General features: G+C 41.5%; 1 pseudogene; it reads right to left on the minus strand.

Annotated features, from left to right (window-relative positions):
• Positions 1-31095: 31095 nt before the first annotated feature.
• On the minus strand, positions 31096-32325 carry LOC114513202 (annotated as a pseudogene).
• Positions 32326-72089: the final 39764 nt, after the last annotated feature.

Consider the following 72089-nt stretch of genomic DNA (forward strand, 5'->3'; position numbering starts at 1 on the left):
CTGTAGGCAAGGCAAAATACTACCCCTATTTATACTTACAAGTTGTTCAGCCCAGATTTGAATCCAGGTGTGGCAGCTCTACGTTCTATCCTTTTACGATGCCATTTTGACCAGGGCCGTACTAAAGAGTGAATAGAACCATCCTAATTAATAAATGTAAAATTTTTCTTTCTAAGAATCCCACTTCTTCTTGAGATGCACCATGTGTTATTTAACTTTGTACTCTCCACAGTTCATAGCATAATGCTAGACTTATAGTATGTGGCCAATCATTGTTTCGAATTGAAAGTATGTATAGGCATTCTAAACTCGTATTGAATGAAAGCCTTAGCTGGACTTTCTGCTTTTTGCTCTCTTCATTTCAGCTCTTTCCCAGTCAGCATGCATTAGCCCTATACAAATCCTAGGCTGATGGTTATTTTCTCTTTCCTCTAAGAAAAGCAGCTCTCGATGCTTAAAAATCAGGTCTTAACCTAAATATAATGTCTGGTTAGGTAATTTTTATTCCTACTTATACCAGCTATTTTTTAATTTTATTTTTTTTTAAGATTTTATTTATTTACTTTTAGAGAGGGAAGGGAGGGGGGAGAGAGAGAGAAACATCAATGTGCAGTTGCTGGGGGTCATGGCCTGCAACCCAGGCATATGCCCTGACTGGGAATCAAACCTGCGATGCTTTGGTTCGCAGCCCACGCTCAGTCCACTGAGCTATGCCAGCCAGGGCACCAGTTATTTTTTAATTTGTTGATTTGTGATTTTACTCTGATGGATCTAGTCATGGAATTCTTTTTATGGACCTGCATGGGAGTTGTTGTGTTTACTGAATCTGAAGACCCATATATTTTATTAATTTTAGAAAAATTACAGCATTTCTTGTTTAATGAATTGCCTTTCACTCATTTTCTCTATTTTGTTTTGTAGCTGTCATGCATGTTTTTCATCTTTTCATTTCTCTGTGATACATTTTCAGTAATATCTTCAGATCTTGCATCCAGTTCGTTGGTTCTCTCTAAGCTATTTTAAAATATGTATTTTAACCTATTATTTTTTCATTTCAACAAATATTTTATTTTAAGAACTTCCATTTGACTCTTTTTCAAGCCTTTCCGATTATTTATTTATTTCTTTATTGCACACTCTCACCACTTTTATTCAAAATAATACTGTTAAGTTCTTGCTAGAACAATTAAACAAGAAAATGGAAAGGTATCCAAATTGGAAAGGAAGAGGTAAAATTGTCTCCATTTGCAGATGACAAGATGTTGTATACAGAAAATTCTAAAGACCAGTAAGAAAACTGTTAGAACTAATAAACAAATTCATTCTCGTTGCAGGACACACAATCAATATACAAAACTCAGTTGCATTTCTAAACGTTACCAGTGAACTGGAAGGGAAATTAAGAAAATAATCCCATTTACAATGGCATCAAAAAAGATAAAATACTTGGCATAACTTTAACCCTGGAGGTGAAGGAGCTGTGCACTGAAAACTCGAAGACACTGATGAAACAATTTGAAGGAGACACAGGTAAGTGGGAAGCTGTGCCACGGTTGTGTGTCCTTCAAGGCCCACGGGAGTTTAGAAAGATCACAGCAGCCGTTCCGTGTTCAGCTCATAGGCTGTTTTCTCCTTATGGCAATCATGATGTCCTGTGTTCACTGGTAAGTATTTCCATGCGAATGAGCTCCAACTATTAGTAAAATGGAGTCAATTTTAACTTGTAATTATACTTCTTGTCTTCTTACTTACAGTATAAACCTACACTAACGTATAGGTTTTCATCTTATGCTCCCTGCCCACTCCCTCTAAAAACGATCTAATCAGTGCCCAATATTTGATGGCTGCATTAATTTTCTTCTCAATAGTTTCCAGTAGATTTTCCTGTAAAAAGTAGTAGGATTTGTGTCAATATTCCAATGGCAGGTGGCAGTGACTGACTTAATTTGTCAGTTCTGTTCCTGGTTATCCTTTCTGAATCTCCCTGGTGAGATGGCCAGTGTTGAAAGCAACTCTCCTTGAGAGTGATTCAGGCATCGATTTCTGTTCAGGTTCAGGGAAGCGACTAGGGTCGGGTGCAACTCTCCAAGGGCTGGTGAGCTCCTGTTTGTTCTCTTCTACACAACAAGCTGGATGCAAGAAAAAGGCTACTTTGGAAGTGATGACAGCAAATCTTGGGAATGTTGACGCTGGTTCTTCATTTTTATTGATCTTTCTGACTTCAGTGTCTGCAAGCCAACAACCACTCTTGGTTACTATCTCTGCAGGATGCATAAGCAAGGACGTGGGTCACCTGAGACCATACTTCCGGGACTAGGAAAGTCCCGGATCAAAGCACCTGCGGATTTGGTGCCTGGTGAGGGCTGGCTTCCTGGTTCACAGGTGGCTGCCTTCTCACTGTGAATTCACATGGTGAAAAGGGGCCTGATTTTTTTTACATTATATATTTTCTTGCCCATGTTTTAGATTCCCTCTTTTATTTCTTTAATGATACGTTTTATATTTTGTATCTTGTATTTTTTAAATCTAAAATATTTAAGGGTATAATTCTGTTGTTTGTTTTTTTTTTCCTTTTCTACTGACTTTCCCTCATTGTGGTTTATTTCCTTGTATTTTTAAATTTTGGATTGTGAGCTCAGTCTTTAGCAATGCTATGAAACCTGAATTGAAGGTGTGATTCTCCCCAGAGAGGAGTTACGTTTTCTGCTGCCAATATGTTCCCAGGTGTTCCCAATCAAGACCCACTTTAAGGTAATTTCTAGGCTTCGGATTTCCTGGATAATGAGAGTAATACACACTTGGGCCCCAAACCTGTGTGACATCAGATCACACACCAATTCTCAGGAAAGGCTTATGTCTCCAGAGGCCAGGTAGTTAGATAAGTATTCCTCGTTTTCCACTTGTGTTGAATAGTGTATATTTTTTCTCATTGATTTTTTTATGGTGGATGTCACTTGTTAAAGGTCCTAACTTCACAAAGGGATCAACTTCCCATGTTGCACAGCACGGGATGCGGGTACCAGGCGTCCATGCAGTCACTGAAACCCAAGTTCTCAGGTCAGGAAAGCAGGCCCAGTTTTCAAGGGCAGACACAGCTTCGTGTTGGCTTCCCTCTGACTTGGGGCTTTCTCTTTGTTTTGGCTCCTGGAGACCGCCCATCCTTTTTCTGCAAGCTTAGCTGTCCATTTAAAAATGTTTGTGCCATTTTATCTATTATCTTCAGTGCTGTTTTTGTTTCTACATGTTATTTTCAGATATTTCGCATCGAGGTAGTTTCTCATAGTGGGCAGAGCAGAAGACCTCCCACCCCCACCCAGCATCCCTAGGAGCATGGGTCACCTTTTGTAGGCTGTCCCGGTGGGTGCCTCTCTCACCGGCATTCGTGACTAGTTCTGTGTGTATCAGGATTCAAATGCACAAGCATGCCAGAGTCGAGCGTTTATTCTCTCCAAAGCGCTTTTCCTGCAAATGCCAAAGACTCTGCCTGACAGCGTTCTCTGGCGGAGGGCGTGTGTTTACCCCCCACACAGTCAAACCAGACACGCCGGGAGTTACCATCCCCTGGAACAACCACGACAGTCACCGATACCCTGGTTTCTTCTCCCTCCAGAGCTGGCCACTCTAAGTCGTGTTCCAGAGGGTCTCCCGGAGGTCCCAGGAGGCCTGAGCCCAGCTACCCACCGTGGTTATCTATCTGGACTGTCTTCCTCTTCTTCCCTGTCTCACTCCTTCATTATCTCGTGGTGCTTCCTAAGATCGTTTCTGAAATAAATTTACTTTTAATTCCTTGTGTCAGGGGCCATTTTGGAGGAAATTCTAAATTCATGTTCACACCAATTCCACTAACTTAAAGTAAGCATTGGCTGTGTACATGGTGCTAAATGTTTTGGATTCAAAGATAAATTCAAAGACATAGTTTCATCTCTAAAGTAATTTACACACTAGGCTTCCTGCTTTCTTGCTGTGTTTTAGAAATACACATTGTAGTGTTGTTTGTAGGCAGAAAGAAGCATTTCAATAGATCTGGGTCAAAATTGGCACAAAATTTAACTCAGAATTCCAGGTGTTTACGTGATGATGGAAATCGCATGGACTGGACATACTTCAGTACTTGGCTGTTGGGCCAGTAAGACTATTCCAATGCGTGCGTGGCTACCCAACCATTTTATATTTGAAATTCTCCAGGACTCCTGTGGTGACCTCACTTTGCTACAGTCATGGTAAAAGTGAACCACAAGATGGTTTCTTAGAGATGCTCTGACATACAGAAAAGAGGAGCTTTGGGTGGGAGACGTGAATGAAGACTGAGCTCGCCTGTACAGCAAGGGCCGTGGACTGCTAGCCTATTGGTCGCACTTAGCTTTCAGATGTGTTTTGTTGGCCTGCACTTATTTTCCTTGAGATATAGTAGACACATACATTATAATAGCTTCAGGTGTACAACCCAATGATTTGCTATTTGTTTTTTGGCTACACATGTAGTCTATCATGGAGAATTTTCCATGCACACTTAAAAAATGTGTATTCTTCTGCTTTTAGATGGAATGTTCTGCATATATCTATTAAGAGCACCTGACTAGTATGTTATTTAAGGATGTTTCTTTATTGACTTTTCTGTCAGGATGATGTATATCCATTGATGTAAGTGGGGTATTAAAGTGCCCTACTAACATTGTATGCTGTCAGTTTTTCCCTTTAGCTCTATTAATATTTTCTTTATATATTTAGGTGCTCCTGTGTTGGGTGCATAAATATTTACACATGTTATATCCTCTTGGTGGGTGGACCCCTTCATCATTATGTAATGCCCCTACTTTGCCTTTTATTACAGTCTTTGCTGTAAAGTCTGTTTTGTCTGATGTAAGGGTAGCTACCCGAGCTTTCTTTTGGTTTGCACTTGCATGGAACGTCTCTTTGCATCCCTTCACTTTCTGTCTCTGTGTGTCTGTACCTCTGAAGCGGTTATCCTGTAAACAGCATGTAGACGGGTCTTGTTTTTAATCCATTCAGCCACGCTGTGTCTTTGACTTTGTAGTTCCTCTCTGATCCTTTCTTCTTCTCTTGCTCTCTGGTCTTGTGGTTTCTTTAGTATTAAGCTTCCAGTCCTTTCTCCTTGTTTTCTGTGCATCTACAATTCTATGAGTTTTTGCTTTGTGGTTGTCATGAGGCTTACATATAACTATATATAAATAGTCTATTTTACGTTGATAGCAACTTAAGTTTAGATGTGTTCTAAAACTCTGCATTTTTACATCTCCCCCCCATGTTTTATTTTTAATGTCTCATTTTACATTTTTTTAGTTAGTATATTCCTTAATTAATTATTATAGATACAGTTATTTTTACTACTTTTGTCTTTTACCTTCATCCTAGCTTTACAAATGAGTAACCCACTACCTTTACTGTATATTTGCCTTTACCAGTGAGATTTATACTTTATATCTACTTTTTGTTATTGATTTAGTGCCCTTTCTTTTAAGCTGAACAAAGTCCCTTCAGGATTTCCTGTAAGGCCCATCCGTCCAGGGCAGATGCCCAAGTTCAGGGTGCTTCGTTTAGGGCACAAGCCCCTTGCTCCTCAGGAAGAAACTCGGGATTTGTGAGATTCCCCCTGGCCGTGGGTCCCCACACTGGGATGGAGCTTTGGGGAGGCCACATCTCTGCTTCTCCCACCCATCCTGACGTGGCACTTTCATGGCTTGTTGTCGAGGGGCTGTTCTGCCAGCTTTCTGGTCTTTTTCAGACGGACTCATTCCCTCTCGAGCTGTAGGTTCCGTGCCTCCTTGGGAGGAGGTGACTGCGGGGTCTCCCCGTGCCCCCATGCTGGTCTGCCCTCCACCCGAACAAAATTTTGACCAAAAAAAAAATGTATGTCTTTGTCTTGACAAATAGTCTTTATTATCTGTTTTCATTTCTAGGGAGATGATGACATTTTTACTTTCGGTTGTCTTTACTTTTTACCTCTACTTGAAGTTGCTAAAAAAAAAAAGAAAACGATGTGAGTGGTTTGGAAAGGGAATTATAAATCGTGTGAGGCTGACCTGATGTTAACTGAGGACAGGGATGAACTTAAACATGAGAACTGGCTTATACTGATTACTCCCCACTTTCCACTCTTCGAATTGTGTTGACATTCACAGGAGCTATGTGGGGCCAATTTTGTGTCAGAAAATCTTAATTTACAAAAAGGATATACCAAGATACGTCCATGGAAATAATGACATGACTCTAATGGCTCGTTTTACCCATTGTGATGTGGGAGAACAAGCCGCATCAGTCATCGCCGGAGGAGTCTGTGTACCCTGCCTCAGCTGGAGCAGCCCCTGCTGCGTGCTGGCCCGTCTCAAGTGCTTCTAGTGAGGAATTCACCACTTCTCTTGGGAGCCCTTCCAGCTCTCTGTCTATCACAGCCTTTTTCCAGATGGGGCGGCTTGTTTTTTGCAGCTGCGTTTGACCAGATTGTCCCATGGGATCGCTCTTCCAGGCTCATCCCCTTAATGCCCGGTTACGGGCGGGCCACGACGCTCTGATTTGGACTGGGGGGAAGAAAATGAAGTATGTTGTCAGCTTAAGGATTTTACCCTTAGTTAAGCCTCCAGGATCCCTGTACCTTGTTGGTTACAAATGACAAGAATCAAATATAATAACATCTAGCTCTACTTTTACATCAATACTTAGTTCCACAGTGACACGCTGGTGCCTACAAGACCAAGTGCTAGGTCCTCACCACTGTGGGCATGTCATCCTGGGGGCCTAGTGTGCTAAGTGACAGGAGACATTCACTTGACCAGCACACCAAATGTTCCTGGCTTCGTTTTCTCAGTGCTCTATCGGAAAATCATCCAATACGGGAAAAATTCCTGGCTGCCGTCTTCCCTAGGTCTCTGCTTTCCATAGTGTCTCATTCCTACTAAACAGCTGTGCTTCTGATTAGTTTTCTCTGGAGGTATTAACTTTTCAGCACTCTGTACAAGGAAACTTTTGAAGTAATGTGAACAATGGACCCATCCTTGCATTGTTAAAGCCAGTTGATCTGCTATAGTTCACAAAAATGTTGGAGAAAGACCTGGAATTAAGCAAAAATAAGAATTCATTTAGATGTTTTTTTAAACAAATCTGAGCCTTGGCATCCCGAAAACTGTGATTATTCTTTAAGAGTACAGAATAATCTCATGTTTACTTGTATGTATTTCTTTTGTCTATATTTCCATATATTTTTAGAGACAGATAGTTACCAATCACAAATGCCAGCTCCCTGAAGACTGGAGCAGATAAGGAATGACCCTCGCTGCTGAAAGTAACTGCACACAACCACTTTTAACCTGCTTTCCATGACCATCCAGCTTAGGTCGGATACACGCACCCTGAATGGTATTTCCTTCCTAACACATACCACTTATTTTTTAAAAAATAAAAGCTGCCTTATAATTTTTTTTCTTAGTAAGAGTATATCATGGCTGTTATTAATATGAAAACTTTTGATTTCACACATTCTTCTTTCTCTCCAAGAAACTTGATGAGAGAATATACTTATATGCTAACATATGGGATGCAGGAATAAACCACTATTTAAAGGAATGCTGAACTGAAACTTTTTTTTTATCATTTGCTAAAAAAAAATTTCCCTTTCTGTGGACTTATACAGGGATTGGATGTTTAGCCCTTACTTTTCCAATCAGCAAAATACCAAGTGCTTTGGTGAAGGAGGGATTACCCAACACTGATGGATGACACTAAATAAATGTAGATGAAAAGAAGGAGCAACACTTCCTAATTATCAGGAAATGTCTTGGGGAAGAGGAGGGACTTGAGAACCTGGTAGGATTTAGTGTTCTGTAAAGAAAGCAGCCCAATACTAGCAGAAACTTAAAGGAGGGAAAGAGGAAGGTGGGTCTCAAGAACAAGATTTCTGACTTTATCAAGGATTGGCGCAAAGGTTCGGTGCAAAGCACACAGGGTCTCTAGCACGTAGAACCTCCCTATCTATTTGTTAAATGACTCAATGATCTCCCAACCCCAAGTCCCCTTCTTCCAAAATTAAACTTCATTTTCCGGTCCCCGCTACAAATGTTCTTTTACAGAAAAAGTTCTCCACTTTGGCTATACATGGCTGCCATCTGTTCATTGCGGTATCTTCTCAGGTCAGCACATTTCTAGTCTGGTTAGCTTGTGCTTTCCCGTTACACACTAAGGTTAGGACATTATCGTTCTCCGTAGTTCTAGCCCAGCAACAGTCAACTTGCCTTTATCTTTGAAGCCTGTTGTCTTGTAAGTTTAAGTTAGATTTCTTAGATCCTTCATTTTATTTGTTTATTTATTTTTTTTTTGCCTTCCTCTTCTTGGAAATTTGCACTGCCATCCTGCCACCTTGCTGCCAAAAGAAAAGGAGACCCTTCATTTTCAAAACACAAGCGTGAACTCTGACAACTGAGGCGACCTAAAACCACCACACCACGTATCAGTTTGGACTAACCTAGATTTTTTCAGACTATCGGCCAATGTTTCTTCCTGCATTTCCCATACTTTTTCTTTTCTAATTAATTTTTTAATTCCAGTTGGTATACAATATTACGTTCGTTTCAATTATATAGTGTGATTCTTTAGAAGGAACTTGGCATACAGTAGCTGCTCAAGAAGTTTTAGCTGCTATTATCAAAATGCTTCCTACACATCTCAGTTTTTCCAATAGGCATTGGAACTTAACATGTCTAAAATCGAACGCATCATCGTTTCTCCAGATGTAATGGAAAGGATGCCTTATCTCAGTGCAGAGGACCACCATTGCCCAGTCCAGAACCCCGCAGTCACTTCCCTCCTATTTCCAACGGGTCAATGTGTCCTTTAGATTTTACCTGTTTAACATCCTCCTAGTTAATGCCTTTAGTTCCTTGTTCCCTGATACAAGCTGTGGAGATCCGCAGCTTCCCTTCCCTCTGCACCCCTATTACTGCAGTCACCGCTTTCCTTTGCCTTCAGTCTCTCTACTTCTCCAATAAGTAAACCATCGTCCACAATGTGATCTTCCTTAAAACAGATATCTGGGGATGCCATCTCCCTTTTTGACTGTCTGGGCTCAGACTTATTAATGTCCAAAATGAAGTTTAATGTTTGTTTGAGAGAGAGAGATCAATTTGTTTTCCCACTTATCTGTGCATTCATTGGTTGCTTCTTCTCTGTGCCCTGACCGGGTATCAAACTCAGCCTTGGCAATCAGGATGAGGCTCTCCCCAATGGAGCTACCCAGCTGGGGCTGAAGTTCAATTTTATGTTTATACCCATGGCCCTCACGATCCCTCTCTTTGTTAACTCTGCAGCTTTTCTCTGACGACTTCCCCACCTGAATCCTCTCCACTAGTCTCACAAATAGACTTTACTTAACATGTTACAGGATCCCGTGCGGTCATGGTCTTACACACACAGTTATCTTCTTTCATTCATATTCCCCTTCTATACGTCATTCTCTTCCAGCTTTTTCTAGCTAACTCTTTCGTAAGTGTCCTCTAAAAATGAGCTTTACCATCATCTCTTGCTGACTACCAATCTGATTTCATTGTGACTATGCTTAATATATGTAATAAGTACTTAGCACAGTGTAATAAATCATAAAATTTATCACTTATTTCTTTCTTGACAGAGGTCAAGCAGAATACATTACACTTTAGTTAGTTATAAAACTTAGACTGAAGTGTCGCAGGTTCGATTCCCAGTCAGGGTACATGCCTGGGTTGCAGGCCATGACCCCCAGCAACCGCACATTGATGTTTCTCTCTCTCTCTCTCTTTCTCCCTCCCTTCCCTCTCTAAAAATAAATAAAATCTTAAAAAAAACTTAGACTGAGACACAGTTCTTTCTACAGTTATTCTAGAACTTTCTACATTTATACAAATAGTGGGTTTTTGGAATGCTGATTACATTGAGAGGGCAGTGTTTGAGAGGGGGCAGAAGGGCTTGCTGGAGTGATAATAATGTTCTATGCCTTGATCTGGCTAGTGTTTTCGTGAAAGCACACTCATGTAAAAATTCATCATGCTGTACCCTTAAGTTTGTGCATGGACTGTAAGTTGTGCTTCAGTTAAAAGTGAATATAAGTAGCTAGCCTTTTATTTTAACTATAAAATTTATTTTAAGACCATTTTGTCTGTTTTCCTCTTCGCCTGTTGAATGAAATCATGGGCACCTTGCTGCCAGAAGACATTTCTAAATGCCATTTAAATGGCAAGACACATTTAGCTTCCTGGGAAAGTGAGCTTTTAAGATTTTAATTTTCCACTAGACAATGAAAAATAAAATGGAATAGTTTAGTACTTGCTTTACTTATATTTCTACTGTTTCCTGTATCTTCCCCAAATATTTATTTAATTGTGCCAGGTTTTAGTCTTCAACCTAGTATGATGTTCTTTTTGGCTTTTCAAGGCTACCAAGGCTTAAAGAATACATGAATTGTATCATCAAGGTTTATTTAAAGAATACTAATAAACTAATAAGAAAAATAAATCCGTGTTTCTTGATTTTTTTAAAAAAATATTTTATTTGTTTTCTCTTAGAGGGGAAGGAGAAAGAGAGGAACAGAAAAATCAATGTGTGGTTGCCTCCCATGCGCCCCCTACTGGGGACCTGGCCTGCAACCCAGGCATGTGCCCTGACTGGAAATCAAACTGGTGACCCTTTGATTTGTAGGACCACACTCAATCCACTGAGCTACACCAGCCAGGGCTGTGTTTCTTGATTTTGAACTTGAGGTCTGATATCCTTGTACTAATAATTGTGCCACATGGTCTTTAAATGTTAATTCCAATAGTCTATAATTCCATTTGGAGTGGTTTTCCTTGAGGAAAGATTATTGCATCCACTCTTAGCTATGTCTTCTAGGAGAAACTTATCTTTAAAAGTGGATTTGTAAACTCCATCACAAACTGTTTAGTTTACTATTGTATACTCAGCACCTAAACTAGTCTGTGGCATACATAGTTGATGCTCAATTATAAAATGAATCAGTGAACTTATTGGAACACTGTAAAATACATTCCATATCTGCTCTTAGATCTGCTGTAATTTAAAATTTAATCTCAGTTGCTTAATTTTGGTCATTAGTTTTCTGAACTATTTACCATTTTAAAAAATCAGTTTAAAACTTCTGAAAAGGGCCCTGCTAACAGCTTCTAACTTCACTATTTTAAATAAATAGGGGCCATTTCTACTTTGCTCAGCAATTAAATAAAAAAAATAGTAATCTATTTCATGGAAACATTTTAATATGTTTCTATTGGAAGATTTTGTGAATGCTTAAATTTTAATTTTTAAAAACATGGCTAAAGAAGGAGTGAGAGAGACAATTTACTATATCCCTCATTCTGAACTATTCCAGGTGGATGCATCAGTACAATCCATTCCAGCAGATTAAGTCCTGGAGCTCAATTTAATGATTCTCTAGAGCTGGAGGTGTCATCTGATACCTCACAGATAATGGGACCTTCTGAAAGAATTTTCCTTTCATTGATTGCTTCTTTTCTACTAAATCTTTCTATTAATCTTTACTTAACTTTTGTAACATATGGTGCCATATTTGTCATTTTTTGAAGTCTCCCCTTAAAATTATATTAAGCTGTAGTTTGAAAATATTGTAAGAGATTCTCTAGTTGAATCAATTTAAAAAATAGTACCCAAGAAAATCAGATTAACTAAAGAGTATAATCTAAGTTTGGGATCAAAGAATTCAAATCTTAATTCTGAAATAATTTTACTGAGTATATTTAAGTGTTTTTTTTCTGGGGGTTACATTGTGTTCCTGGTGGGCATGAACATTAAAAGAACTTGAGAAATAAATTTTAAAATGTTATTGAGAGAAGTATTTTTATGCTGAATATAATCATTTTTTTTTACTTAAAATTGGCCCCTTATTAAACTGGGTAGTTGTGTAGGGGAGGGACTAGAAATGTATATGAGGAAAGAGATTAAAGTTGCTTTAAGAGAAAAAATTCTGTCACATGCCATATGGCAAGGGTTAGGGGACTGGGTGAAAAAGTAAAAGAATTAATAAGTACAGATTAGTAGTTACAGCATAGTCACGAAGATGTAAAGCATAGCATAGGCAATATAATCAATAATAGTATAAAAACTGTGTACAGTGCTGGGTGGGTCCTAGACATATCAGAGGTGGGGTCACTTTGTAAATTATATAAATATCTAACCACTATGCTGTACACATGAAGCTAACAAAATAATATTGAATGTCAACTGTAATTGAAATACAAAAAAACCAAAAACCCTGCTACATAAATGGCAATAAAATCCCTCTGAGGAAGTAAGGGTGAAAGTTCTCAGAAGAACTCATTAATCCTTTTATTGTCAAGAGATATCTAGAGCCAGCTATGAACAGTTGCTGTATGACATGCTTAGAAATAACTTTAGGCTTAAACATACTTACAAGGAAATCAGGAATAAGGAACCCTTTGGCGCATCTTGTCACAGCTACTCGCCAACCGGCCACTCTGGAGTCAGCCTGCTACGGTGTTGAGACAACACTGAGCATTCGAAGTCTGGGTGCGTTTGCAGGATGTGCCGCGTCCCTGTGCCGCGTCCCTGTGCCGCAACTCATGCCCGTGCCTCTGATGTTGTTGTAAAACAGGGAGGGAGAGTTTCACTAGGCACACACTGAACGTTAGCCTCCTCGTCTGATAGTTACATCGGGTGTAAGGGAAGCGATCCAATCCTGCGTCTGTACCGGGTTTGAATGAAGTGGAAAAGTCGTGGAGCACAGCACAGCTGCATTCCTGGGGGACGGAAGCATGGATGTTGTCGTTGCTGTGGCATTAGCACAAGGTCTGGCCTTGCCTGGGAAATCCAAAGTAAACCTAGGGCTGGAATCCAGATTTCTTCAAATTACCTTGACACCTGGAGATTTCATGTAATCACTTTGTGTTCTAATCAAGTAAATAGTAAAATGGGAATAGGGCAATCTCCCCTAGTTTATAGGGCAGCATTGGAAATAACAGTGAAGTAAAACCTATAGTCTTGGAAAAAATTAGAACATTACACAAATCTAAGATGCTGTTGCTATCAATTATTTTTGGCTAATGCCGATAATAACCAGAAGATTTATAAGTCTCAGTCACGTTTGTTAGGGTTATAGAGGCAGACATAATAATGTTGACAAATTATAGCTATTTCTCAGAGCGGTGTTTCCCAAAGGCAACTGTTTTCGCCAAAGATGTAGAGAGTGATTCATCCATAGTGTGGGAAATGCAGTTTTCATGAATTTTTTCCCTAAAAATAAGAATGAATTTGTTGGGGATATAACCAATATATCCAGATTAAAATCAGCTCAATGCCTTGTTTTTTTTGAGCGTTCTTTTTCAGCCGCTGTTTCCTTAACACGTTTATTGCCTGGTTACTGTTTCCCCAGGTCTGAGTTGGCTTTTCTGGGGACATACAGAAAAATTAAGAAATGTGCCACTTACACTGACTGAAAGAGTTTACAGCCTTGTAGAATAAAACAAGCCAAATATTTGGCATTTTTATTAAACAGTTGTTTGGAGATTGCATGATTAAGTAATTATAGTTAGTTAACTATAATAATTTCTATACCCATCAAAGGAAAAGAAAAAGTCTTACAAGCCAAGGATCTAACTTACTAAAATCCCTTTGGCTTGCTTTCCCCGTTAGGATATTTACCAACACAAATGATGCCCCCTTAGTTTTCTGACTTTTTATTGGGCAGTAATTACTACTGATTGGTGCTTCTTTGCTTTGCATTTAGAATAGTTGTTTCTAATACTTACTACACTTTTGTGAAGTGTTGAAATACTTTCTGTATTATCAGACTGTGATTAAGTTTTGCTGAATTTAATTTTAAGGCCAAAGAGTTTAAATTTCTTATCTTTGTGATTTAATCTTTTGGAGGGAAACAAAAATCTATGTGTATAGCCCAAGAGTCATCTTTTGTGCATAAAATGATGCCATTTCTCTCCATAAAGTTAAAGTGCTCATTAGAAATTATTATTTACTTATATGAATTTAATAATAGTTACATGAAATGCAATGACATTGTTTGTTTACATGGTTTAATTATACAGGGACAAGATTTAAAAATTAAATCTTAAGGGTACAATGTCTATACAGAGTAAAGAATTTTAAATTATTACCTAACAAAATTAAATCTGATTTTCAAGTGTACTATAATATTATGAAATTTCCTTTCATCCTAGTATCTGAAACACTGCTTATTGTAAAAGAGGTTGAAAGAATGAATAAGTATATAAGAATATGGACTTGCTTCTTTCTAATATTTAAAATGTTTTTTTTTAATATTGGCCAATAACTTTTACTAATTTAAATGTTTGTTTGCTATCTCACAGGCTCTGGTACTCCACAGGCACTCAGTAAATGTTTTCACTAGTTGAGCTGGAAATTTAAATTAATCAGGTAGCAGATGGAAAACAGACACACCACCACCTGGTACAAAGGCCGACGCAGATAAAACACAATAAAGGTGTTTTTTTGTTCACCTCCCCCCCAACCACAAATGTTTCCCGTGCTTCATAATTTTACTGCAAGAATCCACTGTTAAGTTCCTTTGTTGAAAGCCCCAGGTTTTCTGGTGAACATGGATGACAGCAGAGGTTCTGGCTCTTCGACTAAAACCACAAGTGATTCTTGCTGAGTGTCCATGATGGCCTTCCACAGGAGGGCCCAAACGTGCCACGTCCTACAGTTAATCACTCTTCCCGTATGCTTTTAACTCTGCCAAACCTTTGTTTCGATGAACTTGCACGCAAATGTTGCAAAAGGAAATGAGACATGGTTATGTTGATCGAGTATTATGTTTTCTTTCTCAAACTACACTCTATTTTTTCAGGACTAGCCTAATCCTAGCATACATTTAGCCTTAATAATTGCACGTTGTGCAATTAACTGCGTAATTGCATGAGTGTGAACATTGCTTTGGCCAGCCTTTTCCCCCATATAATTCTGCAGGGGACATCCTCTTCAGCTGCAATGTATTCTTCTGGGATCTAATTATGATGTCTCTTGGAACACAGCCCGAGTACAAGAATGTAAGCTGGTTTTCCAGGGTGGAGACCATACAGAAATCCCGACTGGATTTACTGGAATCCAGTCGTAAACATCGTGCTTGCTGTTCGACTGCATTGCAATGGAGCAACCCCTTACAATTTTAATGACATACTGAAACTGAGTGCATCTTGTCCACCTTTTCCTTCTGCTGACCTCAGTGTTGACAGACTTAACGTGTTGACTGATGTGTCTGTCATGTTGATAGGCCCAACTGTGCTGTGAATGGGAAAGGTCATTGTTCTTGGTGCACAGGCACAGCAAACTGGACATCAGACTCTATCTAGCTTGGAAGAAGGGACAACATGGTTCATTTAGACATTGAAATTATGTCTTCTCAAGGTGAAAGAAACTTGTAGTGACGGTCTAAACTTCTGAAGCCCTAGAAGAAAACTTGAAAATGTGTAGCACCATTGTTCTGTATTTTAACCGAGCGAAAGTAAATAAAATCACTTGTTGCTCTCATATTTCCTCCATGTGTCTTATTAAGGCTTTGGAAGGGAACTGCTGATGTTGAAAACCACAGCATCCTTCTGTGGGAATTATGCTTTCATAGACTGGAGTTTTTAAGTTCAGTGAGTACGATCATTTAATAAGCCATTCACTCTCCAAACTTACCTTCCTCTTTAAGTGATAAAATGTTCCCCAGAGAGGAAGGGATGTGGAGGACTGATGTGTGGGGGGGAACAGTAAAGCCACATAGATTCCATTATGCAGCTGAGACTAGGCATCGCTGAATCCGTCTAGTTTAGTTGTAGTTCTGTACTTGACCCTCCAGCTTAGGGAAGTGCCGGCTTCTTGCTGTTGCTGATCCCTGGGCTACCTGATAGTCCTCTGTTTTGCTTCTCAGTCCTTCTTTCAACCTCTGTAACAAAGCTTCCTCTATTATATCCCCGCATTCCTGTTTTCTTGGCTGGAACCTGACTGAGTGGGTTTTGTTTTATTGACAGGAAAGTAAGAATCAGTGGAAGAAGAGGAGCACAGAGATGTGGTTTGTGGGTCAGTAATGCATATGTTCAGGACTGGCCTGGGAGCTGTCTCTTTCTTCCTCCTGCTGTATCCCTAAGTCACTGCCCACTTGCAATAGTTTGGGTGACTGGAGGGGGACAACTGAGTTTGGCAAGTCTTCAGTGGGGATTCCCATTAGAGATTCTTGTTTCTGCTCAGCCATTGAACTCCCACTTGGTTCAGTTTTCCTCCAAGAGGATACAGAGTTTGTCCACTAAAGGGCTCCTATATTTTTCTGTTAATGCAATACGTGAAGAAGAAAGAATGAATTCTTAACAGTTCAATGTGGAAAATTAAATATTCATTCCAAGGGAATTTTCTTGTTCCCCCATAGAGTAGCATTTATGAAATTCAGACTTCATTTAGCATGTGTTTTTGCTTCTCCAACCAAATCATAATATCAATAATTTTTCTGCATACACTTTGGCTGAAATTTTCTCCATAAATAAAGCTGCTACTAAAACGACTTCCTTAATATGATGTTAGCTGTGATTAGTTCATTGCGAACCCACAGAAAAATAATATTTATATGATCAACATTGTAAAGGTAATACCCCAGATACTGTCCAGTCATATGAGTGCTCTATAGAAAGCAATGCACGTGCTCTTCACGCCTCTGCCTTGAAGGAGAGCTAAGGAAATCATGCCCTCAGCTTCCTTATCATCCAGGTTGACCGTCTGGTACATTTTGTGAAAGAATGGTTTCCTGAGTTGGATCATAAAGAAATTATAAAATAAGTATGCTATCCAACAATTTGTCCTCTCTATGCTAATAAAAACCCTGCACAACTGTATCTTTTAAAAGTTCAGATTTTCTGTGGTTTTGAAGCACATGCATGTAAAAGCATTTGGTTATTTGAAAGACAAATCCAGTGTCAAACATTTTGTAGAAGTTGCAGAACTGGAGGCTAACTTACAAACCAAGATGGGTATTATACCGATCTCAGGGAGCTGGCCCATTTCTCCGAGACAATCCTGAATTATTCGTTGCCTCCAATTGAAAGCATTCATGTTTCATGTTAAAAATCTCAGGTTAAATGGAACTCAGGTGACCTAGGACTGACATTATGAACACCTTTACACAAATTAAAAGTCAGGATGTGCAAAGCCAAGCTGAGGCAACCGAGTGAATACCAGAGCTTTCTTTGGCTGGCAGGGCTCAGGCGGTCAGATGCATGAATGCTGTGTGGGCACGCATGAATGAAAAGCCTTATGTAAGTGTCAGGTGCCAGGCCGGTGATGATGGTGTATTAAAAAATCATCCGATAGGTGGTAACACAAATCTAGGTTCCTTGTAAAACAAGCTTACATGTTTTTCTTGTAAGCACCGACAGTAGGCTGGACAGTTAATGAGCTCCAGAACTGTTTATTGGTTGATTACTCACGAAAAGACTGATGAAGTAGTTCAGTCACGCTGAGGTGCTGCTGGGATGTGGCCGGAAACCTTCCTGGCCTCGGGGCCCATTTTCTCCCACGGTATTGTGGGTATTTCCATTGAGCCAGATGTCTGCAATTTTTTAGGGGATCCATTGCCTGGAAATTGGTGGAGTCTGTTTATGCCTTTATTTCCTTATCACATTTCGTTGGCTGGGGGGAGGGGACGGGCTGTATTGGGCCAGCTGGGTGGCATTAGGTCAGAGGCAGATGGGAAAAGATGGTCTTTGTTAAGGGGTCTCCAACAACAGGCAAAGCGCTGTGCTGAGAGGACGCAAGATAAGCAAACCTCGCCAGAGCTGGGAGAGGAAGCAGCACTTCCTCCGGCTGATTCTCAGGACTGTGTCTAAGCTGTTTACTTCCTATTTGGATACCTAGAGCAACAAGAAACCAGGCCTCTGGACAGTCTTTGACCGGGCTTGTTTATCCACTCTTTCTGCCAGGAAGCAATTGTGATAAGGCCTCTGGCCCTGTGCTGGAAGATTTTTTCCATTTTGTGTGTGGCCTTTGATTGATCATGCTGTGAACACAGTGCTCTATTCTTGGACCGATTTATTAACAAGGCTCAAAGAACTTCTACCATGGAGAAGGATTTTTCCTTTTGCTTCAGGTGAAGGCATTTTGGGGGCCTCTACATAAGAGAGTTTTCCAGCTTTCAGGTTAGAAACTGATGAGGATGGAGTGGCTCTGTGTTTAGGGATCAATACAACCGCTTCCAAATATATTGTATATATGTATGCATGACATCTAATTAATGGTCCAGGAGTAGGTTTGTTTTCTTCCTGCTGGGAAAGTGGGAGGTAAAAGGTTTCTAAGAGGAAATACTGGTTTGGACAACTCATTTTGAGGCTCTGGGGCCTATTCAAGGCTTTTTATTCTTTTATTATACTTTAGGGGCATCCCTTCTCTTCTTGCTAAAGCTGTTTCCCCTCCTACGGCCCTCCCTTCGCAGTGGCCCCAAGCTGTATGTACCATGTTTATTTTGAGTTGTTGCTTTGGTATGGGTTCGGTCTGCATATGGACTCTGCCTGCTTTGGACCAGGGATTTGATTTGCTTGGCCCCAGTTCAAATATTGTCAGCACCCTGTGCATTTAGGGTTCTATAAAAATATGAAATAATAACCACATTTATGAGCTGAAAACAGCTTTTCTCACCACACTTACTTCTCAGTGGACAACAGCAATTTCCACATTTGAAAATCAAGCCGTATTTAACATCTTTCATTAGTTCTATACTACGTCCAGTAAAAGCGGCATGATGAGAAGCTGGAGGCATCTTATTTCTGTGTTTTGTGATGCTATCGGTCCTGTTAGTGCTTTTGCAAAGTCAAGATAAGAAAGAACGCACATTCTGCCCTGGAGTGAGGATGCTTAGAGAGAAAAGTACACGTTATCCCGCAGCTGGTGTCACTCATCCTGTTTGCTTTTCCTTCTGTACCTTGACCAGTAACTGAGGAACAAGGAGAACAGAACACTGATGAGATTAGTTTCCTAAAAAAAAGAAAAAGGAAAAAAAAGTCTGACCTTCTGCAACTCAGAACAACTCAGATGGGAAGCACCATCTCAGACTCTGAGGAGTCATCGGATACAGCAACCGTGGCGCACCTGATCAAACAAACAATTGGGCGTCGATGGCGGTTAAACGCCAGGGGCAGTTATACAAGGGTGAGATTCTTTTATGAAGTCACTCACTCGGTGTGGCCAGATGTCACGTTGGGCCCACACATGTTAGTCCAAGCACTGCTGCTGTTTGGTTCTTAACTTCCTGCTACCTGTAGTGAAGCTGGGCATGATAGAGAGCTCCTCAGAAGACTGATATTTAAAAAAAATATTGGATTACTTTCTATTAATCAATAGGGCTTAAATCAAGAGGGGTTAAATGTCTTGTCTTTTACAAAAGGTTGTGAGAGCTGGTCGTCATGGTTTATGTCTTTACTTGAAAAGAAAATAGAAAAACACGACATGCCAGTGTTACTCACCAGAGTTGCTACTGAGATGCAAAAATCTACTCTTGTCTTAGACATGTTCTGCTTTCGTTCGTGTGAGTTAACAGGCACTTCCTTGCCGGGAGGAGGCAGTCATTCTTAGCGGGCAGCTGCAACGGCTCTCGTAGAGTCTAGACAGAACATACTGATTTCTGTACTTGAACTAACGCACTGCGAGCAAGAATGGGGGCTGGGGATTGAAATGACACCAACTGAGTAAGCCTGTACAAATATTCAGTGGAGCACATCGTGGGTGGAGATGCCCGAGCATCTGCCGGGCCCACGGAGAAGAGCACGGTTGTCCGTGCTTGGGCACCAGGTCACAGGTAGGGTTTCTGGAGGCGGTAGCCTGGGTGACACAACCTCCTTCTTACCCCAGGGGTCCGTGTGTACAGCAGACCACTGACAGCAAAAGACAGGGCAGCTGCCCTCACTCCAGCCGCAGTGCCAACCGGGGTGGAGGAGGGGCGCTTCTCTGGGACCATCAACAGCTCATTGGTTTCAAGAGCTAGACCTGCAGACTGAACTCTCCTGACATGGCCATTTTGGGTAAGGATACAGGGTTTCGAGATGTGATGTTACTTCTCATATTATTGCATGATGAGACACGGAACAGCAGAAGCAAGACGACTTGGGTCTCATTTCAGGTCTGTTTCTAATTTGCTGGTGTAACTTTCCGGGCCCCAGTTTACTTATTTGTGAAATAACAGAGTCAGACTAGGTCAGAGTTTCGAGTCAGCTTGCTCGCCACCGGCGCAGGCCCCACATCCTTGTGCAGATGCGCACCTCCGCGGAGTCAGAATCTCGTGGTGTGGCCTGCACTCTGTGTTTGAAATCCTCTCCGCCTCTAAGTGATTCTTCCACAAGCAAAGTTTTGAGAAAGACACTCTTTGACCAAATCTCTCTCTAAAGTTTCTCCATGCTCTTGAATCTTCTAATCTTTAGGTTAGTGCTTCAGAAATAAAAACTCTCCCTCCTCGTGGGAGTGGTTGAGGTCTGTTCAAGGGTGGTTGGTCCAACTAAACTCTTCCGTACATAAAACACTTTGGAACCGAGTCATCTCAAGTACTTTAGGTTGGAAGGATTGTCTGTATCACAGAGATGCATTAAAACAATGCCCTTGGCCGTGGGAGGGGTGGGGCAGGGCGGGGGACACTTCACAGGGTTTTGAAAACACAGGGGTCCTTGTACGGCGTTCACCTTGAAAGAATCCCTTGAAGGTCCGAACGTCCCCTTGGCGCGGATCGGTCTGCGGGGGACCCCACAGCCAGGTGATTGGGCCCTCCGGGCTTGGCTCCGCCGCCGCCGCCGAGGACTCAGTTCTTCCTCGACTCCTTCAGACTAAACATTTGAGTTACAAGCTACACAAAACCGTTCGGTGGGGACTGTAGCTAGGGAACGTCGGTTCACAGTCTGACACCTCGTAAAGCCTTATTTTAGCGTTTGTGGGGGCTTCGCGTACATAATTTATTTTTTGGGTCTTAAGCAAGCACCTGGATGTGGGTTTTTCTCTTTCTGGCTGACAAAACAAAACGGGGTTCAATTAATTTCTCCCCTTTAAACACTTTTATGATCTTTGCCTCATTTTATTTGGACTTAATGGGGCTAGCTAGGAGCGCTGCAGAGCAGCTGGAAGAGGTTGGGTGCCACCCGATGAATGTGAGCTGTGGATTTTCTTTCTCCAGAATATACAGTGGTGGTTTCCAAGTGAGGGCAGCCCACCTCCCTGTAGGACACACTGGGCAATGCATGGAGGTGTTTTTGCTTGTTGCAACTGCGGCAATGCTCCTGGCTTTTCCTGGGTGGAGGTCAGGGATGCTGCTGAACAGCTACACTGTACAGACCAGCCCCCCCCCCCACCCCCAGCAAATAAAGAATTATCTGGCTCAAAATATCATAGCCCTGAGGTTGAAAAATGCTGATATTCAGCAAGTATGCATTCTGGGATAGGGGCACATTCATACAGGCAGAAAGAGTATCGGGTGGAGAAGTAAAGGAAGGGTGACTCTGGCATGGAATATTTGACACAACTTAACATGAAAATAAAGTCTAACTAGTTTCTAGGGTAGGTTCAGGCTCCGTGAGGTGCTTATAGCAGATTTTGAAACGGAGCCAGGGGAGGACTGGAGACGGGGTTGGGTATAATGAGGCAGACGCGGCACTTTTAGGCCAGGTAAGGACGCCAGGTTTGCTTGTTCACAGAGACGTATTAAACACCGTAGCACGGTTTGTCTTTCTGATGAGAGCGATTTGAACCAAAAAAGTATATTCACTCCTTTTTTTTTTTAAATGTTACCTTTTGAAGAGTCTAGAATACCTTAGACCTAGGCCGTCTCCCCATCTCTTCGGGTGTTCCCAGGCTGTTAAAAAACGTCGTGTGGTTAACGACCAACTCCAAAGGGAGCTTGACCGAAGAAGGTGCTTGCCCCTAGTGACATCCCCGTCCGCTCCACCTGCACGGGTTCTTTTCTGTGCCCCACCCCCACCCCCAATCCCTTCTCTTCTCTTCCCTGAGAACCGAGAAACAACACCCTTGCTCCCCGGATTCGGGGTGGATTTCACTGATGGGGAGACACCAGCAAGAAGTTGGGAGGCAGGTGGGAAAAGAGGTCCGGTGTGTCTCCCTGGTCCCCCTTCTTCCCTGCTTCTCACCATCCCGGCGGGGGCTGTCCCCCGGAGACCCCAGTTTCTTTGGGACAACCATTCCCCTCCCGTCGCTGGCAGGCCCCCGGACACCCGGCTCCCAGCCCTGACCCCTTCGGACACGGGAGCAGTGAAGCCTTTTCACTCTTGCTCCTCCCTCGGTGTCACACCCTCTCTTTTTGGTTCTTTTAACCCAAAACACCCCTCTGCACATAGTCCCTGCATCGAATTCTTTTGAGTGAAGCCCTCTTTGGTGTGCCATCTATTTTGCACCAGGCCTCTCACAAGTGCAGCCCCTGTCAAGTTTTTAGTGGAAGGACATTGATTTTCTATGAAATATTCAAGTAATATTGAGCTGGAAGCTAGAAGACTTGGCTTCTTGTCTCAGTTCTATGAAGTATTTTTTTCCTTATGGAGACCCATCAGCCTCATTTATTAAAGAAGGATAAAAATACGTGCTATTTATCTTACATAGATGTTGTGAGAATGCAAATAATGTACAAGGTGGGGCAAAAGTACGTCCACAGTTGCAAGTGTGCAAAACACGGTTTATTACTTATGGTATCGTTTTTCATACAGACATCTGCAAACCTACTTCTGCCCCGCCCTGTGTGCAATTTGAAAACAGTAAGCACCGGACATTGGAAGCCAGCTGGTATATTGGCGATGAGACTAGCAACATGGATTCTAATTCCAGCCCCCAGTTATATAGAATTCTGAACTTCATGTGAATATTTTGGTTCTCTGGGACTCCTTTCCCCCAGGAGAAACATGCTGATTAGATTAGCTGATCTTCCTGGTTTCTGCTAGCTTCAAAAAATTGCTTGAGCTTCATAAAGAACAACTTTTTGATTGTTCTAGAGTATTTGGCAGCATGACCTGAGGGGTGAAGAATGTGGGATATAAAGACGGAGGGAAAAGGCAGATAGAGGCCCTCTAGAGAAAAGAAACTTTGAAATATTTGAAATACAGCAGTTAAAAAAATGGCTTTCACATCTATGTGGTTCTACAGAGAGGAATCAGGACTATTGGGTAGACGTTACGGCGATAGATGCACATACGAGGAATGGAAAAGCCTTTCTCACGTTTGCCCTGGTTCAGTGACGGAGCGCAGCGGGACGGTTTTCAGGGCAGTAACTTGCCCACCACTGGGGTGGCTCAAGCAGAAACACATTTAGTCTTTTCTGAGAAATGCTGCAGAGAACATTCCTGTGATGTTATAAGATTGGACATGGTAGTCCCATGATTTAATAAAGTAATGGTTAGGTAAGTTACAAGTAAAGAAGGATTGTTCAGGGCTGTTAAAGAACGACGACTCTTTATTCTCCGGAAGACAGGGGCAGAGGGAAGGAGAAGACGCAAAGCATCACATATTTGTGTACGATATTGTCACGTTGCCTTTTGTGTTCGCAGAGAGGTGAAAACCGTGAGGAGGGTTTAGATTCCAGCGATAGTTTTTGTTCATTTGTTCAAGGGATTGGAAAACATCCCTACATTAGTGGACTTGTAACTCGTTTCACAAGTGTTTAATAAGCTCCTGCTATATATCAACCATGTGCTGAAATCAAATAGTGACACCGTTTTAAAGAGGCATGCAGACTTTAGGTAGAAAACAGCACCCTGGCTGGCGTAGCTCAGTGGATTGAGCACGGGCTGCAAACCAAAGTGTCACAGTTCGATTCCCAGTCAGGGTACATACCTGGGTTGCAGGCCATGACCCCCAGCAACCGGACATTGATGTTTCTCTCTCTCTCTTTCTCCCTCCCTTCCCTCTCTAAGAAATAAATAAATAAAATCTTTAAAAAGAAAAAAGAAAACAGCGATAGCACTAAATACAACACGGTTCTGATGTTTAGCATGTTCTAGAGTGGGGAGCCCCTGTGAAAAGGGATAGTGTGACTTTGACATCACTTCTCTTTTATTTATTCTTTCAGTTAAAGTTTTTTTCAATTATAGTTTACACTCAGTATTATTTTGCATTAGTTTCAAGAGTACAGCATAGTGGTTATACAATCGTATGTTTTACAAAGCATCCCTCTGATATTCCCACTACCCCCCGGCTTCCTATATAATTTACTTCATTTTTGGTTACTTCCCTGCCTTCTTTCAATAATGCTTCCTTATTCATTCAACAAATACTTATTAAATATCTACTAAGTGCAGGCACTGTTCCAGGCTATAAGGACGCGTCAGCGAACAATAAAGTGATTAGTGCCTGGAATCTGCATTTTGTTTCCAATCACCTAAACTATAACATGAAGCTATCTCAGCAGAGACGCCACCTTTCTCTGCCCCAGGCAACACACACCAATATGTTGGCAGCTCAATGGCTTCAGTAATTGGAGTACGTGGAAAGCATATCAGTCTGACCAAGGGTGGAGAGACTGAGCATCTGTCAGTGCTTAATATGCTGGAACACTCACATCGCTCCACTTAATGGTCAGTAGGGAGGTGAGGCATTTCATAAATACAAGGAGTTAGGGACCGCGTTGTGCACCCCCCACACAAATGCATACATTGAAGTACTAAGTCTCAGCACTCAAAAGTGATCATACTTGGAGACAGGATCTTTAAAGGGGTGATTAATGTGAAATAAGGTCATATAGATGGGCCTGAATTCAATATGACTGGCGTTCTTACAGAAGAAGGCATTGGGACATAGACATATACAGAGGGAAGACCATGTGAGACGGAGGGAAGAATAGCTGTCTCCAAGCCGAGGAGAGAAGCCTCAGCAGAAATCAGCCCTGCAGACACCTTGATCTTGGAGACACTTATGGTCCCCAGAACTTTGAGGAAATGCATGCCTGTTGTTTAAGCCACCCAGTCTGGGGTGCTCCATTATGGCAGCACAGACAAACTACTAACACACGGTAAAGGATACTCAGTGGCACATGATTTAAAAATCTCTTGTCATATAGACATGAGGCTGCTAAAATTCCATCCACTGCCCCCCATCCTCTTCCCCTCATGAGTGATTTACACCACCAACATCGGGAATCAACACCTGGGAAATTCACCCCCATGGTCTCAGACGTTCCAGGGGCTGGCATTACTGTCAGTCTTCCGGCATGTCCTAACTCTGTGAGGAAGGGAGCAGCTGGGCGAGAAGGGATTAGTGATGATCAGGATTTAAAGACATCTTGCTGAGATCCGTGCAGAAGAGATCTAGCACATCACTATAAGCATATTTCAGCCTTCGGCATGCCAAATGTGCTCCTGAACAGATTCAGGAGCACATTTGTTCTGATACAGCTGCTTTAGAAGCAGAACAAAGAGCTTCAGGGAGACACATGTTCAGGAAGGTCATCCTGGGCCAGAGGCCACCGGGCATGAAGAGGAAAAACTTGAAAAGACCAGGAGAGGCCAGGCTTGAGTCCCAGCTTCTAGCACAGGAACACTGTGAGTAGCCAGGTCATTCAGACCCAGTGTCTTCTGCTAAGAAATCCAGCCTGGCGGAAATAATGATGCTAAAAATTTACATAGTACCTACCTGTGGGGAGGCACAAAATGTTTGACTCAGTTAAATGTAACTCAGTTAATCCTCCCGAGGGATCCTGGATGCTTATTGTCTTAGAATCCTAAAATCTCCCCCAAGATTCCTGCCCTCCTGTGTAGATATCCTGTGTGATCTCCGCCCCCCAAAACATACGTACTTGAGTATGAATAGGACTTACACATACGAAGGCTATCCCTCTGCGATTACTTTACTTGACCGGGTGAGACAATTTCACAGATGTTGTTACGGTCCCTAAGCCTTTGGCTTTGGGCTCATCGAAAGAGAGATTATCATTGAGTGCGGGCTGCGAACCAAAGTGTCACAGGTTCGATTCCTAGCCAGGGTACGTGCCTGGGGTGCAGGCCATGACCCCCAGCAACCACATATTGATTTTTCTCTCTCTCTCTCTCATCTCCCTCCCTTCCCTCTCTAAAAATAAATAAGTGAAATCTTTAAAAAAAAAAAAAGAAAGAGAGATTATCTTAGGTGGGCCTGACCTAATCAGGCGAGCCTCTAAAAGGACTGGGCCTGAAAGAGGAAATTCAAAGGGTCAAGAATTCTCTGCTGGCCTTGGTACAGAGAACTGCTGTGTGGTTGGGAGTGTGGGGTGGCAGGGGACGGCAGGCAGCCTTGAGAGGCTGAGAATGGCCCCTTGATTTATAGTCAGCCACAACGTGGGAACCTCAGTCACACACCACATGGAAATGACCCCCAACACTGAGAAGCACATCTTTCCCTAGCCAGGACCCCAGATGAGTCATGCACCCACCTGGACACCTTGACTTCAGCCTTGCGAGACCCTGGGCATAGCACATACAGGATTTCTGACTCACAGAAGCCATGAGGTAACATACTGGTGTTATTTTAAGCCACTAAATCTATAGCCATAGAAACTGTTAAGTTTGTCGGGGTATGATATGCAGCAATAGAAAACTACTATACCTGTGTATAAGATTACCTGCATTTCACAATAGGGACTAAGGTACGAAGAAGTAGACTAACTTGCCTAAAAGTACAAAGTCAGTAAGTATTTGAACTTGGATTTGAACCTTGGTTTCTCACTCTAACATGTGTATATTTAACCATTGCCCTGTGCTGAGCTCCCGCCCCCTGCCTGCAGGTCGCCGTGGCTGGAGGGCAGAGGACCCTCCGTCTGGTGGAGTGGGTCCCGGAGCCATTCTGAAAGCAGTCACCCCGGGCCCCTGGCCGCTCGGCAGTCCCCCACTCTGTCACAACCCCCCTTCTTTTCATAGATGGGAAATCCTAGGCTTCATGCCCAGAGTTATTATTTTTTCTTAATACTTTTTAAAAATCTGCAGTTGTTGAATTGCAGCCCTGTGGTTAAGGGAAAATGACATTTACTGGGGAAGCAACTTGTTATGGGCTCAGGTCCTCTGCCAGCTGCAGCGAAAAGGGGACGTTTACGTGTCATTTATACATTAAGGAAGATTTAAAGAGACACTGATGAATATGCCCGGCATTGCCAGAATCTGTAGGCCCTCGCATGCGTGAGTCTCCTCAGCTAAAATTTAAACTGTTCTTCTGTGAGTGAATGGAGTGCATTCTGCCTCGAGTCTGAATCAACATGTTTAAACATCACACTTCATTTAAAGGGATTTGTGAAGACATGCCAGATCTGCAAGAATACAAAGTGTGGGTCTGACCAGCAGACACAGGCCTTCATTACCTACAGGGTCTTTTGGGGGAGGGAAATAGTGCGGGGGAAAAAAGGAAAGAATAAAAGAAAGGAAAGTTAGGCAATATTCTTTTAAGTAAGAGAGCTTAACCTAGATGTGTTTTTCTCAAATTTCTGAAAACCCAAATAGCACTTCCTCTAATTTCAGTGAAAACTAACTGAGATCCAGGTAATACAATGGTCCAGATATCAGATGATAAGCGGGTGAGTAATCCAGTGGCTCGGCGGCGATGCCGACTTACACAGAGAGGCTGTGCTGTCTGATCTGACCCCTGTAGAATGAAGGTGGAAGACTATAAAACCTTGAGGACAGTGCTGGCAGTGGTATCGCTAAACTGCATTTCAGCCTCCGCCAGTTTATTTCATCTATGGCCTTGAATACATTCGCATTACCTATCCCTGTAATTCCATTTTTGCCCTTCACTTTTCTTTGTTTGTAAAATGCACTTGAGAATCCCTGTCCCATGAACCTTCAAATGTCCTAGCCCTGCTCATTGATAGCCTCTGCACTTGCTTTGTTAAAAGTGGCAAAACGCAGGTCCATCTCCTGCTTTCTGAGGTTGCAGGGGGCCACGGACACACCAAAGCAGAAAGGGTCTTTAGACATAAAAGTGGCATAAACATTTCAGCGTCAGACGGCTGTGGGTTTAAACTTGCTTTCATTTCAGGTGATGAATTGGGGTCAAACTATCTAATGATGCTTTTTAGTCTTCCTTATGACCGAGAGGATGCAGCACTTTCAAGATTTTCCCCAGGAGTGAGTGGGCTCTGGAATGGACTTGCTTGCTCCCTATTGATACCACAGGCTTTCGGAAAAAGAGTTTTTTAAAAAAATGGTACAAAGGAGACACCGAGACTGTTTGGTTAAGAAACTTGCAAAGACAGTTTTCAATGATGCTCGTGGTTGGATATTTTAAACACCTCGTTGGATTTAGCTGTATTTGTGTGGGACGGGCCTGCAGCACAATAATACAGCCGCCGTGTATAGCGCAAGCTCTCTTGAAGGTGCTGCCCGCCTACTCAGGACTGTTGTGATGAATTTAGGAGATAATATGTGAGACCGTACCTCACACAATGCCTGGCATCTAGGAGTTATTTCACAGTGAAATCTAAAAAACAAAGCATTAAAAAATATAAATAAACATTTTATTGAATGCCTGTCGAATGAAAGCATTTTAGGTACTCACTCATGAGTAGGCACGAGATTTTCAGTGGTTTGACTGAATTATCTTTAAAGTAGAAATACACTGTTTAAGAGAGTCCTTACCGTGATCTTTAGGGTCTGGAGATGGTCAAGTCCTTCTAGATGGAGAAGCACTGACAGAGTGGGGAGTTGGGTAACCGGAGATCCTCATGACAGAATGAATCGGGCTACCCCAAATTAGCTAATCTTTAATCGAAAAATATAGTAGTAGTTATTTCACAAAGATCTTCCTGGGGTTCAAATACCTGATGCAGCGGTTCGGTCAGAAAGATGTCCCGGTTGATAATCCGCAGTGTTTCATCTGGCGTATCAGTGACAATCCGACTCAAGCAGAAAAAAAGTCGGAGGACAAGCCCTCTGTCTCAGAGATCCATCCACCTGCCGCCTACGGCCAGGTACCCTGCTGGATACTCCGGTCTCTTTAAAAACAAATTACTGGCAAACAGAACAGAAACCGAATTAGCCATAAAGATATTGACCAAATGCCTCTTCTATTCCAGGAGCCGTGGGTCTGCCCTAACTGGCAAACAGGTCACAGAAGGCCAACTGTATTATTGTGTCTGAATCATTATAAATTTGAATGGTTTTAATTATTTAGTCACTTCATTGTTTTCACTGGCCACGTCCGATACTCTTTATTCTTTAAATCCTCTTTTTAATGAAAGATTGCATTTGTAGTCCTGTGTGGCCTGCCAACTAGCGTAATTGGCAAAGAGTATTTCAGGTGTTGGGGCCCTTTAGCCAGAGCTCGGGCTGTCATCCTCATTGTTCTGGGGGAAAAGGAAACAAACACTAGGAAATGGCTGTGGATAAGCCAGGGCCTTGGTTTAAGCGGTGGAAGGAAGCACAGTTAGCTTAATCATGGAGGAAATCTTTCTTAAAGAAACTGGTTTGACTCCTTCAAGAAATAAGAGCCAGAGTACTCTGTGGGGAAGGTCAAAGCCTTGGTGACAGTTTGCTTAGCTGTCAGCAGGGTGCACATGTGAGCTAGCTGGACCAGATCACTCAGACCGGGGCTCCCAGGGTCATGGGCAATGGACCACGGCACAAAGGCCCCCGTTAGGGCCCCCTCAGGAAACAAACAAGAATGTTTGTCTTCACAGTGACACCCTGCCCCCTACTGCCTTCTTCTGCATCCTCTTCCTCAATCCTAGAGTGTCTTTCTCCACTTTCTTTCCAAAGGTTTAAGGTATTTTTACTACTTGCTTTTTAATTGTTAAAAGCATTTCATGTATTGTACTTTCCTTTTGTAGTTTAAAGTTCTGTAATCGAAGGAGAACAGTGGGTAAACTGGATTCCTACTAAGGTTATAGACTCAAGGTTTTTTTTTTAACTTCTTTCTAGGGAGCGCTGTACTGATACTCAAAAAGGATGGTGCTTAATTTCAGGGATTCTCAGGCCAGAGTGGGAAGGATGAGCCGGTACTTCAGCGAAAGACCAGCTGAGCGAGTGCCATTGTGCAGTGGACACAGCAGGACTCAGTGCTGGGTTCCAGATCGATTTCTGAAGTCTTGAGAAAAGATCATTTCCCTTGAGTGCTCTAAGAAATGGACCTTGTTCTGTCTCATGTCGCTTTGGCTCCCTCCCAGAGGAAACTTGTCCCGAATGTGAGACTGCGTGCCCTGCACAGGTGCACACTTGTTGCAGGCACGTCTGTCCTACCCAGCACCCAGGCAGCCTCCCATCGTCTTTCTCCTTTCCTGTTTTGTCATTGCTCCGATAGGACTTACGGAGCCTAGCGTGACACTGAAACTCAACAGTACGATCTCTAAGGGCTGCATCTTTTTTGAAGCGACGAAGATGTACTTACAGGCTCAATGAGACAGGACACAAAGCAGGGCTCCTGTCCAAGGAGAAAGCGTTCAGAACAGCCACAAGCCATCAGGAAATGTATCTCCGTAAGGCTCAAGGCTATTTCCTGGCTTTCTCAATAATTAGTTGACTGTTCTTTATTCATCGGGGGGGTATACATGATTAGTACCTATGGGGAAAAGAGCACTGAATTTGTAGACACAAAATTGGGTACTTTTTCCTTAGTACGTGGTTCCTGTCCACCTCCTCAGATCCGCTCGGTCCCTCCTGCCCTGTCTGTGCCTGAGAAGCTGACCTCTTTTGGTTGCACCGTCGGGGATCTTTGAAGATCTCGCTCCCAGTTTATTTTGGCCAGTGGGAGGTGCTGGTGTGTGAGCTGGGGGTGAGAAGAGAGAAGGATCAGGGTCTTTCTTCGCTGGCTTCACCGCACTGTGTCATAGTTCCGGCAGCGTCTGGCCACCTTCAGAGTAGTGGCCGCTCTCCCCAGGCTCCGGGAGCACTGTTCTCTTTTCCTTGGGCCTAGGGGTAGTTGTGGGCTTCCTGCCCATCAGCCCCTGGGTGCTTCACGGTCCCTTGTTGGCCTCGTGTGTGTATGTGTGTAGTTTGTAACACTTTCATGAAGAGTGAACAGATATTGGTATTTCTAAACTCTAAACAATGGGAACTGAACTCTCAAAGCAAACACTTTAAGCAACATATATATTAAACAAAGACCCTTCAATTTTCTTACTCCCATTTTCATCAATGCATAATATTTAAGTATAACTGAATTCCTTATTAAGCAAACATTGTTGCATACGCTGCCTTCTCTTTTTCTTTCCATGCCTTTATCCTTTGTTTGACTTTCAGCCATTCTGCCTGGATAGCTTGATCTTCCAGTGCTATCTCCTAAGCTTTCTTTTAAGACCAGCCAATGCTTGGTCCTATTCTTTCAGTCCTTGCCATCCTGGAGCTCTATGGTGCAGTGCGTTGGTATTTGATGGGTCTATTTCAAGAGCCTCCAAACAACTGTCAATTGCTTCCTACCAATTTGACATCTTCAGTTTACAAGGACTGATTTTCAGCATGCAGCTTAAAGCTACAGGTTGAAGCTTCGATATATCTACTTCCTCAGTCACGGCCTTTGAACCTTCCATGGATCTTAAAACCTTTGCAGATTTTCTAATGGCCATCTCCCAGTTCTGGGATTTGAAAAATGCATTTCCAATGTTTTTTAAGTCTTCCGTTACTAGTAACATTTTACATCTTTTAAATCTACATCTGCATCTTCGGGGAAATCTGGACGCCTGTCACCAAAACCATCTTCGGGGAATGCTCCCCAACCATCCCCTTCCTTCAATTCTCCACATTCTGCAAGAACACACAATTTGGCAGGCCTTTCATGGGTCACTCTGACATTTTCCAGAATTCTTGCCACACCCATTCCTTTAATTACTTGGCCAAATACCACATGTTTCCCATCCGAATGAGGAGTCGGAACTGTGGTGATAAAGAACTGGGAACCATTTGTATTGCTGCCTGCATGTGTCATGCTCAATCAACCCTCCTGGTCACGCTAGAGTAGAAATTCTCATCTTCAAACTTTTCATTGTAAATACTTTCTCCACCTGTCACTTTCTGATTTGGGAAGTCTCCACTCTGAATCATAAGTTCCTTAATAATTCAATGGAACGGGCATCCTTTGAACTGGAGAAATTTCCGAGTGGTTGGTCCAATGCCTTTTTCTCCTGTACACAATGCATGAATTTTTTCTGTAGTTTTGGGTACAATATTGGCCAACAATTCTAAGACAATTCGGCTGACTTGCTCACCTCCAATGTCCACGTCAAGGAAGACTCAGGGGTTACTGGGGTTGGAGGACTTAGTTTTGGGGGATGGGTACGACATTTTGGCGTACCACTTGCAGAGTGTTTGGAAGCAGGTTCGGGGTACCTCGGGGCCACCTGGTAGCTGAAACTCGAGAGCAGCTCTCCCAGCAAAGACCCCCTTGTTGGCCTCTTATCCCAGCCCTTCAGTCAATTCTTTTCCATCGGATTGTTTAGATAGGCCAATTGTCCCCTGTCAGGATCTTAACATGTGTGTTCCGATTCTTGGGCAAGTCAGATAATTGCTCTGTCCCTTTATATTCTATTTGTTTTAAATGAATGCCTGCCTTTTATACTCTTTTTTAAAAAGATTTTATTTATTTATTTTTAGAGAGGGAAGGAGAAAGAGAGAGAGAAACATCAATGTGTGATTGCTGGGGCCGTGGCCTGCAACCTAGGCATGTGCCCTGCAACCTAGGCATGTGCCCTGACTGGGAATTGAACCTGCGATGCTTTGGTCCGCAGCCCGGGCTCAATCCACTGAGCTATGCCAGCCAGGGCCTATATACTTAATCTTTAAAATTGGATAATACCTATATTGTCTATCTTGAAGAGTTGTTAAGAGAACCAATACCAAAGCTGAGTTTGTAAAGTGTCATAAAAATGCAAACTCTGAACAGCAAATCATCAGCTTATGTGGAACCCCTGTGTAGCTTTCTTCAGATACTTGATGTGTTTTCCATGCCCTGTCCCCATGATAAAGTGATAAAGCACTGGGAACGCGGTCTCAGGTGGACTAAAGGCAGGCAGCACCAGGAAACACAATCCCCGACTCCGCGAATTCCCAAGCCAAACCCAAGCCCCCCTCAGACTCACTCTGCTCTCCTCCTCGGCAGTGTGGAGCTCAGAGCTGGGAAGGCAATACAGAACATCTCGATGCACCTTTGGTTCTGCCCTGCATTTTCACCCTTGATAATGACTTTGGCAGACATTACTTCATTATAGTGCAACTTGCGTAAAACTTGCCCCTCTGTGAGATTATAAAGCTTCTTTATAATGTTTCTAAGGGTGAGGACCATATCTTATACATTTTATGACTCATGGTAACTCATGCACTGTTAAGGATATACGTGATAAAGTAGAAACTGAATGGCTGAGTAGTCAGCACACATGCATTGATATTGAGACTCCCAAACCTGGTCATGGGCATCTACTGGTTTATGTGAGACTGTACTCTCCCTGATCAGCATGGCCCTTTCTTCACATGCATGGGAAGTATTTGTTTAACAAACGAAGATTTCACAGATGCATGCTGGACTTTCTGTCTGCATTCTATTGTGTGATTTGGTATATGTGGGACTTAACATTCAGGAGGAAAAGTGCTTCTTCCTCATGCTCATATTACCGGTTGGAGCCTAGTAAAAGCATCTTACAAAGCAAAATACATGTTGATGATAAAAACAAGGAATGACTTGCCATCCCATCTTTCCAAAACCAGTTAAGAAAATGATTGCTACTCCCGAAGACCACGTACACTTAAAGCCACATGTGGAGGGAAAACAGATTTTCAGAATAATAGGCCTGGGAATAGTGACCACTGGTGTAGCCACAGAGCCAGCTCTGGGGAGGGTACACGGACAATGGTGCAAGAGGCGTTTGGCTCAGGATCCTTCCTTTCTTTGTTTTCTCACTCCAGAGAAACCTTGCTATTTTGTGTTCCCACATTCTCATTCTTTCAAAAATAAAAAGAGAGAGAGAGAGAGATAACTTAGATAATCAGACACCATACTAAAGGCTCTTGGGAAGCTTGGACTGATCCTACTAATTCCTCTCGGAGAAAGACTATGTAGAAACAAAAGTCAACGGCCTAGCTGAAGGGATGGTATAAAAGTCCCTCAGCTTGCTGAGGTCACTAAGGTACTGAGGAAAGTAAAGAAATGCTTAGACGCTAAAATATCTTTGGTAGATTGAAGTGGCCAGAAGCAGAAGATTGCAGGAATGTATGTACGCATGCACGGCATACATACTTACAGAAGAACGTACCTAGAGTCGTGGTAGATTAGCACCTGACCGAAAGTAATGCTTTAGTGCAAAAGGACAGACAGGAGCAGAGGACTGTGGGGAAATTCCGTGAGGAGAAGAGAAGATATGAGCCTGTTAAATTTCTGAATCATTTGGTGCAGACAGTAGTGCCCGAAAAGTTTAGAAAATGCAGGGAACTATCAGGGGATACTCCTCGGAGGACACGAGTCTGAAACTGGCCTCTGAAGACTTGGACTGGTGTCAATCAGAACAACAGGGTGAGGAAGTGCCACATACCTTCCTGTGGGAGGATTCCTACATTAAAGCCAAGGAAGCTCTTCCAACAGAACATCCAGTCAGAAGCAAAGAGGTGATGTTAGACAGTCTTCTCCCCTTCGCTCTACTACTGCACACAGACCCCTGAGCAAAGAGGGCCAGCCCTCCAGATTATCAGTGGTGATGAAGAGGAGGAAGCCGCCAGTCAGGGCGTTCTTGTTGGAGGGGATGATGAGAGTATCTTAGTCTGCTAAGGGTGCCGTAACAATGCCTTGCACTCAGTGGCTGAAACGGAAATTTATGCCAGAACCATCTCATCTTTTGGGCAACGTTTTGTCATTTAGTGGCGCCTGAAAAAAAAAAGAAATTTATTTCTTACAGTTCTGGGGTTGAGGAAGAAGAAGGTCAAGGTGCAAACAAGGAGTTCCATTCTAAGGCATCGTCTCAGGGCTGCTGCCATCTTGCTGCGTGGTGACGTAACCCCTGCATGCACTGAGAAATAGAATGAGGTCAGGTATCTTCCTCTTTTTATAAGGACACTAATCCCACCATGGAGACCCCATCCTCACGACCTGATCTAAACCTAATTTTCTCTCAAAATACCCCACTTCCAAATGGCTTCACATTTGGGGTTAGGGCTTCACTGTATGAATTTTTGAGGACACAAACATTCAATCCATAACAGGGAGTAAGTCAAGTTGCATAGAAGAATACTTGTCCTTTTGGGGGTATCCAGAGAAGCTGTCATGTGGGGGAGGAAAAAGTAGACAAAGAACAAGAAGAACAGTATAGTCCAGACTACATGGCCATTTAAGAAACTGCCTAGAAAAACACATAAGAATTTGTGAAATATCTAAGGGTATAACTGATCAGCCATGGGCATCAACTAACTACTTAGGGACTGCTTAGTCAGACAAAACAATAGGAATATGCAAAAGAAAATTGGTTTGGAAAAAAACAAACGTGGGGTCTGATTGCTGCATCTAGAATTTAGAATCAATTTCACGGAAAGAGGAGACCATAGGTTCACGTCAGGATGACTGGTTGCCAGGGAAGGACGCTGGAGGGTGATATGGAAATAACCTTCCTCACAGGGGGCCAGCAATCAACAGAAAAAAGACAGCTTTAGGATGAGAGCAAAATGATCCACATTTACATGGCAGGGCCTTACAGCACAGACCTGAACTGCTCAAAGGAGATGACAACACTGTATGTAACGGAAATGCTAGAAATGGTGAAAGACTAACACTCTGGGTATGGGGTTAGGGCGAGGATGTTCTTATGGAGTGGGCTGAGAGTCCTGATCTAACCATCACCCAAATGGCTGGTAAGATACCCCGGAAACAGATTGTGACCTAGACCACAATCAGACACCAGTAAGGAGAGGGGAGTCATCCCAGGACCTCTTGCTGCTGAGCAGTCTCATTATAAACTAGAGTAGCCTTTCATGTAATACCTTTGAAATTCTGTTGCTTTGGAATATCCATTTTTTTCCTTTTTTAACCAAGTGGTAACACAGAAGGGCAGCTGAACTACTGGGGATCTAATACAAAGAGGAAGAGATTAAAATACGTTTGATGGATGGAGGAGACTGATTTCCCTATGTAGTGTGGTGTACCGCAAACGTTAAACCAATTCATACATAATCAGTGAGCAGTCTAGATGTGTACTCTTAATTTGTCCAAATGTGAACTATTATAATATTAAGACTAATGGAAAAGTACACTAGTAAAATAATTTGAAATTATATAAATTTAGGGGAATGTGAGCTATGATGTTTAAATTTGTATTTTTTCCTGCTTCTAAACATGCCATATTTATTGGAATAAGTTCCACAAATAGTTTTTCAAAGTCTTATAAAAAATAGTCAAGCTTTATAGTTCTAGTGGACCCTGGAATCTATATTACACTGTGACCTCATTGTGAGATAGTGAAACTGAATTAAGGTAATTTGAGTAAGCAGAGAAGATATATATACATATATCCTATGCATGTGTTTCTTTTTTTCCTTTGAAATTTGAACTATTTTTCCTTTCCCCTCCCTCCCCCTCCCTCCCCCCTCCCTCCCTCCCTCCCTCCCTCCCTCCCTCCCTCCCTCCCTCCTTCCTTCCTTCCTTCCTTCCTTCCTTCCTTCCTTCCTTCCTTCCTTCCTTCCTTCCTTCCTTCCTTCCTTTCTTTCTTTCTTTCTTTCTTTCTTTCTTTCTTTCTTTCTTTCTTTCTCTTTCTTTCTTCTTTCTTTCCTTTGCTAGGCTTCAGAGCCTATCATAATGATTGTAGAGTTTTTTATCTCCACAGCAGCCAGTGTAAACTAGAATTTAAACTCTACCAGCCAAAGTCTGACAAATAGTCTCAGAATGTAGTGCGTCTGCCAATGTCTGTTACTTGAGGATAGATGGATTTGGTTCTGATGTGATCATTTTCTATTGGCAGGAGGGAGCTGTTATGAGACAGACAGTGCTAGGAAACAAACAAGATGTTTGCTTATTTCAAATCAGGAAATCTGTGACTTCTTCATCTAGAGTAATTTTAAACAATGAAAACATTATTAAAAATGGTACATTTGAATTTTATAGATGTCTTTGGCTAAAACCTTTTAGCTACCTTATCAAAGAGGGTTATTGAAAAGCATTCACAAACAGATGATAACAAAGAAGGCAGCTGGCCAGATACACCAAGGCCAGAACCGGATAGGCTTGCTCTGTTTTTCTGACCTTTGTTGTAAAAGGTGGTTGCACAAGCAGATCTGGAGACTTTCGGAACACAGAAGTTGCCCGATGCATGCTAGGTGAGGTAGGTGGTCAGCCTCAATTCTCTACGTGTTTTTTAATCCAGAACAGAAAAGCCTCGGCCACTTCTAATGGAGTACGTATGAGGCAGAGTTGCCGAATGTGCTTTCCTGATTGGTTGGGCTTGCTGGCTCTTGAGTCTGGCAACAGAGTGGATGGGTTCATTCGGGCCCACACGCTGTGTGTGTGTGTGTGTGTGTGTGTGTGTTGACACTTGGAGTACACAACTGGTGTTGCAGTAGGTTTGGTTCTATAAAACCCTAGCATTTCCAAGGCCATTTACTTCTTTCTAAAATGCTGTCTGTCATTAATGTAAACTACAAAGGCTGGTGGTACCTATAAGAGGGACTTGAAGTTTGAACAGCCACACGTTTAAGAGATGTAATCAACTGAATTAAAGCATATTTTTTACTCGGTTTCTTTTCTATCAAAGACTAAACTCCAATTAAATATGAAAGCATAACTATTTCTAAACGTATGTCTAAAACTTGACATTGATACAATCTCCCAAGAGCTATCTACTTGGAATGGATTCTTTTCAGAATGTTATACAGTCAATAAGAAACCTAATACATATCTTAATTGACTTTTAAATTCTCTGTAGAAAATAACGCACTCATGCAGAGGAGTGGTGGAGACAGGTAAGAATTGGGAAGAAGTAGGATATGAGGAGTGGACACTGGTGTAGAAGGATTAGTAAAACTGATTTTCTGGACTGTGGTGGTCGACGAGAATACTAAGAATGTCAAGTGATAAAGTAGCTTTCTATGACCGAGAAGAAAAAGCTTCTGAGGATTCCCTAATATGTTTCAGAGGCTTTAAACTGATTTTCACCCCCTGAGGCCAGATCGAAAAGACAACATGAAGTGTAACGCAGGACCCTGCTGGAAAGTCTGCCCAGCTGTTCTCAGCCATCCCATTCCCCCCTTCCACAGGTGTGTCTCCCACTCCTTCAAAAGCACCCCTCTCCCAACCACACTGAGCTACTTCGAATCCCCTGAATCAAATACCATCAAGTACTCTTTACTCCATGCTTTCTCTGCTTGGAAGCTCTCCTTCCTTTGACTGAAGGGCAAATGCTACTTATTTTTCAAGACTTAACAACAAATATCTCTTTTGCCATGGAAGCAATCTCTGACACCTTGACACATTTTACTCTGAACCACACGAATTGCACTGTCAAAATTATTTGGATACGTGTCTTCTCTTCTAGAATGTCCAAAATAGGCAGTAACTGTCTTAGTCATTTTTCGTGTGCCTAACTCATAGTAAGTGCTCAATAAATTCTTGTGAAACAAGTAGTTATTGAAGATTATGATTTCAGAAAGACGTATGGCCATTTTTCATGGCATACTTGTGAATGAGATAAAGAACTCCAGGCTGGATTAAGGAACAGTGGATTGATGGGTGGTTAAATCACTGACTCAAAAGCTGATGGGGCACTACTCGTTGGAGGGAAGCCACCAATGAAAGACTCCCCTTTGTCTAAAGTTAATCTTATCCTGCATCATTAGTGACTTAAAGGAAGAAATAAAAAAGATTAGAATTAATTGATTGCATTTATTGAACTTCTCGTAGTCTTAAAAGCCTTAACGTTCTATGGTTGCTAAGGTATGTTATGTGCTTTGCTATACCAATGAATAAATTAGCTTTGTGGTTCATACATTGTTTTTTTTCCATTATGTTATTAGTTTGAATTTTGAAGTAAAAATGAAAAAAATTCTGAACGTGCAATTGCGAGGTAGTTCTCTCCTTGCCTTTGTTGTTTTCCCCTTAATGCCATCTGAGCATCAGGAAATTCTTACAGGTCTTATTTTTATCTTTTTAGTTAAAGTGTTTTGTTAAATAAGGCACAAGACACTGAGTTTCTTCAATATTTTAGATGGCTTTGGAGTCCAAACAGAAATGTTAGCAGATGAAAATAATAATAAACCCTTGCATTGTTGAGAACAGTCCGTCAGACTCTTCTGGAAAATATGTGAGTTCTTCCAACTTAAGAAGCCTACTTGGGAAAATAAAGAAAAGGAAACCACACTCTCCTGTGGTCCTCTTGGCCCGGAACGTAGACAGCCCCATTCATTCTGGAGCCTTGCTCGTCTTGACCGTGGGAGTCTGCTTTCTCCAGGCCACAGAGAGGCACTCCGCGCCCGGGTCCACAGACAGGTCTGCTCGCTCGGCGGCGGCCATGGGCGGGAAGAGGAACTGTTCACTCGTGGCTTTAGAGTCAGTTGGGGATTGGAGGCCTAATTTGGTTTAGAGATTTTCAGACCTACTGCTCCACAGAATCACCTGACAACTTTTAAAATACAGAGTTCTAGTCCTCATCCCCTGAGATGTTCCAGGACGGGGGGTTAGAGAGTTCCATTTGTTAAAGCGTCCAGACAGCTTTGATGCCCAGCCAGGTCTGGACACCACGGACGGGGCCCAGCTCCCCTGAGTTTCAGACGCAGACACACACTGAGGCGCAGGGCCCGGCGCCAGTGAAGCGACACTCCGCTGGTGGTGGGCACAGCCAGCGTCATAGCCCGTGCCGTGACGCACAGTCTTCAGTGCGTCTGCATAAACCACAGGAGGGCAGACAGTGTATTCAGCTGCCTGGCTGATATTTTGTCACCTTTTGTAGTTACAGGCAGCGGTGCAATAGTAAAGGGAAGAACATGTAATTATAACCAAAGATCCAAAAGACTCCTACGAGAATCTGGTAAAATGATAGGTTGCTGCTTTACAAACTGTAAAGGGGGTAGACTGACATGCGTAAAATAAGGCAGGGGAAGTAAAATCATCATATGAGAAAATTTTAAGAGGAAAATAACGCTTTCAATGAACTTGAGGCTGCATTAAACTTGCTCAGACCTTTTGCCCATCTCGGTTGGAAAGGCATGGTGCACAGGTGAGCGGGATGCTCCGTGTGTACTTCGTGGTCTGTGCTGTTCCCTGAGAACTGTAGACCAAATGTTGGATCTTGAGTTCAAGCACCTCTAATTATCTGCTACTTGAGTATTCTGAATTCCAGCCCTATTACTGGTCAAGTTCGATGATTATAGAAGATTACAAAAGTTAGCTTTGGCTTTAATATTTTGTGATGTTTTTCTCTCTGCTGACTTCGCAAATCTTTTTACCATCTTGATTTCTCCTATGTTTAAAAATATTTTATTTATTTATTTTTAGGCAGAGGGGAGAGAAGAGAGAAAGAGGGAGAGGAACATTAATGTGTGCTTGCCTCCCACATGCCCCTTACTGGGGACCTGGCCTGCAACCCAGGCATGTGCCCTGACTGGGAATTGAACCTGCAGCTCTTTTGTTTGCAGGCCAGCACTCAACCACTGAGCCACACCAACCAGGGCGATTTCTCCTATTCTCTGACTCTGCTTTGAGACTTACCCATTTTCATCTCATTTACCATTCTCTTTTTTTAATCAAGAAATATTTATTAAGCATCTTTTTATATATTTTACTCTGCCTAGCACTTGGTATATAAAAGTGAAGAGTGTAGAGTTCCTGACCTTAAAGGACTCACATCAGGGTTGGGCAGACAGCCATGTAATAAACACATGATGATGAAACATGGTAAGGGCTACAATAGCGACAGGTGCGAAGTGTCACGCTAGCATATGGGAGGATAGTAAACTCTTGCACGAGGGGGAAGTACACATGGGGATGTTGCCGAAGGTTCACAGAGACGGGAGGGGGGGCCGGGTTTGAGTCGGATGTACGGAACAGGTGAGAGTCATCGGGAAAAGCGTTCCAGGTGAGGTAGGGTGCACAGTGTGAAAGTGTGTAGTTAGCTGAGGGAATGACCAGTACATCTAGAGTGGGGACTACAGTTTGGCATAATGCGTGGGTTACTTAGGATGAGAAAGGAAAATTAAAGGGAAGACTCAGATAAGGTGAGAGGAACGTGGTAAGATTTGGGTCTTAGAAAGACTGCAGCGACAGCAATGCGGTTGTGTTGAAGGGGACAGAATGGAGAGGGCAGACCAGTCAGGGGAGCTGGTAAGCAACTGGGACCACGGATGAAGAGAATCGGAAGTGAGACGGTAACATCAGGTTGGAGAGGAGGGGGATGGAAGAGAGGTGCTCAGAGGTAGAATTTCTGGCATGGGGTGGGTAGCTATTGTCATGATGGAGATGACTTTGAGGTTTCTTCTTTGGGCAGCAGTGAGAAGTAATGGCTAATATATTATTTTTATTATTTTTGGCATGGTAAAAAGGAGATATTCCTATATTAGTTACCCAACTGGAATGCCTAGTGCGCTGTGTAAAATATAAATTTGATGTGCAGGTGGAAGAAGCAAAGGGAGTGAATAGGCTTGCCAGGAAGAATAATTAGAGTGAGAAGGTTCTCCAGGACAGGAATCTGAGCAGCACCAACAACTGAATAGGCAGAGAAAGAGGACCCAAGGAAAGAGGGTGAGAAGTAGCAGGAGAGGTGAGTGAAAACAAAACTGGGCAGAAGAAGGATGCTGAAACAGCCACCAAACGATTGTTCCGGCAGAGGAGTCCAGCTGCTGGATGTCACCGGGAATGGACCATTAGATTTGACTGTTGAGGGGTTCATTTTGTCAGCTTTGTGGGAAGGTTGGTGGTTTAATAGCAGCAGAACTTAAGACTGTTCCAGATCGAGGAATGAAGGGAAAGTGAGGGCATGGGAGCAGTGAGCATAGATCACTCAGGTGGTCACAGAAAAAAAGACAATATGAGGACCTGCAAGAATGCTTTTTAAGAAGAGTGAGCAACCTGAGTAGGCTCCTTCCTAAAATTAAATTAGTACAGCCACTAAGAACAAAGAAACAAATCTAGATGTAGTCCAATGAATTTTTTCTTTCTCTCCTTTTCACCTTCCTTCCTCCTTTGAACTTACTTGATTTTAAGCCTTTCCCTTTTGCGGAGGATACTGTTAATGCCAGTTTCTAGAGGGTCATTCACTGAGCAAGGCCCTGTGCCCTCAGGTTCCCATTTGTCTCTTTCCCGTGCGCTCTCCTCTCCAGCCGCGCTGGCTCCATTGCTGGAATGTACTAATGATGCTCCCATCAAAACCACCCTGCATTTCCCATTTCTTTTTCCTAAAGTGCCTTTCCACCATGCAGCCACGGGACTCAGCTCTCGCTTTATCAGCGCCTGCTAAGGTACCGCTTCATCGCAAAAGCCTGCCCTGGCCATCCACGGGGCTCCTTCCTCTAGACGCTGACATCCTTACTATATTTTCCTTCCTACACCCTTCCTTCCTTCCTTCCGTCCTTCCTCCCTTCCTCCCTTCCTTCCTTTTCCTTCCTCCCTCTTTCTTTCTTTCTTTTTTTCTTTCTTTCTTTCTTTCTTTCTTTCTTTCTTTCTTTCTTTCTTTCTCCACTTATTATAGAATATAAACTCCAATGGCACAAGGTCTTTATTTCTAGCTTCTGGTATACTCTGTGGTTCATAGTAGACATTCAATAAATATTTTTTAAAGAATACCAATGTGGGATGGTTTTAATTGAGGGTGGTTAGAGTATTTATTTGCATTCACTATTCTTTTATGGAATTAATATTAGGATTGCTTCCCAGATCCCCAGGTATAAGACAGTAGTAGTCTTTATCCTTTTCTCTACTTGATATTTTGGTTGTTGTTATTCTTGCTTTCTTTATTATTTAAATACACATAGGTCAGAAAGATCATACATATTGATGAGCAACAGGCTGGAGTTTTACTGAGTATATCTCATGAAATATCTATTAATTAATTGGTTGATGTCTGCTTAAACTGCAACTGGTTGATAACTGAGTGTGTGTGTGTGTTATGGGTTGTAGGTGGATGGGAGGAAGGGACTGCAAGCTGAGGAGAGGTGTGTACAAAGAAACAGCAGCATCTGGTCCATGAGGAATTTGTGGACATCTTACATGAAAAAGGCTTATCAAAGCCTTGACAATTTATGGTTCAACAAGCACTTCTGAGCAAGATGCAAGGCCCTGTGCAGGAAGGGCAGAGAACCACTTCTATTAAAGGATTTACAGTCAAGTGAGAGATGCTTATGTGGACACCCCAAGCCGTGCTACAAGGTCGAGGGTACCAAGTACAGCAACAGGAAAGCACAGTGCTCTCCGAGTAAGCGGAGTGGAGAAGGAAGTACAAACTAATGGAGGGGACTGTGTGACTATGTCACTTCCTAGTACTAACTAAAGGACAACCATTGTTCAGCATTTAAGCTTAATTAGGGAAAGCTACTGAGGGGCTGGGAGGAAAACAGGGCACCCACTGAGTACAAAGGGGAGAATGGCTATTTCCTGTGCACCCTTCCTATGGCACAGATGCTGCTCTCTCCCAGGCTGCCCCTCGTCAAGGGAGCAGCAGCCCTAGAGGATACGCATATGGTTCTTTATGTTCCTTACACTCTTGACAAGGTTTCTCGTAGTGGAATATGGGAGCTCTCGGGTTAGGACATTCGTTGCCTGCTGGGGAAGTAAACTAAGAAACTGGCTGCCTTGCTGTACGAAGAGTTTGCTGGGTAATTTTTAACACTGTCTGCCAGTGCCTGGGAAGAAATTCACGTGGGCCCTCAATCCCTTTGAAGACAGGAAAACCCAAGGAAGGACGTGGTTTGTTTGCTGTTTTACCCCTCCCTGCCGCCACCCACCCCTCAGTGTGTGAAAAGGTTATCACTCCTTGGTTTTCAAGGTTTTCTCTCGGGAAATTTTTTTTCTTTTGTTCTATTTATGCCACAGGCCCAGACAAAGGCACCCAGCACCCCAGTTCTGGAGCAAAGAGCAGTCACATACATGGGGAGCTGAGCCAGTTAGCCTGACATGCACTGGCTTATGTCCTAATTACAGAAAAGTAAACAAGATTGCTTGAGATTGATAAACACTGGGAACAGAAACTCCTCACCTCCAGGAACCGGGCTTTTTTTTTAACATGAAGCCAGAAGTGAGCTAGACTATAAACTCGCCTGTCTGAAGGAAACAAGGCTTCCTCCTCATTGTTTTTGCTTTGGTGAGTTAGAGGACGGAGTGGGAAATCGGGGTGTGAAAAAGAGGCCGGACACAATGGTGCTGCCTACTGAATTATTTCTCATCGAGGATTTAAATATTACCTCACAGTGTATTTCATTGCAGAGAAATGGGCTTGAGTCACAGCACTGGGGGCTTGGGCAAGGTCCCGTGTCCTGGGATACTCTGACGCATTTTATTCTGCATTTATCTGAATATTTGCAGATAGAAAACAAGTGGTTGGAGCGGCATGTTGGTCCTGACAGTAGGAGAGAGAGGGAGAAGCATGAATAATGTAGTATGCATGCGTATGGTGCGGGTCGGCACATCCATGTGTATAGGAGACAATTAAGCAGACCGCGTAAGAGTTTAGGTGCTGCCCCTGGCTGGCGTAGCTCAGTGGATTGAGCGTGGGCTGCAAACCAAAGCATTGCAGGTTCGATTCCCAGCCAGGGCACATGCCTGGGTTGCAGGCCACGGCCTCCCAGCAACCGCACATTGATGTTTCTCTCTCTCTCTTTCTCCCTCCCTTCCCTCTCTAAAAATAAACAAATAAAATATTTTTAAAATTATTAAAAAAAGAGTTTCGGTGCTAACATACTACTTGGGCTCAACATTTTTCACTTAATAGCTGTGTAGTCCTTCGGCAATTTACTTAGCCTCTTGAAGTTTCTGTTAACCTCGCTGGGTTTAGTACCTCCCGTCTGTAAAGCTGGGACAATAACAGTACAAACCACACAGGGGTTTTGAGAATTAGATGAGATAGTTCACGTGGAGCATCAGCCTACAGTAAGGGCTCAGTGCACGGGAGTCTCCATGGTGCGTAAACGTGCCTCCCGGAGCTGACAGCACTATCAGACAGCAGTAAGGGTGCGCGTGCACGGGGCGCACGGTGAATGGCTTTGGTGAGCGGAGCAGAGGAAATACTTTTCTTTGCCTCCTTTCCCATAACTGATGCCACTGCTAATGGTAACACTGTTTCTTACGATACTGAACCTACTAAATATCAGAGTTCCAGGATATTTTCTAATAGCCGTTTTATTTTAGGACAGTTGTAGATTTACGGACAAGTTGCAGAGACAGTGCAGACAGAGTTCCGTATGTCAAGAGTACACACTGCTAACGTGACTGACTCGTCTCCGTTGATGTTCACGTTGATCTCTGGGGTGACGTAGAGTTTGTCAGCTTTTCGCACTGTGGTTATTCATTCCCCTCCCCTCATCCCATACTGTCTTCTCTTGAAGGAAGTCACTTGGTGCACCCTGTGCTTGGAGAATGAAGGGCTCACCTCCACTTCCTTGACGGCAGATTACCTACATAAATTATTTGGAATTCTTCTATACAGGACATTCGTCACACCTCCCCATTTCCTTATGTATCCAAGTGTCTATTAGTATCACTATGGACTCATGAATATTTATTTATACTTGGGGTGATAATCCAATACTACTTGATTCATTTGTTTGTTCAAATTGTTTTAGGTCAGCCATCAGGAGTTCTTTTGCCTTATGTGTCCCTTTGACATATCTTTACATCCTTCTTTTCTTTCATTTTCTTAAAGCATTCTTTTATTTTCTGGCATTGCAGGGTATTCCTGGGTTACCTTGTATAGATCCTGCTTTTGTCCTAGAATCAACCATAGCTCTAAGGAGCCTGGTCCCTCTAAATGGAGAGTGCTATTAGAAGCCAAGAATTACAGTACTCACACGTGCTCATTGCTCTTGGGGTATTGTTGCTTTGGGGCCCTCTCAGCAATATTAATCTTTGTGTATACACATATCCATACATTTTTCTCTCTATGTTCAGGGTGGGGCAAAAGTAGGTTTACAGTATTGCTATTTATTAATTATTGTATTATTTCTATACAAACAACTGTAAACCTACTTTTGCCCCACCTATATCTTTATATATATATTTTTAGTGTAGGAATTGTTTTTTATTAAGATATAATTGACACATAACATTATAATAGTTTCAGTTGTACAATGTAATGATTTTCTATATTGTATATATTGGGAAATGATCACCACAGTAAGCCTATTTTTAACATGCATCATAACACATTTTTTCTTCTTGTGATAAGAACTTTTAGGATTTACTTTTTTTTTTACTCTCTCATCTATTGATGGGCACTTAGGTTATTTGCATAACATAAGGTCATGGGCACTTAAGCTATTTCTTTTTGAATTAGTGTGTTGGGTTTGGGGATGAATCCCCAGAAGTGAAAATGTGGGGTCATAAGGCAGATCCACTTTTAATATTTTGAGGAAATTCCATGCTGCTTTCCACAGTGGCTGCCCAGTCTGCATTCCCACCAGCAACGCATGAGGGTCCCCTTTCTCACATCCCCACCAGCACTGGTCGTTTGTTGATTTATTGATGATAGCCGTTCTGACAAATATGAAGTGATATCCCATTGTAGGTTTAATTTGCATCTCTCTGATGATTAGTGATGAGCATCTTTTCATATTCCTTTTGGCCTTCCGTATTTCTTCTTTGGAGAAATGTTTATTCCGGTCCTTTGCCCATTTTTTAATTGGATTGTTTGTTTTTATGGTATTGAGTAGTGTGAGTTGTTTATACATTTTAGATATTAACCCCTTGTCAGGTGTATCCATATCCTTCTATATCTGAAGGTAAACGTACATCTGTACTGATGTGTCCAGCTCCCATTCAGCATTAGTGCATCGTTGCTCTGCTTGTCTGTAACCTCCCCTTCAAACAGTGGGAAACCCGGCTTCCGTCATCAGCCGTGCATTCACTTAATAGTTCACTTCCAATATACATGGATAGTGGTTTCAGAAAGGTTAACCTGCACCCTATGGGAAAGCTTGATCACCTGGAGTGCAGCGTTTACATACAGATCTTTTTGTTTCTAGTCTTACAGAATCTACTCATTTACAAAGTCACTTAGGTCAGTTGTTTTTCCATCCATTCAGTGAGGTTGTTTCATCCATTCATAACACAGTGTGATTGCTGGATCATGTGTTAAGACCTAGTTTAACTTTGTAAGAAAGTGCCATACTGGCCTCCAAAGTGGCTGTACCATTTTACACCCCCACCAGCAACGAATGAGAGTTCCTGTTGCTTTGCAAGTTTATCAGCAATTAATACTGTCATTTTTTGGACTTCAGCCATTTTACTAGTATGTTGTTCTTTTAACTTGCATTCCCATAATGGAAAATTATGGTGAACATTTTTCTATGTTTATTAGCCTCTATATACATCTTCTTCCATAAGAGATCTGTTCATATATTTTATCCTTTTTAAACTTGAGTTATTCATTTTTCCGTTATTAAGTTTAACAGTTATTTACAAATTTTAGATACAGAATTTTATCAAATATTGTGTTCTATAAAACTAAAAGATTTTATATATCTTATTGTTACATTATTTTTCTTTTTTTCAATTACAGTTTACATTCAATAATATTTTGTGTTACAATAGTTTCAGGTGTACAGCATAGTGGGCAGACAATTATATATTTTACAAAGTACTCCCCCTGATATGTGCAGTTCTTATAATATCCCGGAGTGTCATTATGTTCATTTTACAATGAAGAAATGAATCTCAAGGATGATAACTTGCCTGAGCTCTCCTGTGAGTTGAGTTGCTTCCCCCCTAAAAAAGATTTGTTGAAGTTCTAATCCCCAGTACCTCAGAATGTGGCCTAAATTAGAAATGGGATCCTTGCCAATATAATTTGGTGAGTTTAGATAAGGTCGTGCTGCAATGGTAGCCTCCTAATCTGGTGCCTGAGAAGAAGACGGCCATGGGAAGACAGAGACGGGCGGGGAGAATGCTGGGCTATGACAAAGGCAGAGAACCGAGTCATGCAAGTGCAAACCAAGAACCAAAGATTGCCGGGGGACCGCCAGAAGCAAGGACAGATTCCCATACAGATTTCAAAGGGACCTTAGCCCTGCTGACACCTTGACTTTGACTTCGAAACTCCAGAGCTGTGAGATAAATTTCTGTCATTTTAAGTCACCAGTTTGTGACATCTTCTTATGGCAGCCCTAGGAAACTGATAGACAGTCACTCAGCTAGTCAGTGACAGGGACAGAGTTGGAAACCTAGCTTATGTCAATCCATACCCCATGCCCTTTTCTAAATAGAGGGATGTCTGGAATGTTAGGTTAGATGTCTATAAATATGACCTGCCTAACCGTGGAAGTATAGGCAGCAACTGATAACTACAGGAGCAGATGTAGTTGGTTGGGAAGTGAGACTGTCTAAATTTGAGCAATGAAAATGAAGCTAGGGTGTATAGTTGTTTAATCTTGCCTTGTTCTGCCTCACCCCACCTGGCCCTATTCCTCAGTCTAGTTACTGCCAAGTAAGTTCAGTGGGTTAGGAAGAAGAAAACAGAGATTGTTTTAACTCCAGGGTTGGAGGGAAAAGGGAGAGTAGTTGGACATTTTGTGTCATTTCTATTGTGCGCAGAGACTGCTGGGTCTGTTATTCGGTTGCCAAGGGAAACTCATTTCCTTTCTGGGAGGTTCCTAAACTCACTCCCAAATTATTCAGTGAGCGCTAAAAATGTGCTGGGTACACTGGAGAGGCGATGATTATAAGGTAAATAAAACATCCAGTTTCAGTAATCAACAAAATGAATACGATTTGTAAATATTTTCTCTAATTTCATAGATTATTCATTCTGCTGATGGTTTCCTCTGCTATGCAGAAGTTTTTTAGTTTGACAAGTTTGACATAGTCCTACTTGTTTATTTTTGCTTTTGTTGCCTTTGTTTCTGTTGTCAAATCCCCCCAAAAAATCATTGCTGAAAGTGATGTCAAGTTGCTCACCTCCTATGTTTTCTTCTAGGACTTTTATAGTTTTCAGTCTTACGTTCAAATTTTTAATCCACTTTGAGTTTATTTTTGCATATGATATAACATATGATTTTAGTCTCATTCTTTTGCATGTGGATGTCCAGTTTTCCCAACACTATTTATTGAAAAGACTATCCCATTGTATATTCTTGGCTCCTTTGTTGTAAATTAATTGACTCTAAATGCATGGTTTTATTTCTGGGCTCTCTATTGAGGTATATGTCTATGTCTGTTTTTTATGTCAATATCATACCGTTTTGGTTACTATAGCTTTGTAATATAGTTTGGAACTAGGAACTGTAATGCCTCCAGCTTTGTTCTTTCTTCTCTAGATTGCTTTAGCTATTTGGAGTCTTTTGTAGTTTCATACAAATTTTAGGATTTTTTTCCTATTTGTATTAAAAATGCCATTGGAATTTTGATAGGGACCACATTGATTCTGTACCTTGATTTAGGTAGTATGGACATCTTAACAATATAAATTATTGCAATCCATAAGCATATAATATCTTTTTTTTATTTGTGCCTTCTTCCATTTCTTTCATCAACGTCATAGTTTTCAGGGTACAGATCTCTCAACTCCTTGGTTAAATGCATTTCTAAGTATTTATTCTTTTTGATGCTATTGTAAATAGCACCTCATTTCCCTTCTTGATGACTCATTTTTAGTGTACAGAAACAACAATTTTTTGTATATTGATTTTGTGTTCTGCAACTTTACCAAATCCATTTATTAATTCTAACTTGGTTTTTTTGTGGAGCCTTTAGGGTTTTTATCTATAATATCATGGCACCTTCAAATAGAGACAATTTTACTTCTTCCTTTTTCGTTTGGATGCTTTTTATTTTTTTCTTGCCTAATTGCTCAGATTAGCACTTACAAATACCACATTGCATAAAAGTATGAGAGTGAGCATCCTTGGCTCACACTTGATCTTAGAGGAAAGGCTTTCGGCTTCCCACTGTTCCGTACGATGTTGGGCATGAGATCATCATATGTGGACTCGGGACTCTCCCTTTCACTGTAGGTGTTCCCTAGTGCCCCATCTCCAGGTTTCCTCACCTTGTCTCCACACGCTGGGTGGTCTCGTGATGTCCGCTACTGTCTAATTCCTCTGGTATCGATTTTTATTCTCAGTTTGGGGTTTCACCTATAGCTATAACTGCACAGCTCCAAATATAATTCAGTAACTTTAAAAATGAACTCATTCTTCAAACCTTCTCCTGAACCTCCTTCTATATTTATCTCACTTACCAGATTTATCTCCCCAAAAGTTTCTCATATTTAAAAAAATTAAATCAACATTTATTTTTCTCTTTCTATCTCTCTTGCCTACTCCCAATATCTATTGGTCACAAAATCCCATACAGTTTATTTTTGAAATATGTCTCAAATTCAGCCCTTGGCCATCTCCGCATGCATGTCTATTACACATACCAGTGAAACCTCATAGGTCCCAGACAACTGCTTTAGACTTCTAAATAGAATTCCTGGGTCTAGTGTGTCCTGCCTTTGATATCCCTGCGCGCCGATGCTATGGTGATCCTACTAAGTCAGAACTCTTTATCCAACCTGTATTCCTAAAAGCGTTCAATGGCTTAATTCTAGACATAACATGGCGTGAAATTTAACTTCCAACTCCGGCTCCTGGCTGACCTCTGCAGATTCTTCCACTACCGTACCCATTCTTTTCCCACATCTTAAAGCTACACGGTATTTATTACTCTTCATGAACACATCATGCTGTTTTGTTACTTTGAGATATTTGCATGCTTAAATATGGAAGAATTTCTGTTTGAGAAAAAAAACTAACTTCCTCTGACTAAAAAGCTTCCATTCTTTCAGTCCTCACCTGCATACTAACTGGTGTAACCTACAATGGGCAAAGAAAGGACCTTGGTAGCAAACATAATAAATTTCATGCTATCAGTAAGTTTCTTTATACTAAGCAATTTATTCTTTTTTGCCTTCTTTAAAAATATAAACATTATGGGAAAAATAAAATAAGTGCTTTATGCATTAGTGAACTCATAAAGTTGTTTTTCCCGATGACAGGAAGGCCATATGAGAAGAAGACACAGTGATGGAAGTGTAGAAGGAATCAAAGGAAAAGGAAATTGGAGTGGATGCTGAGAATAAATGGCCTGTTCCAGTTTCCTCTAGCCCGGCAGAAATGCCGCAGTCCACGAGCAGTGCGAGAGCCCGTTAGCTGGGTGCCAGCGGGAGAAGAGACTTCCAGGCACAGACGGGCTGACTATTCCTGAGATGTGTCTTACGTCAAAAGTAAACGTAAGTCCAGAGTTTTAGGGGAAATGGGCAAGAATGCACAGTCTCAAACTCAGAGCTCTTTTGGGAATTTTTGTGGTCAAAATTCCTCTGTGTATGTAGGAGACCCTTCCAGCTAAATATTAAAGTTAGGGTAAAGAAGTGGACAATTTGGGGGCAACCAGGTGTCTCTGGAGAAAGTGTGTGGTTTCAGAGAGACTTCACAGGATACGGGAAGATGTGGAGCATGGGCTTTTTTCATTTGGAATGGATCATAGAAATAATTTAATTAAGCCCTCTTTTTGCGGATGAAGGAAATGAGATCTTAAAATGTTAAATTTCTTTAATGTATCTCAGTGCTCCTGCTGCAGGTGAGATAGGAAACTCCTCCAATCTGTTCTATTTTTCCACAGATAAAATTAATACCAGGATATTGCATATAAAATGAGAACAATAGCTGACATTTGTATAGAGCTCTGTTTATAAAATTCAGGGCACAACATTGTCAGAGAGTGCATACCAATGTGTGAGCATTTAATTTATTATCCGTACCAGGATACATTTTAAAAATTTTTTTATGGTTGTTCAGTTACAGTTGTCTCCATTCCCCCCCGCCCCATTACTTGCCTCTGCCCTACCCACCCCCACCTCCCACATTCAACACCCCTCCCCCATTGTCTTTGCCCATGGGTCCTTTATACATGTTCTTTGACTTGACCCTTCCCCCTCTTTTTTCCATTATCACCCCCCTCCCCTCTGGCCATTGTCAGTTTCTTTATTTCCATGTGTCTGTGAACCAAGACAATTTTGAGAATGAAAGGAAAAGCTATGAATACCTATGTGGAAACAACAGGCATGAAATGGGAGTGTCCCCTGCACCCCTGGATATGTGGTCACCTGATACCACCTGATCACAGAACTACCAAGGCCAGGTTCCAGGTTGGGTTACAATGCAAAACCCCTTGTGGGTTATAATGGGCCAGTAGATTGGTCTTGAAGACCTCAGTTGCTACGGTATTGGCTATGCTAGAGGACTAAGGCCAAATTGCCCCTGGAATCGGTGGGACCAACGATGTATAGTTTGCCGAATGAAGGGGATGAAACAAAGACATTGAACCTAGAGAATTAAATCTCTGGAAGAAGAGAGAGAAATAAGAAATTGAAATCTGTATGTTAATGTACTACTTATTATTTATTTACTGTTAAAAACAAAATGGATAAGTATTAACAAATACAATACCATCTCTTCTCAGAGCTCATATTTTAAATATTTTAACCAGCAGGAAGATAACACGCGCATACTTACACATACCCCTCAAAATCTCAGATGAGGTAACCGAATCATAAGCGTGTACATACTATACACTAAGGGGGTCAAAGGAGCAGAGAATACACAGCAAGTGAAGGGGTCTGTGTTTCTCAGAGCTTTCTAGCCATAATGTTTCTTTCTCTGGGGTTAACTGAAGGGTCAGACAACAATAGCAGATGCTGTTTACTTGGACAATGGCATTCCATCTAGTTTCTTTTGTTCTCATCTCTTACGACTTAATACTGAGCTCATTATTAATTGAAGAGAAATGTAGTTTTGTACTAGTTGCTTGTAGTTTCCATTCTACTATGAGGAGAAATGATCAAAACTATATTTTTAAGGACAAACAGCTCTGCGCTTATTATCTCATAGATGTATAGCACTTTACATTAAAAATGCTTTCATGTACGTTAGCTTCTTCAAATGTACCCCAGAAATCTTGGGAGGTAGGTGATATTATCCTTCTGTTAGCGATGGAGAATCTTAGATTGAGAGCTGTTGACTCAGTTCTCAGTCAGAATTGGGATACTGATTTTTTCTTCTGCATTTTGGTTTAGTATTTGTTTACGAGGTCTTTCCTGGAAAAGTCCAGCCATTGTTAATACAACGAGAAAGTTTTGCGCAACATCAATGTAACCTGGCAGCCAAGGAGAGTGGACCGGAATGTACGGGCATGAACAATGACAACTTCACTGTGCTAGTCAGTGGGGGTGGTAGATGTCACTGAGTGAGCACATGTACTGTGTGGTCATGGCATTCAAAAATACTGAGCAAGGACAGCAACAAATCTGCATCAAATTTTGCATGAAGCCTGAACATTCCTCTGCAGCAACTACTCAGATGATTCAGAAGGCCGCAGCTGTGGGCAACTGGTGATTGGCAGCTTCATCAGGACAACACAGCAGCTCATGCATCATATCTCATGCAGAGTTTTTTGGCAAAACACAAAATCACCTAGGTGACTCAGCACCGCCACAGCCCAGATTTGGTACCCTCCAACTTCTGGCTTTTCCCAAAACTAAAATCACCTTTGAAAGGGAAGAGATTGCAGACCTTTGAGGACATTCAGAAAAATATGACTGATTACAATTGGGAGAACTGTGTGAGGTCCCAACGTGCCTAATTGGAGAGGGGCTGGGAGTCATCACCCTGTGTACAGTGTTTTTGTACCTTGTCTCTTCTTCACTAAATGTCCCCATTTTTCACATTACGTGGCTGGATACCTTCTGGACAGAACTTGTCATATATTCATACTTGGAAGGCTTGTGTTCAGGCTTATTCACTCAGTAAATTAAGCATTTGTTGAGAACCAGGAATGTAGCATTGAGAGATGCAACTGTGCAGATGAGAAGAGATAAAATCATTGAGGAACATTTATGCCATGTTAATAGCTTGCATGGTAATTTGGCAAACAAGTAGATTGCTAAATAGCTAACAAACAAAATAAAAATATTATTTTGTCTATGTTATGACTACATTGAAATGCTTCTCCCGGTTCTTTGATTTATTCTTTGTTATTTGGTACCCATCGTGATGGAAAACAACATGAATGCATCTGTTTTTGCTCCCATTGGTATATGGTGTAGATTTAGATAATAGCTAATTCTGGCCTGTTTATGGACGTAGGTCAGTATTTCTCAATGGGGGACCACTGGAAATTGTCAAAAGACATCTTTGCCTGTCATAAATGGGGGAAGGGAGGCTATCTAGTGGTTAGTGGCCAAGAATGTGACTAAACACGTTACAATACACAGCACAGTGCACCCCCCCCCCGCCCACCAACAAAAAATGAACTAGTTCCAAACATCAGGAAAGCTGAATGTGACAATCCCTGGATTAGATGACAATAGTATTTTTGATTCAAGGTAGCACCACTGTCTTAGTTTGAGTTCCTCCACGGCAGAGTCTGAGACAAGGATTTGGGTACAGGAAGTGAGAGTGAGGGAATGGAGAGAGTGGAACAGGAGAAGAAGAAAACCTAAGATAAGAGGGCGCTGATGAGACTGCCATTGTAGGTGACAGCGTCTGGACTCCATCAGGACCTTCCGAGGAACCTCCAGGCTGGCTCTGTAAGCTCTCTTCCCAAGACAGATGGGGAAAAGCGGCTTTACCCACCGAGCTCAACCCCACATGGGCTGAGGGATGTCTCTGGAGGTTTAAATACCCTCACATTTGCAGACTGTGCTTGCAGGTGGGCCGAGTGGGCTCTTTGCACTGGAGAAGGCTTTGGGGAAAGAGGAGCAACGCGCCCTGTGCTCTAAGTGGGACTCTGGGAGGCTGAGCCAAGTCTGTGTCCGCATGAAACTGCCCCCCCACAGCCGCAGCTGGAACCCGGGCGGGGGGAGGGGGGCGGCTTCAGGAATCGGCAAGGGGTGTTTGACAAGGTGGTTCAGGGAAAGTGCAGTTCTTTTCTAGACAATGTGATTTGTTACAATACTGACTAAATTTTCCCAGAACTGATAACTCGGTTTATTCTATTTTGGTTGCCTCTTTCTATCAAAAAAAAAAAAAAAAGTATACTCTGCACATTGAGACCATTAATAAAATTTGGGGGCATATGATTATTTTTAAAAATTTGCTTGTTAACTACAGCACCTTTTATGTTAATATAACATATTCAGGATAAAAGGGTTATTTTCCAAGTTTATAGTAAGTCTTCTTCTTCCACAAGCTACAATTAATACAACAGCATTTACGTATAGACTACCATATATTTAAAAGATTTACATATATTTTTCATGTTCCTAACCAGTAGCACTAGATTAATTTTTCCTCTCTTTGTTCTGTTGCTCCTTTTCCTCAGCGGAGAGCACCCGGGAAGCAGGTGTAGGCCATGTAGGAATCGGGAAAGTTTGATTTGTGCTTTAGGGTGTCTGTTGATGTTAGAAACTATATCTTGGGTTTGGATCTTGACCCAGGCTTATTGCACTAATTTGTGTTTTCCATCAGTTGTGCGTAAAATGGAGAGGAAGAAAATGGGATCCCAACATTGGATCCTAATGCCAGTCACGTGCACATCTAGCGTACACTGGCGTAACCTTCAAGGACAGGCCTTTCTGAACTCATTACACTTAAACTGCAGTACAAAACTCCATCTAGAAACAGGCAACCCTACAAGGTCTAAGATTCACATAGCTGGCTATTAACTCCCTTGCTTCCATAGCAAAGATTCTCGCAGAAGAATCTGGAACCAGCCCAGAATCACCATTTTGTAGGGTGGTGGAGAGAAGCGAAGTGATTGCCGTATCCTAGATCAAAGGTAAAACATAATAATGGTTGCTAACATTTTCGGACTGACATGCCGTCATTGTTGGTGCAGTATCAGTTCTATTTCCTGCCCTGGCCCTTTCCCAACTAACTGTAATTCCCAGACTCCTTCCCCAATCGGCTCCTTAGCAGGTTTCAGAACGTGGAGGCGCAGGCAGAAGACTGGAGGGCTGGAGCCAGGGTGTGTCTCCCATCGTTCTGTGTTTCCAGTGGCATCTCCAGAAGCAGCTACCTCTTTCTCAGGGTTTCGAGGAGGTGTTTTTGTTTGTTTGTTGTTTTGTACAGAGAGCTCCAGGTCATAGTTTCCGTTAAAACTACCTCCTCTTCTTGCCTTCAGTCCTGTGGGGGTGGTGGGGGGATGGGTAGGTATAGAGACTTCCTGTTCTTGTTCATCTCTGCACTGCTTCAGGGTCCTCTGTTGGAACTTTCAGCACTTCCAACATATTTGAAAGTAGATTCCCAGGGTTTGGGTTCTCCTACCGGATCCTGGGTTTTTCTAAGTACTTCCCATATAAAACTCTCTAATTTTTGTAACAATTCTATGAGGTATGCACTATTATTTCCCCCATTTTATACATGAAGAAGCTGCGGTAAGTAGAGATTAAGTTGCTTGTTCAAAATCCAACAGAAAGTGGAGGCCTGACCCCAAACTTTTAAATACGAAATTATACAGCCTCGCATTAGAATCATGTCATTCACCCTTGACTTCAAGCATTTCTAACTGAAGAATTCTTTCCTGAACTCTGAGCTCAGGGTCATTGGCATCTTGCCAGATGTCTCTGGTGTTGCTTCTATTTTTAGTAGGGCAAGTGGCCAAAGGACTGCTTGTGTTACCCTCCAGAAACCCCTAAGACCCATTTTGCTTTCTCTCTTTCATACTTTTTTTCCCCCTCCATCGGCTCTGCCGACCTCCTACCAGGGTCACTCACTGGGCTCTCTTGGTCCCTCGCTGCACTCAGTGTACCCAGAGGTTGCCTCCTGCACTGGTTTTGCACCCTCTCTCATCTCTGCCCTTTGCCAGTTCCATTGGAGGACAAGGACAGGTCAAAGATACATTACATAGGAACAGGCTGATCATTCTAACGATGAATTAAACACTTCCCAGAAGAACTCAATCATCCTTCCCAATGTAACATTTTTGTAAATAAGTACTGGCTCTCCATGTAGGATTCTGTGACTATACCATGCAAGTTTATATTCATTATAAATATTTATATAATGTTTTTCATTGCCATCTTCTGTATTATTGCTTCCCCGGCCTTTGGCTAAGACCATCTTCTATATTTGAAATGCCCTTTGGTTCACACTCCTCCTTGTGAAATGTTACTTATCTAGAAAAGCAAGGTGTAGCTTAAGTGTTGTCTGTTCTGGTAAGCTTCCATGACTGCAACCTCCCACCTAAGCCCTGGCCCCAACCCCAAACAGAGTAAATCGCCTCCGTCTGTTTGGTTACATGTCACCCCGTTCGCCCCTCTGATCCAGATCTCACTGTGTGCACTGCTGCCCCCCAGAGAAACTCGACAGTAGAGAACATGTCTTTGCCTGTCACCCAATACACGATTAGCAAATGTCAAAGTTCAGTCAGAGCAAGCAGTTTCATTGACCTCTGCTCTAGCAAATCCAAGAGATCTGTTGATAACAAGTAAGCAACAGTTAGTGAATGATAAGCAGGTGAAACTATCTTCCTCATATATTTAGGGTTTTTTCTTTTAACCTAATATATTGAGTTGGCCAAAAAGGTTGTTTAGTTATTTCTGTAAAGTAAAAGACATTTTTCATTTTTACCCATACTTTATTAATTTTCATATTTTGAGTATGTCAGTTATTTCCCACATAATATAATGCTGATTGTTTGCAATTAATGTCTCGATTTGATTATTATGAACTTCAACCAAAGGAACCAAAAAATAACTAATCAGAACAACAACAAGGAAAAAGAATTAAGACAAGAGAAGATAGCATAAGCAGACTCTGGGACAACTTTAAAAGTTCCAACACTTGCATCACAGAAGGGTGCCAAAAGAAGAGAAAGAGCAAGAAATTGGAAATCTATTTGAAAAAATAAGGAAAGAAAACTTCTCTAATTTGATGAAGGAAATAGACACACAAGTCCAGGAAGCACAGAGTCCCAAACAGGATGGATGCAAAGAGGCCCACACCAAGATACATCATAATTAAAATGCCAAAGGTTAAAGATAAAGAGAGAATCTTAAAAGCAGCAAGAGAAACAGTTAGTTACCTACAAAAGAGTTCCCATAAGATGTCAGCTGATCTTCCAAAAGAAATTTTGCAGACTAGAAGGGATTGGCAAGAAATATTCAAAGTCATGAAAAGCAGGGACCTACAGCCAAGATTGCTCTACCCAGCAAAGCTTTCATTTAGAATTGAAGGGTGGATAAAAAGCTTCCCAGATAAGAAAAAACTAAAGGAGTTCATCATCACTAAACCATTATTATATGAAATGTTAAAGGGACTTATTTTAAAAAAGATCAAAACTTTGAACAATAAAATGGCAGTAAATACATATCTACCTACAATTGTATCTAAAAAACAAACTAAGCAAACAAGAAAAACAGAGACAGAATGACAGATACGGAGTGCATTTTGGTGGTTACCAGATGGGAGGGGATGTGGTGGAATGGGTGAAGAGGTGAGGGGATTAAAAGCACAAATAGGTAGTTACAGAACAGCCATGGGATATAAACTACAGTATAGGAAATAGAGTAGCCAAAGAACTTACACACATGACTCTTAGACATGAACAATGGTGTGGGAATTGCCTGAGGGAGTGGAGGTGCAGGGTGGAGGTAAGCAATGGGGTTAAAGCTGGGACAACTGTAATAACATAATCAATAAAATATGATTAAAAGAAAAAAAAGAAAAATGGGCAAAGGATCTGAATAGACATTGCTCCAAAGTAGACATACGAATGTCCAATAAGCACGTGAAAAAATGCCCATCATTATCTGCATATGAAAATCAAATGAGATGCCTCCTCACACCCACTAGGCAGGATATAATGAAGAAGATGGATAACAGGTATTGGTAACGATGTGGAGAATTTGGAATCCTCATACTTTGCTGGCGGTGATATAAAAGGGTGCAGCCTCTTCGGAAAACACTTTGGCATAAACATAGACATGGAATCCAGCCATTCTACACCTAGGTTGAACCCCAAATAAGTGAGAATGTACCATATAAAACTGTTTATGAATGTTCATAACAGCACTAGTCATTATAACCATGAAGTGGAAACAGCAAAAATGTTCATTGACTGTTAAATGGGTAAATAAAATATGACAGGCCAAACAATAGAATATTAACTGGCAATAAGAAGAAATTAAGTGCTGATACATGCTGCAATATGGATGAATGCTGAAAACTTTATACTATGTGAAAAAGCCACTTAAAAAAAACACATGTTATATCATTCTAATTCCACTTATGCATAAGTCTAGTACAGGGAAATCCACAGAGTAAAAGAGCACATTAATTATTTCCAAGGACTGATAAATTTGGAGTGAAATGGGAAGTGACTTCTAGTGGATATGTAGTTTTGGGGGGAGGACAGTGAAAATGTTCCAAAATTGATTGGTATGGTCATTGCACAATTCTGTGAATACACTAAAAACCACTGAATTGTATGCCATAAAATGGTGAATTTTATGGGATATAAATTATGTCTCAACTTTTAAAATTCATAATTAAATCATATTTGCAAGGTTCTTTTTGCTATATAAAGTAACATATCACAGGTTCCAGGGGTTAGGATGTAGACTCTTTTGGGGGTACGGGGGTCCATTATTCTGCCTGCCACATTGGGATTGTGCCGCAGTGGCCGAAGTAAGGCAGGCAGACCCAACAACACCTTGCAATCCGTCCTCCCGAGAAGCAGTGCGGCCCTGTGGAGCGTGGGGCTGTCAGTGAGATCAGGACGGTGCACCTCTCAGCAGACATCAGCGTGGAAAGGGAAGAGGGAAAGACAATACGTTATGCCACTTCCCCTCTCCCACCACTCAGATATCGTGGTTCCACGCCAGGCCCTCGGTGCTCATCATGTCTTTGTTATGGCATCTTTTGCCTTCAATATTTTTATTTTTTAAGCAGACTGTCCTTCTCACATGCCTGATTTCTTATGTTGTTGAGAAGGTTTCCCCTACTCCAAGGCTAGAACTATTCCTCTGATTTTTCTTCTATTATTTATGTCTCCTTTAAAAAAGAATTAATATGTGAAATTTAGTTTCATCAGTAATGTGAGGAAGAGGGCTGCTATTGTCTTCTTTTAATTGAATAGAGACATTCATTTGTTCAATGACCTATTTTTTTCTTCGAAATTCCCATATGTACCTCTACTTATTTCTGATCTCGCTCTTGTTTTCCACTGATAGCTTTTACTTTCAAAAACAAAAACCTAATGCAGAATTTAAAAACTGCACAAATAAAACCTCCCTGCTGTTACTGACTTTGACATGGAGCACAATCAGAAAGTAAAGAAAAGCAGGTTGGGCCATTTCGTTCCCTGCTATCACACTCCAATTCACACGGGCCTATTTGCACAGCCCAGGCTACACGAACGCAAAGCAAGATTGTGGGTACATGTGTTTTTGAGTCACTTTCACATTGAGCTGCTTATTCATGTGAACACCAGCTGAAATGTGTACATTAAAAGGTGCTGAGAAGTTTCTGTGCTTTAAAACCATCTTTTCCACAGACAAGCCGCCTGGCCTGAGAGAGAGCAGTGTCTGAGTTCCTCTCCTGTGATAAATTCACCACTTGCAGAATTTTACTCTCTTGTATGCAACGTTGAACCCGGAACCACCAACAGGCACCACTGTGACAGATGCAAAAACGTATTTGATGGCATTGTGGAATGAAAAAGAACTCTGTTCAAAAAATAGCCCTAGAGACACCAAATTTTGAGGGAGATGGAAAAGGTTTCCCAAGTCGTGACTTTGTCTTAATAGAAGAGAATGGGATCTCCTGAAGGTAGGGTTCTGAAAGAAAGCCTCAGGAGAAAATCCATGTAGATCAGCAACTCTTGGTTTAACTGTCAGACTTTTTTTTTTATTTTTTAGATTTGTGGGCCTGGCATTATTTTTCTACATTTGCTTGTTTGAAAGCATAATGAAGAAACTTATCTTTTCTCCCCTGAGATGGCATGCTTTCAGGATGAATGTATCTTTCTTCATCTGAACTCACATAAATATTTTATTTATTGAAATTTGAGTTATCATCTTGAAGGGAAGCCTCCTATTTAAAAACATGGGCATTTTCTACCTTAACCCATTTTATTGAAGGGCCATCTAGCAATGTGGCTGGTTACACAAGGGCCCTGAATGTACTCTCTGCTTTGCTTTCTGTGACACCAGATGTCACAACATGGTAAGGCAGAAATAGACAAGTTATATTAAGATTGAATGTGTCCTAAACAAATTCATTCGAGTAACAATTTTCTTTTTGACATCACTTAGTTCCTTGGAACTCTTAATAGTGTCTGTGAAGGGACTATTCTATATTTTGTAAAGGACTCATTATTTCACGTGGGAATGTAATAGTTTCCTCAGCTTGGCTTTTTCTTAGTTGAAGAGAAGATCTGTTTTCTGCAGACGTTTTTCAATAGTAACTTTATTTTTGTTCTTATGCTATAATTGAAGTCATTTGTGCTTCCTTCTACCCAGGATCCTTTTTATTTTTCATTCCACTGATGACATGGAAATGAAATGACAGGAAGGAATTCATATTTGGAAAATTTTTAAAAAATTAAGATTGAGGCATACACATAATTATAAAGCAATATTCATCTGTGTTCGCCTGATTATTGGCCAATGCAAAGGTACCAATTACAGATTTGTTTATTAAAATGGTTCTTTTTTTTAAAGACTTTTATTTATTTATTTTTAGGGAGAGGGGAAGCGGGGGAGAAAGAGAGGAAGAGAAACATTGATGTGCAAGAGACACATAGATTGGTTGCCTCTCGCGCACCCCCAACCAGGGACCTGGCACACAACCCAGGCATGTGCCCTGACTGGGAATTGAACTGGTGACCAGTGACCTTTCACTTTGTGGGATGACACCTAACCCACTGAGCCATACCAGTCAGGGCTAAAATGGTTCTTAAAAATAGTTTTAAGGGGGGCGGGCTGGGATGGGAGTAAAAGACAGAAAACTGTACTTGAACAATAATTAAAATTTAAAAAAATAAAAATTTAAAAATTTAAAAAAGGTAAACAAGAAAAAAATATTTGTTAAAGATTTTATTTATTTATTTTTAGAGAGGGAAGGGAGGGAGATAGAGAGAGAGAGAGAAACATCAATGTGCGGTTGCCGGGGGTCATGGCCTGCAACCCAGGCATTACCCTGACTGGGAATCAAACCTGCGACACTTTGGTTCACAGCCCGCACTCAATCCACTGAGCTACGCCAGCCAGGGAAAAAAATAGTTTAAAAAGTATCTTTGTCTAGCTGTGTTTTGCTATAGAGAAGGAAACACTTTCTTAGCAGTTTTCAGATGCGTTATCTCCCAGTGACGACAACGAAAGTGTAACAGCATGTCAATTCAACCCTGACTTGTGTTCAGAATTTCAACCCCTTTGAATGTTTGTATTTGTGCCGACCTCTGTTGCATTTATGCAGGGTGGGGATGAGTTGACAGAAGAGATTTTCTTGGTCACCTTTCTGAGAAATGGTGATAATAATGCAAATGAGGAATAACATGAAGCATATAACAGAGAGATTTCATTCAGAGAAACATACCACTGATGGTAAAGACATTCGAAGGCTGGTTTTATTCGGTAGTTGGTGTAGAGCGAAGACTCTGGGGTACTGATGCAGTTGTTCCTCATCGCTGCTGTGTTTGTTTCTATGCAGATCATAGAAAAAGAACGTGCAGACAATAATTTAGTTCTAGTCAATGTTTAAAGGCAGCCTGACATTTTTTTCCAAGTTAAATATTAGTTCTAATCTTAGATAACTCTTCCCCTTGGATATAAGCGTAATTTCCCACCTCGTTTTAGTTGATTTTGTTAAATAGCCAAAATTGTTAATTTTCCCCCAAGTGATTCTAACACATGCACCCCATTCATGGGATTATTTTATTAATATTATGAACATGTTTAAATGTTTTCATATGAAGTTATTCCATATACTAACCATTTCTGATGTGAAAAATCTCAAATTCTTGCCACTACAAATCAAAAATTTTTATATTATTTTTTCAGAAAGTGCTTTCTCAGCTGTTTATTGCACATAGTAATAATATGTTCATCAAACATCTATTATAGAGTTTCATGGAAAAAATGATTCTGGGTTGAGCTCTATTTGCTCAAAGATTTGGGTAAATATTAAATTTTGCTACTTTAACTGCAGCTAGAAAAATGAGTGCTGTTTTACAAATGGATTTGTAAAGTTAGAACTTTTGCTAATTTGATGCAAGTATTTAGACCAGTTTTAGAACTGTGTAATCTCATTATGTCCTAGTTATGACATGTAACAACATGTAGATTCAATGTGAATTTAAATTTTAATTAAAAATATACTAACCAATGATTTAACCTAGTAGTTTGCTATACTGAGGGAGTAGCTCTATTTTCAGATTTCTGAATTTAAGATTCTTCCTGTTGGAAGATACACCTTATATACTACCAAGAAAGAAAAATAAACTGTGCCATAATACTATTTTATTGCTTTGAATTTTGATTTCATACTTAAAAAAAAGAGCTATTTTGGACATATTTACATATAGATAATTTTAAAAGAAATATTTGGTTTATATTTTAAAAGAAAATATACACACAATATATTTACTACACTCCTCAAACATCTTTCTTTGCATTCAGACTCCAATTCTTCTGAATCACGTTTAAACTCAGAAATGCCACTGTCTTTTTTTCCATATGACCATCTTTTGTGTCATTAAGAACATTGGTATTATAGCCTTTCTTAACGTAAGTACTCTAGTGTCATCTACAGTATTTTCTGCCGAATCGTGGACATTCCATCTGCTGATTTTGGAGTTGGGACTTTTTTGTCTTTTAGAAGATTTCAGTAAGAGGTTTTTGGGCAACTACCAGTCCCTGTCTGACAAATTATAAGATGCCATCTGTTGTAAGAGACCCAATTTCAGAAATGTTGAAATGTGGGGAAAAAACATGTGTTTTAGAATCAATGAATATGGTAGTAATATTGCTCATTTTTCCTGTAATTACATTAATTTAAAAATCACATGGGGCTTTTCCAGGCCCGGAACTGAAATACTACTGAGGCCTAGATGTTATCTCTAGGGAGGTGACTTTTTGCATCTAGCTGTAAATTGCTCAGCCATTGTGTTTAGCTGTCTCAGTTTCCCTATTCCGCTTGCTAAGGAATTTTCCTAGCTTCTTACTATCCTGTCTCAGAGCTGAGGAGAGACTGAAGATGGCGAGGTAAGAGGGAGCAGATTCCACTTCCCCCTACACACAGAAGAAAAACCTAGCCGATCTACAGAGGAACAGAGCAAACAGCCAACAGTACCCCCATATATATAGAGACCAAAAATTATAGCAGACACTGAAAAACCAGATGGTAAGGAGAGTGCTTCAGGACAATAAGGTCCCTGGAACCAGTGCGGGGACCAGGGCAGCTGCAGCCCCAGGCCCAGCGCCCATAGGGTCTGCCACAGGGTCCTTGGGAGAGAGCTGGGTCAACTGCTCCCTCCCTGGCCAAACAAGGTTTGAGCAGCACCGGGAGAGACCTGGTTGCTTGAAGTCACAGAGAGGGGAATAAGGACTGAATGGCAAACACACGGGGGGCTGTGAGCACCCACAGAGTCTGTGGATGCTGGTTGGGGAGAGCTGAGAGTCTCAAAGTGACGGGCCCTGACCCTGACAGTCAATGGTCTGGCTGGAGAAGTGGGCTGTGCAAGAGGCCAGGCCTCTGTACAGAGAGGCAGGCTTGAGTAGAAGGAATTCCTCAAAAAGAAAAAGTGAAAAAAAAAGGCACAGTTTGGGGAATTCTCCTGCAGCAGCTGCTCCAGCCTCCTCCCCACCCAGCTGCACCAGCGCTCCCAAGGTGGTGCGGAAGGGCCTGTGTGCACTCCTGTAGCCCTGGGAAGAGTGCACGCAGAACCTGAGGGACCCAGGGTGCCCAGCCTAGCGTGTGTGGATGCCCACAACCTGGGGAGACTGTGCTCCACAGAAGGCCTGATGCCCGCACCCAAAGCCCCGGGGAGACCGCACACCTGAACCTATGTAACCTGAGGGACCAGAGGCTGCTGGGAAGCTGGGCTGGAGGCTGACTGAGTGCCCATCAGGTAAGGGGAAAAGTGAAACCAATCACCCCTCAGCCTGCTGCAGCCAGGAAGACCAGCAAAACTGGTTTGGCTAGTTTGAAGCCAGCAAAAGGCTTTTTTTTGTTTGTTTTAAGTAATTCTTTATTTTTTATTTTTATTATTTTTTTTTATCTTTTAGCTTCTTTTTTCTCTTTCCTTCCTTCTTGTTTTGTTTTCTCTTCCTTTCTTTCCCATTTTAGTTCTTCTTCCTTCCTTCTTCTTCTTTTTCTTCTTCTTTTTTTTTATTCCCCCAAAGTGAGACAAAAAACCCCTGGAACTGTGAAAAGACCAGAGTTGGACCCAAAGAGGGGGCATCCCAATAGCTGAGACAGTGAGACAAATTTCACTTTGCTACTACAGAGGACCTGGAAATTATTGCATATTTGTATTATTATTTTTTCATTATTCTTACATCTTTTATTTTATTAGTATTTTTGTATTCCTCTTCTTTCTGTTTAGTCTTCTTTGCTGGGCTGCTTAAATTGTATCGTTTGACAGGTTTCCTCTTTTCTCTCTTTCATAATGTCTTATTAATTTACTGTCCCTCACTTTATTTGTGTCCCATTAGCACACTACTCAAGGTCCAATACTTCCTATTCTTGTTATCCAGATCACATAGATTCTGTCATATGATTGTTGCTCCATTATTATTGTAAATAATAGCTGTTCCATACAATTGTAAATACTACACAGCACCCCTCCCAGATCTTAGCCCGCTTCATGGTCTCCTGAACTCTATTACTGTTATGGTTAACTCTATTCTCTCACACACTACACCTATTTTCTGTCCTTTACTCTGACCTTACCTCATAATCTGACCTCCCACAACCTCAGTGCTTTCTAGATCCAACTCACAATCCTTCCTTTCCAACAAGAGTCTTATCTTCTCTCTACCCTTTCTAAAAAGTGGCTAGTTGGGTGGAAGATCACAATTAACACTATACATAGCCAAAGGATCTCCTATCCCTTCTCTACTGGCTGCTATTGTAAATATCATAGAATGTTCTCTTGCTGCCTTAAACCATTTTGCCTTCCCCCTCCACAAAAAAGAGTAGGTGAAAGCTGTGAACACCAGGATACCTGCTGGAAGAGGAAACCCAACAACAAAGGAACCACTAACAGATAACAACAGAAGAAGGTGAAGGAGGGAGTGGAAGCCACACTAACCTCAATCCAGGACCTATCTGGAAATACAACTGAATAGTGGAGAAATTACCCAGAACAAACAACTGAAGAAGAGTGAGAGAGAATCCTCAAAACCTTGTACACATGGAAGAATCAGATTCAACACAACCTGCCCACACCAGCACAACAAAATACAAGAGGTGGTGGACAGAGTGACCCTCAGTTAACCAGCTGGAGAGAAGGACCCACCAAAGAAAGTCCCAACAACAATCAAAACCCAAAGACAAACACAGAGCCAACATAAATGACAGCCCAAGACCAGTGAGCTTGGGAGATCAAGAAAACAGCACCACTGAATCTCACAGATATTCTACCATAGAGGTTCACACCATAAGCCCAGGGAGTCAGAACAGATAAATTTAAGAAGCTGAGGCTAACAAGAAGAGTATCACAGATAATGGGAAGACAAAGAAACAACCCCCAAATGAAAGGAAAGGAGGAAGCCTCAGAAAGAATGCTAAATGAAATAAAGGCAACTCAACTATCAGATATTGAGTTCAAAGCAATGGTTATCAGGAAGCTCAATGAGCTCACAGAGTTACCAGAAAGCAAAGACAAAAATCACCTGATCACATCAATAGATATGGAAAAAGCATTTGATAAGGTACCACACAGATTTATGATAAAAACACTCAGCAAAGTGGGAATAGAGGGAGCATTCCTCAACATAATAAAGGCCATATATGAGAGACCTACAGCCAACATCATACTCAATGGGCAAAAACTAAAATCTTTTCCACTAAGGTCAGGAACAAGACAAGGGTGTCCACTTTCACCCCTTCTATTCAACATAGTATTGGAAGTTTTAGCCACAGCAATCAGACAAGAAAAGGAAATAAAAGGCATCCAAATCGTAGAGAAGGAAACAAAACTGTCATTGTTTGCAGATAACATGATAGCGACATAGAAAATCCTATAGGCTCCACCAAAAAACTGCTCGACCTACTAAATGAATTTGGCAAAACAGCGGGATACAAAATCAATATCCAGAAATCAAAGGCATTTTTGTATACCAACAATGAAACATCAGAAGCAGAAATCAAGAAAAAAATCTCATTTGATATAGCAACAAGAAAAATAAAATACCCAGGAATAAACCTAACCAAGGAGATAAAAAACCTGTGCTCAGAAAACTATACAACACTGAAGAAAGAAATCAAGGAAGACACAAACAAATGGAAACATATACCGTGTTCATGGATCGGAAGAATTAACATCATCAAAATGTCCATACTACCCAAAGCAATTTACAGATTCAATGCAATATCTATTGAAGTATCAATGGCATATTTCACAGACATAGAACACTTCAAAAATTTATGTGGAAGCATAAATGACCCTGAATAGCTGCTGCAATTTTGAGAAAGAAGAGCAAAGTAGGAGGGATCACAATACCTGATACACCTGATACCAAACTCTAGTTATTACAAGGCCACTGTAATCAAAACAGCCTGGTACTAGCATAAAAACAGACAGATAGACCAATGGACCAGAACAGAGAGCCCAGAAATAAACCCAAGTCTCTACAGTCAATTAATATTCAACAAAGGGAGCAGCAACATAAAATGGAGTGACAATAGCCTCTTCAACAAATGGTGTTGGAAGAGCTGGACAGCTACATGTAAAAAATGAAACTCGAGCACCAACTTACACCATACACAAAAATAAATTCAAGGTGGATAAAGGACTTAAATATAAGTCATTACACTGTTAAAGTCCTAGAGGAGAACAGAGGCAGGAAAACCTCAGATATTCCACACAGCAATATTTTCACTGGTATGTCCCCTAGAGCAAGGGACATAACAGAAAAAATAAACAAATGGGATCTCATCAAAATAAAAATTTTCTGCACAGCTAAAGAAAACAGTATTAAAATAAAAAGAGAACCAACCATATGGAAAAACATATTTGCCAATGATTCTTCAGACAAGGGTTTAATCTCCAAAATATATAAAGGATGCACATGACTCCACTCTAAGAAGACAAGCAACCCAATTAAAAAGTGGGCAAAGGACTTGAACAAACACTTCTCCAAGGAGGACATACAGAGGGCCCAGAGACACATGAAAAGATGTTCAATATCCCTAGCTATCAGAGAGATGCAAATTAAAACCACAAGGAGATACCACTTCACACCAGTCAGAATGGTCATCACAAACAAAGCAACAAACAACAAATGTTGGAGAGGATGTGGAGAAAAGGGGACCCTAGGGCACTGTTGGTGGGATTGCAGACTGGTACAACCACTATGGAAAACAGTATGGAATTTTTTCAGAAAACTAAAAATGGATCTGTCTTTTGACCCAACAATTCCACTGCTAGTATTATTATCATAAGAATGTGAAACACCAATCCAAAAGAACCTATGCACCCCAATATTCATAGCAGCACAATTTATAATAGTGAAGTGCTGGAAGCAACCTAGGTGCCCATCAGTAAATGAATGGATCAAAAAACTATGGTCCACTTACACAATGGAATTCTATGCAGCAGAGAGAAAGAAGGAGCTCCTACCCTTTGCAACAGCATGGATGGAGCTGGAGAGCATTATGCTAAGTGAAATAAGCCAGGCGGTGAAAGACAAATACCATATGATCTCACCTTTAACAGGAACCTAATCCACAAAACAAACAAATAAGCAAAATATAACCAAAGACACTGAAATTGAGAACAGGCTGACAGTGACCAGAGGGGAGAGGAGAGGGAATTTCAGGGGAAAAGGGGAAGGGTTTGCAGGGACAAGTATAAAGGACACATGGAAATGGGAGGGAGGTGGGAGAACTGGGGAGGTGGGCTGGAATGGGGGTAAAAGGCAGAAAACTGTACTTGAACAACAATTAAAATAAAATGTTTAAAAGTTTAAGTGCTGAATAAACAACATCTCAGAGCAAAAAATAAAAAAAAAATCACATGGAACATTTGTCACCATACTATCTGGAGCTCCTATGAGTGAATATTTGGTGAGTACTTGTCACATAAACATAAATAAATGCTCATGCAAGAAGCAGCTTTATTGAAAAACAACCTGCATTTCAGAGTTTCATTCTTGTGACTTATTAAGAGTCATGGCCCAGATGCTCACTGGGAACTGCTGGCCTGTGAAAGCAAAGGGGTGGGGGTAGCTCTGGGGATTCAGAAAATTGAGGAATAAGTAAGAGTTTTCTCTTAATATACTCCATTGAAGAACACAATTATAGTCTTCTATTTCTGCACATTGTTACCTTAATAAAAAATGTCAGTGGTTATGACATAATTTACCCATGAAGTTGCATATAATTACATTCAACAGATTCTTAATTTCTTTAGCATACTTACTTTTGAGCCATTAATTTGAAATAATTTCTTGCTTTTTTTCATAACATTTTACATTTTAATTTGTTATGGCATGACTCTTGAATTGGTAGCCAAATGTCCCTTGAGCTGCACCTTGGTTTCAACCGCCTTGTGTCATAGCATAGTGTGCTTTGGATATTGCTGGTTTAAAAAATTACTGTCTGTCTCTTTCATTGCCCAAATATATTTCATGTTGGTTGTTCATTTCCTTTGCTCTACAAGAGTGTACCTCTCTCAGTGCACCCCCAAATCTCTTCACAAAGGACATGGCTACACCTGGCTCCTAAAAGAGCCTGTCTCTTTAGAGTGGCTTTCAATACTTATACTCTTTCCCCGTTTCCTCTCCCCTTATCATTTAGCTCTTAGGCATATGAAACTAAAATTCATATGTCCTTGATGACATTCAGATCATGAGGAACTAATAGGACGCAGGTTTATGATATTAGAGCAGAATTCAAATAGAAGTACTGAATATAACTTGTTGAAGTCTTTAAAATGATGTACCACTGTACTCTTGATGAGAAAAAAATAACCAAACTTGTTTTAGTCACTTTGGTAATTTGAGCTTCTCTAACAATCACCAAAATCTCACTGGCATATCACAACTGAATTATATATATTGCTTATGTAAATTCTTATAAATTTGCCAGGTGTGTGTGCCATGCCTTCCAAAAACCAAGGTCCTTCCATTTTGTGGCTTTATCTCTCCTTTCTTGGACCCTGGTCCATTTGGAAAGTGCATGAGAGGAGAGAGAATCATACAAAGTAGGACTTCATAAGCAAGGCCTAGAATTATGCACATCTTTTCCGTTCACATTTCACAGAGCTGATGTCAGTCACATGGTTATGCCTCACTGCACTGGAGACTGGAAAAAGTATTCTAGCTGTGTGCCCAGGAATAAGAGAACGATGTGAATAGTGGTGAGCACTACCTGTCTCTGTCTCAGAATCAATTCTGTGTAGGCCACATAATAATACCCCAGACACACCCTCCAAATTTGTTGAAAGGACAAAAACAAGACACACACATGCGCGCGCATGCGCGCGCACACACACACACACACACACACACACACACAGTCTGTCCAGAAAAATTCCAGCCATTGTTAATATAATGAAAACAGTTTGCGTGACATTGAAGTAACCTGGCAGCCAAGGAGAGTGGAGTGGAATGTGCATGTGTGAGCAATGATGACTTCACTGTAATACTCAGTGGGAGTCGTAGATGCTATTGTGTGAGCATGTTTACTGTGCGGCCTTCACATTCAAAATGACTGAGAGAACAGAGCGGTGAATCTCCATCAAATTTTGCCTTAAGCTTGAATATTCCTCCATGGAAACTATTCGAGTTATCCCCAAGTGCCTCCTGCCATGTATCAGGAGAGACCTGATTGTCTCTGCCAGTAGCTCAAGGAAGCACAGGTTAAAAACTGTTTTCCTGATCAAGATAAACTTTTGGCTTACACTGTACTCTTACTTGCTTCTTGGGAATCAGGAATTTTCTGTTCCTCCATTCTGACTTATCGTCTGTTTCTTTGTCTCCTTGTACTTGTTTTCAAAGGATACGGTAGTGACGGAATAATGGTTAGGACAGAGACAGGCATATCATTTTTAATATTTATTTCCAAGAAAATATTAGCTGACTCCTCTAAATCTATGGCTAACATTTTTCTTCCCCCCACCTTCTCTAGATAATATTGGATTCCTGAGTGGGCAGATCTGAGGTATTAGGATTGATTGCTTGGTTTCAAGGAAGAAAGCATCCTATTTTACTCTCATTCTTTCTATTGAAAGCTTGGGAGCAAATGGACAATTCTCAGTCTTTGGAACTATGATAGATGCTGAGAGAGGCTCAAGGGAACATTCATTCCCAGGCCACATGTATTCTATCTTCTGTAGCAATAGGAACTCATTTCCCGTGTTTTCAGGAATGGGAAAGATTATGCTGCTAGAAAGTGTAAAGCTGTGGAATTAGATTGAATCACCAGGAACTCTTTGCGTGGAGAAGATGGTTAATTTTGATGCATTGTACAAGGGCCTCCCTTTCCACTACTGGCCTATCTCTGTGCTTGATACTGAGTTTTTAGGTTGAGGCTTTTTATCTCTAGGAATCTCTGTTAAAATACAGAGGATCACACAGGAGATGAGATTAAGGGGGTAGACTGTGCATAAACATACTTTTCCCCATTTTATAGAAGTGAAACTGATTGACACATGTAGGAGACCATTCTGTGTGGCATGGACCCAGCTCCCACTCGGAGATGCACAGCACCCACGCCCATGGATAGGTTCACCTGTGGGGAATCAGGCCTGCAATGTGCCTAGGCCGCTTTCAGTCTTGCTCTTGCTAAAAAACTCCCTCACCTTGAATTGAGGACATTTACTACAAA

The sequence above is a fragment of the Phyllostomus discolor genome, chromosome 3 (assembly GCF_004126475.2).
Source record: "Phyllostomus discolor isolate MPI-MPIP mPhyDis1 chromosome 3, mPhyDis1.pri.v3, whole genome shotgun sequence".
In the NCBI taxonomy this organism is placed as follows: domain Eukaryota; kingdom Metazoa; phylum Chordata; class Mammalia; order Chiroptera; family Phyllostomidae; genus Phyllostomus; species Phyllostomus discolor.